At 47.0% G+C, this 70,469-nt stretch overlaps 2 protein-coding genes and 1 long non-coding RNA gene across 6 annotated transcripts in view; 1 reads left to right on the forward strand and 2 right to left on the reverse strand.

Annotated features, from left to right (window-relative positions):
• Positions 1 to 223: 223 nt before the first annotated feature.
• On the reverse strand, positions 224 to 20,245 carry EIF4EBP1 (eukaryotic translation initiation factor 4E binding protein 1). Its single transcript, XM_036109960.2, has 3 exons — positions 20,046 to 20,245; positions 2,698 to 2,877; positions 224 to 693 (listed from the first exon to the last, which is right to left on the reverse strand). The coding sequence occupies exons 1-3, from the start codon at positions 20,188 to 20,190 to the stop codon at positions 662 to 664; spliced, it is 357 nt and encodes a 118-aa protein (XP_035965853.1). The 5' UTR covers positions 20,191 to 20,245; the 3' UTR covers positions 224 to 661.
• A 29,522-nt stretch (positions 20,246 to 49,767) lies between these two features.
• Positions 49,768 to 53,953, reverse strand: LOC118546915 (uncharacterized). The gene is made up of 2 exons (XR_004922833.2): positions 53,488 to 53,953; positions 49,768 to 49,874 (listed from the first exon to the last, which is right to left on the reverse strand). It is a non-coding gene; the product is annotated as an uncharacterized LOC118546915 (long non-coding RNA).
• A 5-nt stretch (positions 53,954 to 53,958) lies between these two features.
• The window catches only part of ADRB3 (adrenoceptor beta 3), a 16,784-nt gene continuing 273 nt past the window's right edge, over positions 53,959 to 70,469 (forward strand). The window contains exons 1-2 of one of the 4 annotated variants that reach the window (XR_004922825.2): positions 53,960 to 55,303; positions 61,789 to 62,564. Coding sequence is in view for 3 of the 4 variants with exons in the window: in XM_036109933.2 (XP_035965826.2) it covers positions 54,108 to 55,303; positions 64,787 to 64,811 (1,221 nt within the window). In the remaining variant the exon portion in view is untranslated. Of the gene's footprint in view, positions 55,304 to 55,997; positions 56,676 to 61,788; positions 62,565 to 64,786; positions 64,842 to 70,469 lie in introns of those variants that run through there. The other 3 variants (XM_036109933.2, XM_036109934.2, XM_036109931.2) reach the window with 3 other exon arrangements.

The raw sequence follows: 70,469 nt of genomic DNA on the forward strand, positions 1-70,469 counted from the left end.
AGCAGCACAGCTCAAAGCCAGTCCCATCTGTCATTTACTGGTATGCGTTTTACTTCTCTGAGCCAGTCTTCTGACCTGTACAATGAGGGTAACAGTCTACTTACCTTCTAGGTTCAGTGTGAGAATCAAATGAGATAACGTATAGGAAAGTATTTAGAAGTACAAATAGTAGTTGGTGTTAGTTATCCATATGGAGTTGAAAAGAGCTCAGACAGGGGCCAACTTTTGGCCCTAGGGCAAAGGTGGCTTTTATTTCCTCTCTTGGGGAAGGAGGGGGAGGGGAGTTTTCCCACGCACACCACGCACTAAGGAAGGGGTGGGTGCGCCCCCAGAGGATGGGGCTGGAAGAGCTGGATAATCACTCAGAAGGGCTCCACCACGTCCAATCCTGGCCCTGGGTTGCAGGGTGTGCTCACGAGAGTCACTCCCGTTAGGGTGGCAGCTTCTGCATGAATGGAGGCACATGGAGGTATCCGCTGGTGTTCACGAAGAGGAAGGGGGAGAAGGTGCCCTGAGTGAGGGAGCGGAGGGCCGGGATGGCTGACCCCATGCTCAACGCCTGCCCAGGATTATGACTCGCAAAAGGCCTGACTGGTGTGACTCTTCTCCCGAGAAGGGCCAGGGGGGCCCAGAGGCACTGCTCGATTCAATGGCTGGTCCTTTAAATGTCCATCTCAAACTGTGACTCTTCACCTGGGGAGAGAAAGGACAGACGGCCAGGTAAGCAACGGGTGAATGGTAGGGCTCACATTTTAGAGGCCAGGGAGAGACGTTAATTTTCATTTTGTTGTTCCTACAAGAGTAGGGGCCAAGGAGAATGGAGGGAGGGCAGGACTCCACTAGGAATTCCTGGAAACAGGCCTGAAGGTCCAGCTGTGCTCTCTTCCCCAATCCTAAAGGAAGAGCAGAGACTGGGTCTCCCCACAGGAGAAGTGACAGTCTTGAATTTTTTATAATTTTTATTGTTTTTAACAAGAGTGAATGGTTACTTGGCTTTGATATAAATACAACCTCACAGAAGAATGTTCCTTAAACATAAACCTTTTTTGAGCATGTGTCCCACCTTGGTTTAGAAGATGGTAATACAACCTACTAGGCGTATGTCCAACTGCCCACAGAATAGCCTGACTCTGTAGTAAAGGAGTTATTTTGGTAATTCAGCTACTCACTGCCCTCACCCTCACTCTTTCCAACTCACGCTGCAGGAGGTTGTTTTCTTTAATGGAGCTGCCTCATTCATGATCTCCTGGGTAAGGCTGCTTTGAGGTTCTATATCCCGAGATGCCCACCCCGGCCCCCACGGGGAAAATGACCACGTCTTCTGGTTATATTTACACAAATACATGGTCCGAGGCTAGGAGCTTTGGCTAATATCCTATTAAGCAAAATGAAAAGTTATGTCCATCCCTCACCATCACAACGGAACTCTTGGGCCATTATTGTGGGTTCAGGGTTGGTCAGCCTGGGGCATCTCTGGGCCAACCCTGCATTTGCTATGGGTGAGCACAGCTCCAGAAACTGGGAGGACTTTGGCACAGCCGTCAGGTAGTGACGGTTCCACAATGTCAGGTGTGACTACCTCCATCCTCGACTTCTAGTCTTGGGTTTGAGGCAAAGAGGTGGGTGGGAAGCACCATGGAACTGACCACATGAATCTATCCATCCTTCTCTGCATCCTTTAACGAAAGGCAGGTGACCACACTGCCTGGAGCTGTCCTTCACACTGCTCCATGTGTGCCCAAGTACACCTCTCCGCCGCCCTCCTTCCCACTGTTCTCCAAGTCTGCAGTGCAAGGCAAGGGCTGCCGGTCAGGGGCTGTGGGGTTCCCAGCGTAATTATGAATCATGTCCTACAGACCCTGGGTAGATAGACTCTGCTGCTGTCAGCAGGGCCAGCCCAGCCTGAGGTCCCAGCTGCTTCCTCTCTGGCCTTGGTCCACTGCCTTCCGGGTGAAGGGTCAGCGGGTTCCAATCTGACTCAGGTTGTCTGCAAGTGCTTACACTTCATCCTCCCACAGCAAGAGAGCTGAGATGCTCTGGCGAGCTAGTCATGACGCCGCACAGAGTGCATTCACACCCACAACCTCCACCGGGGTGGTCACTCTGATTTAGGGGAAAAGTGGGGTGAGATACCAGGAAGGACCCAGCCGCCCCATGTCAAACCAATGCATGCAGAAACACCTGGTTGCATTGTTTCTGTCTTCATCAAGAATCCACTAGTGGATCCACTAGTGGGTCAATATCCTGGGTGCCTTTCTCATCCTGTAGACCTGTAATTCCCTAGAGGGCAAGTTTACTGTATCTTTGATAAGTCATGTCCTGCACATGCACATCATGGGTGTGTCCCAAGTGTGGCAGACACGAGGAAATGCTTCAGGGACAATAATACCAAGGGTCATGCTTATGAAAGTTGCTGTGTGGAGTCCTCCTCACTTCAAACAAGCTCCCCATGAATTACATTACCTGATGGGGCCAAATCACCTCTCCTGGAGTTCTTGGACTCCTTTCATGGGGAAAGTTGGTACCGTTGAACGTTCTACCTACCCCCCCAGCCCCATGTGTCTGGTCTCTGAGCTGCTCCACAGAAGGGGGGCAGTGACCATCATTCCCTTCGCTCAAATTTCCTCTTTGAAGGGGCTCCACCGGCTGCATATGTTCCTTTCCTGAGGAAGAGCCTGGCCAAGCCCTGTTACTCACCACCGGCCGGCTTATCTTCTGGGCTGTTGCACAGGTGGTTCTGGCTGGGCTCTGTGGGGGGCTCCTCACTGGTGGGGCTGGTGACTCCGGGAATGGTGGGCAGGTCCCGTGGAGGTGTTTTGGTCACAGGTGAGTTCCGACATTCCATCAAGAACTTCCGGTCATAGATGATCCTGGTACCTGGAGGGGGGGACAGGGACATTGAAAAAGCCATTTCAAACCTCCTGCCTGCTTATTTTCCACTTCTTTGAGGCATGGCTGTAGCAGAGGCAGCAGGTTTTTCTGCAGAAGCTGGACCAAGGAGGACTGAGGCCGGGGTGCCTGGCAGGCTCAGTCGGCAGAGCATGTGACTCTTGATCTTGGGGTCATGAATTTGAGCCCCACCTTGGGGTTAGAGTTTACTTAAGAAAAAAAATGCAAAAAAAAAGGGGGGGGAGGAGCAAGGCAGACTCAGGACAATCATACCCAATACTACAGAAGGTATATGTTTTTTATTTATTTAAGAGAGAGAGAGAGTGAGCACTAGCGGGGGGGAGGGGCAGAGGGAAAGGGAGAAGCAGACTTCCCGCTGAGCAGGGAGCCTGATGAAGTGGGGCTCGATCCCAGGACCCTGAGATCATGACCTGAGCTAATGGCAGACGCTTAACTGACTGAGCCACCCAGGCGCCCCAACAAGGTACATTTTTATTCATTTTTCAATTCAGTCCTTACAGTACCCTCATAGGATATCCAGAATCTATAACTCCATTTTACAGATGAGCAAAGGGAAAATTGAGTGATTCCCCCAAACTAGTAAAAAATGAGAACTCTTCCCACCTGGGCTTTGTGGACAGGAGTGACGCATGGGGTCCTGCTAAGCCCGTCTCCCCTGTGACACCCGCTCTGATGTGTCACCGCACTCAGGGCTTGCACATCGTCTATGTTCTATCCACTCCCTCTTTGCTCTCCTTTCCCAAGCTTCACCCCAGGGTGAGGACCAAGTCTCCTGCAGTTATTCACTATCCTTAAACCACACCCAGGACCCACCTTGTGAGGGCGGTTGCCTGAGTGATACCTTAAAAAGGAACATCTTCTACAGTCAGGACCAAGGATTCTTGTGCCCCAGCTGATTTCATCAAAGAACAGTGACTAGTGAGAGGTGATTCATGTTGGGTCCTTGTTTACTCAGGATGACCTCTAAGCACCAGGATGGTAGTAGTAACATCTTCAACACCTCCCTCACACTTCTGATTCTTCCTTTTCAACAAAGAGCAGGCCTCAGGCTCAAAGCCTTCCGCAGGCAGTGGAATCCAGCTAGAATTTAAAACTGTCTTGGTGTCATTATATTTCTTTTTATAGTTACCTTCTATTTATGGTAAGTGAATCTGGTTTTCCATATATAGTCATGATATCAAGTTTCCTTTTAATATATGATAGGATATCACTGAACATGGTAACAGTATATATGTTATAAATAATACATATAATAAGATAACAAAAACTAAGTTAAAAAGGTAAAGGATATAAAGACAAATACTAAATATATATACAAACAGAAGACAAGGTACAGTACAAACTGCAGATGGAATATGAGTGCCGGAGTTTAGAAGCGATGATTTTAAGACTTCAGGAATGTCCTTATCAATAAACCTGGAGTATTTTCCCCACTGAAGGGCTACAATGAGTGACATTCCAACAGTGGGGATCCATGTCTCAATGTTGAGCACCAGCCTGTGAGCGGCCCCAGGAGAGGAACCCATTTGCACCCTTGAGCTCTGAGTCTGAGTGCATGGGTTTGGGGGTCCTTTTGCCGAGGGCTGGAATATGAGCAGCAGAAAAATGGTAAGGAGATACCAAAAGATGCACTTTCCCTCCTTTCATGTCCCCGTCTGACTGTGGCCCTAACTAGGCAGTTACCCCGTCTCACGCTCCTTGCCTGAGAGGCAGGAATGCTGCAGCCTTGTCATCACCACCCTGTGGGTGGGCCACAGTCCACAGCTCACATTTCCTAGTGGGAGGGTGTAAAGCAAAGCACACAGAACCCAGGCTGCCTTGGAGGCTCTGCTACCAACCGGCTGTGTGACCTTGTGCACAAGGCCCTCTGCTCCTCCCCCCTCTGGGCCTCAGTTTCTTCATCTGTAACATGAAGGGCTGAGTGCTTATGAGCCCAGGAGGCTACAAATGGAGAACAACAGTGCCTTCTCCTTGAGGGTAAATGCCCTGGCTTCAGAGATGGACCACTCTTTGTTTCTTGATCCTCAAGTCTCGGCAAGAATCTGCCCTGTCCTTGCCTCCCTCCAGCTTTGCTTTTTTTGTTGCTTTGTCCACCAAAGAATAGGGAACTGACCCCATCAGAGTGGAACCTAAGAGTTGGAGATTCAGTGGTCTCAAAAAACAACTGGGAAAGTCGGTTAAGTGTCTTTTTTTTTTAAGATTTATTTATTCATTTGAGATAGAGAGCGCATGCACACATGTGCATGCAAGGGGACAGGCAGAGGGAAAGAATCCTCAAGCAGATTCCCCGCCAAGCACAGAGCCTGACTTGGGGCTCGATCCCACGCCCTGAGATCATGACCTGAGCCAAAACCAAGAGTCAGACACTTGACGAACGGAGCTACCCAGGCGCCCCTAAGCATCCGATTCTTGGTTTCGGTTCAGGTCATGATCTCAGGGTTGTGAGCTCAAGCCCCACATCGGGCTCTGACCTGGGAATGGAGCCTACTTAAGATTTTCTCTCTCCCTCTCTCTCTGCCCCTCCCCCACTTCTCTTCCTCTCTTAAAAAAAAAAAAAAAAGAAAAAGAAAGAAAGAACCAGGGGGTCAGCAGCTTCTGGAGAAGCTCTTTAAAGTCATGGGCCTCCAGAGATTTTTTTTACATTGTGGTAAAATACAAATAACATAAAATTTACCATCATAACCACTCCTAAGTGTACAGTTGAGTACATTCACAGGGTTGTGCAACCAATCTCCAAAACGCTTTCATCTTGTAAAACTGAAACTCTATACCCAGGAAATAGCAACTCCTATTTCCCTTCCCCCTAACCCTTGGAAACCACGATTCTATTTTCAGTCTCTATGAATTGGGCGGCTCTAGGAACCTCATATAAGTGGAATCATACAGTATTTGTCTTTCTGTCACTGGCTTATTTCACTTAGCATAATGTCCACATGTGGATGATGTGTCAGAACTTCCTTACTTTTTAAGGCTGACTAATACTCCACTGCATGGATATACCACATTTTGTTTATCCACAGACATCTAGCTTCCTTCCACCTTTTGGCTATTGTGAATAAATACTGCTGTGAACATGCATGTGCAAATTGCTCTTCAAGACCCTGCTTTCAATTCTTAGGGGGAGTATACTGGGAAGTGGCACCAGGCGATTTTTAAATCCTTAATTATACTTAAAAGAGAAAAAGAGCCTCTGTGCCTTTTGTCCTACACCTAGGGCAGTTGTTTAAGAGTAAGAATCCTCATTTGAGCTAATAAAACCCAGAAACTAAATGCCAGCAGAGGCAGCGCCCAAGACACCCACCATCAGAGTATTTTAGCTGGGGAGGGAGCCTGCGAGGGGGGTGGGATGGTGGTGTTCAGAAAGTCAGCTGACAAAGGCGCCAAGCCTCGGAAGGGACCCCAAGCCCCCTCTGACTCACCTGGGGTCAGTGAGGAATATGAGATGGCAACCAAGGTAGTGGAAATGTTTCCTACGGAAGCAGCTTTAGCTTTTCAACCCTCAATTCTTCCATCCCTTCATGGGATGCACCACCACACAGCTTCAGCCAACAGTGATCTTCTGGAAATTCCCTCTGTCTCCCACAGATGAGACAAACAACAAAACACACAGTCTCATATTGTCAAAAATAGGCACCCTTGGCTGAAATGCAGTCTACCAGAGCTGGGGACTTGGCCTGCATACAAGAACAGGAAGTGGAAACCGGGGTGGGGGGGGTGCCAAGGTCCCTGTAAGACGCCGAGCAGCAATAGCTGGAGGGTGTTGGTCAGGTGTGGGCTCTGGGGTATGTGGGTATCACCCCTGGCAGTTTCCACATAATACTCTATAGCTGAGGGCCTACTCTCTCTTTCTATATTAGGGAAAATGACGCAACTCTGTTAGGCTTCTACAACCAAGAGCATGAAGAGCTTCTGAGGCTCTAGGTGGCTTCAAGATGGCAAAGCCAAGACATTTTTTTCCCTGCTTCTTCTCTCAAAAATCATGCAAACACCAAGAAACAAAGAAACAGAAGCACATACTCAAGTTGGAAGCAAGTGGGGCTCACATTGGTACCCCAAATCACAATATATGAATACAGAAAGTGAATGGAGGAATAGTTCTAACAGAGAGGATGAGGGTAGCATCTAAATGCAGGGAGGTAGGGGTGGATGTTACAATAGGAAGTGGGGTTCTGGAGGAACCCAGGAAGGTTCAGGAATTAGAGGCATAATGGAAAATGGGAATGGGGCTAACAATAAGGAGAGATGCCCTATGCCCCTCACTCCATGAGGGAGGGGAAGACAGGGAAATTAAGTTCAAGTTGACCTCCCGAATGGTGAGCCTCAAACGCCTAGCCCTTCTCGGCTTCAGAATAAAGAGCAAAGATAAAGACCGACTGATATTGATTTTGGGAAGGGGGTTCTGGATGAAAAACAGCAGCTAGCCACCAGATTGAGCCCACCAGCCTCCACACCTCGCAAAGGGCCTCTAGTCAGCTCTGCAGTACTCACTCTTAAATATAACCAGCTGGATGCCTCCACACATTTCTGAGAAAAACTTACAACATCTATGGAGAGATCCAAACAAACCAACAGAAGGAAATAGTAAAGGGACTCAGTACTGTTTTTTAAACTTTTAAACTTTTTGAAGACTTTAAAGAACAGAAAGGAAAAAAGGTAACAGGCAAAAAAAAAAAAAAAAAAATTAGAAATCTAGTATCAGATAATAGAAAGTCAAGAAAGAGAGAAAGGAGAAACTGCTAGAAGGAATTTACTGAAAAATACAAAAAAAAAGAAAAATTTACGGAATTGAAAGAGAACAGTCTTGAAATGCCCTTTGAGTGTCCTCCTGTGTAATGAATTAAAAAAACCAACATAACATTCATTGTTAAATTTCACAATCGTTTGGATAAAAAGATCCTAAAATCTTCCAGAAAGGGAAAAATACAACAGGTGCACACAAGGATTGGGAATAAGAATGGAATAAACGTTTTCTTTCTTTTTTTTTTTTTAAGGTTTTATTTATTTATTTGACAGAGACAAAGCGAGAGAGGGAACACAAGCAGTGGGAGTGGGAGAGGGAGAAGCAGGCTTCCCACAGAGGAGGGAGCCCGATGCGGGGCTCGATCCCAGGATCCTGGGATCATGACCTGAGCCGAAGGCAGACGCTTAACGACTGAGCCACCCAGGCGCCCTGGCATAAACGTTTTCAATGGCAATGCTGGAAGTCTGAAGATGGTAGGTCAATGCCTTCGTAATCCTGAGGGAGAATCCATTTTGGCCTGGTTTTACACCGTCAAATACCAATCAAGTAAAAGTAGACTAGAGGCATTTTCAGAACACTACAGGAGGAATATCCTACCAAAATTAGACCAAGAGGAAGGGCTTCAGGGAATCTCCTATCAGCGGCTACACGGTACGTCCAGAGCCTGTCAGTTCCGGACAGTTCTGGACAGAGGGAAAAAAAAATGGACTGATAAATCCAGAAGTCAGATTTTGTGTGTAAAACTGTATTTTGTTTAGTATTTTAGAGGTGCTGGAGTGTGTGGAAGACTTATTTGAATGAAAACTAAGCACATTTTTTTAAAGTAATCTCTATACCCAATGTGGGGCTCAAACTCACAACCGAAATCAAGAGTTGCATGGTCTATGGACTGAGCCAGCCAGGCGCCCTAAAACTAACTACATTTTAAAGATTTACTTATTTGAGAGAGAGAGAGAAAGACAGAGAGAGAGAGCACACGTGCAAACACACACGCGCGCGCGAGTGCTCATGCGAATGGTTGGGGGCGCAGAGGGAGAGAATCTTTAAGCAAGACTCTCCCGCTGAGTGCAACGCCTGAGACTGGCTCAGTCCCAAGACCCATGAGATAATGACCTGAGCCGAAACCAAGAGCTGAAACCCAAAACTAACCACATTTTTAAAAAAGATTTTATTTATTTGACAGAGAGAGAGACAGCCAGAGATGGAACACAAGCAGGGGGAGTGGGAGAGGGAGAAGCAGGCCCCCCGCTGAGCAGAGCGCCCGATGCGGGACTCGATCCCAGGACCCTGGGATCACGGCCCGAGTCGAAGGCAGACGCCCAACGACTGAGCCACCCATGTGGCCCTATTAACTATTTTTTAAAAAGTTGTATAATGGAGCACCTGGGTGGCTCAGTTGGTTAAGCGTCCAACTCTTGGTTTCGGCTCAGGTCATGATTTCATGGTCCTGGGATCGAGCCCTGGGTCAGGCTCCCTGCTCAGCTGGGAACCTGCTTCTCCCTCTGCCTTTGCCCCTCTCCCCCACTTGTTGTGCTCTCTCTTAAATAAATAAAATCTTTAAAAAAAAAAAAAGTTAGGGATGCCTGGGTGGCTCAGTTGGTTAAAGGTCTGCCTTCAGCTCAGGTCATGATCCCAGGACCCTGGGATTGAGTCCCACACTGGGCTCCCTGCTCAGCGGGAAGCCTGCTTCTCCCTCTGCCTGCAGTTTCTCCTGCTTGTGCTCTCTCTCTCTTACAAATAAATAAAATCTTAAAGAAAACAGATTGTTAAAAAGAAAAAGGTTGTACAATAATTACCTGGCTCATCAAGGGTCATAGTAATAAAAATAATGCATATTTTTAAAAAATTTGTGATATAGGGGCGCCTGGGTGGCTCAGTCATTAGGCATCTGCCTTCGGCTCAGGTCATGATCCCGGGGTCCTGGGATCAACCCCCACATCGGGCTCTCTCCTCCACGGGAAGCCTGCTTCTCCCTCTCCCACTCCCCTGCTTGTGTTCCCTCTCTGGCTATGTCTCTCTCTGTCAAATAAATAAATAAAATCTTAAAAAAAAAATTGTGATATAGCTATATTGGGGAATGGGAAGAGAAGGGTGTACAAATAATAATAAGTCCTCATCTAACAGTGAGTCCAGAAAAAGAAATATGGGGGTAAATCCCCAAAAAAAGAGCTGGAAAATGTTAGTTGCTTCTAAAGGTGGGGCGGGGGGTGGAGAGGCAAGAGGTTACTGCTTTGTTAGGAGTCTTTTAGTAATCTTGAGATTTAACTATTTACGTATATAAACAACTTACGTATGACTTTGACATACTTTTATTATGGAAAAAAATCAAGCTCATACAGGGTGCCTGGGTGGCTCAGTTGGTTAAACGACTGCCTTTGGCTCAGGTCATGATCCTGGAGTCCCAGGATCCAGTCCTGCATCAGGCTCCCTGCTCAGCTCGGAGTCTGCTTCTCCCTCTGCCCCTCCCGCCCTCATGCCCTCTCTCTCTCTCTCTCTCTCTCTCAAATAAATAAATAAAATCTTTAAAAGAAAAAATCAAGCCCATACTAAAGAAGACAGAATAACATACACACACATACGTATGTAAAACTCTGATTTTTTTTTTTTAATATTACATGACAGGTTAAATTATGGATCAGACCTACAATTCGATGCTGTACGGTTACTATTTGGAACAAGTGTACATTGTCCATGACATATCATGTGAAACAGAGTCACAGAATTGTATGTATTTTATGTCTGGTGACCTCTGGGGGAGTGAGATAATCCAGGCAAAGTGAACATCTTTTACACTGAGCATATTTTGTTTTTTAATACAAAACCTCTGATACATAGGGCATTAAGCAAACAAATAAATAAGGATATAGGGTCAGAATCTCCTTTTCTAGTAAGTCAAGTTAAATGGCCTTGGCTGGAACTAGGTAGACTCCCCCTACTCTCCCTAGAAAGCCTCGGGGGCTCTCTGCTGGACAGGGTAAGTGGAACGCTGAGCCTGCCCCTCCAGCACCTCTCTGGGCTGTTGCGTGCTAGGCCCTGTCCATGTCAGACTTTAACTCCCAACTTCATAGGGTTATGGGGTGGATTAGAACAGTGGCTGGCACAAGATAAGACCTACACAAACAAATCCTAGCTTTTACGACTGGCATGGCTTCATGACATATTTTAGGGACCAATTATATGGTCAGAGCTAGGACAAATCAGAGGGGAGGGACGCAACCCTGAAAAGGGATTGGGGGGGAGGGGGGAGGGTAAGGCACCCTCTATCCTTTCTTTGGCCCACAGAAACGGGCTTCAAGAATCAACATGAGCTTTGGCGTGTTTGGTAAGCCAGTGTCATTCAGGACTTTAAAAACTTTAGATGTGCACCAAATACAACAATGGCATTTTTTCTCAAGGCATGCTTGTGGTGATGACAGTTTGCTTGAACGTACAATGAATGCAGACCTCCCGGGGCGCCTGGGTGGCTCAGCTGGTTAAGCGTCTGGGTCGGGTCGTGATCCCGGGGTCCTGGGATCGAGCCCCCCAGTCGGGCTCCCTGCTTGGCAGGGAGTTTGCTTGTCCCTCTCCCTCTGCCCCTCCCCACTTGTGCTCTCTCTCTCTCTCAAATAAATAAAATCTTAAAAAAAAAAAAAAGAATGCAGACATTCCCCTTGGGTCTGTTTTCCTCACCTATAAACAAAGGCAGTGTACTAGGCTCAAACTATTTTTTAAAGCACCAACCATGTGCCAGGCTTTATAGGTAATCTTTAGGGTCTGTTTCAGCTCTGACTCACTACCATTTATTTTGGGGATCTTGTTATTGGCGGGTGGTCTGTGTGGTGCAAATAGCACAGTGCTTGGAGGCACAAGTTCTGGGCTCAAACCTGGGTGTGGTGTGCCAGGCCCTCAACCCCGAATGGCAGCTGAACTCCTCAGCTCTTACGAGGAGGGTACTAGGGCGCCTGGGTGGCTCAGTCGGTTAAGCGTCTGCCTTTGGCTCAGGTCATGATCCCAGCGTCCTGGGGTCGAGTCCCGCATCAGGCTCCCTGCTCTGCGGGGAGCCTGCTTCTCCCTCTCCTCCCCACCTGTGCTCTCTCTCACTATTTCTGTCTCTCTCTCTCTCTCAAATAAATAAAATCTAAAAAAAAAAAAAAAAAGAAAGAAAAGAGGAGGGTACTAACTCACCTCACAGGAGTACTGTGAAGATGAAATCACGATCTGTCTGTGGGCCAGACGCTGTGCTTATAGCCTGATATGCCAGGTCTCCGTGCTCCCATTCCCCTACTCCCCACAAGGGAGATACAGTATCCTCAACTCAGACACAGGAAACTGAGGCTCAGAAAGGCTGCCCCCAGGGGCAGACCTAGCCTGTATTGCCTCTAATCCTCAACACCAACCTCTGTTTAAAACTAGCCAAGCTGCCATGGCTCAGGGTTCTTCTGACTTTTACCTATTCTTCTGAGTATTTGGCCAGAACAGGATGTTCCCTGAGAGAGGACTGTCCTGAACTCTTCTCCACCTTCCCACAGTACCCACACTCGGGCTCAAAACGGGGCTGGCCATGACTCCTGTAAATTGACCCCTGTGCCTCCCCTGGCGGAAACATTCTTCCCCTGAGCGGGGGGGACGTGAGGCCTAGCAAGAGTACAAGAACAGAATTCCTAGAACTGCTGTTCCCATTCCAGGGAAAGGGAGAGTGTTTCACAACACACTCGGGGGGGGGGGGGCTCAAATGCCTATGCTCAGATGCAAGCCGGCAGCCTGTGAACTAAATACTCCGGATCATTTTACATTCAGCTCTTGCCATCAGCTCTGTGTCATCATGGAGGCAAACCCACAGGGGCTACCAGGGGTCTCCCTCCCTGCCCACCACACACCAGGCAGTCTGTTTAGCAAGCTGAGCCACCTTCTCAGGGAGAAAATCTTGGGTAGAGAACCAGAGCGTGCTCGGTCTGAGATTTTTCTTCACTTCCGAACCTATCTGCAAAGAGAACCAAGATCTGGATGTTTCTCAGGGGCCAGAAATGTTACAAAGCTCCTTAAATACCAAATGAGGGCAATCAATGAGTGACGAACAGCCCTCTCACCTGTGAGGCCCTGACATGTGAGGGAATAGTCCACTTTATCTGAAAATAATTTAGCAGAGATAAGGCTTTTGCAGAAACATACAGAACAAAATAGCTGAAGCAATTATTCTAAGGGCTGGCCAAGCTCCTTCTCCTTCCCTCACTTGCCCCCAAACACTTCAAAATGCACCTGTGCAGAACAGGCTAAGGCTACCCCTGGAATTCATTACCAACAGGGAGTGCCCATCTGAAATGCCTCGTTACATAGCAACAAAAGCTGTGGTTGGAAAAGGGAGGGGCCCTGTTTTCTGCGTGAATTGCCTCCACACCACATCCAAATTCATTTGCTGAAGCTCCAACCTCCAGTACCTCGATGAAACTGTATTTGAAGATAAGGTCTTTAAAGAGGTCATTAAGTTAAAATGAGGCTGTTAGGGTGGGGCCCTGATCCGATATACAGGTGTCCTAAGTAGGGGGGGTGGGGCGCCTGGGTGGCTCGGTCAGGTGTCCAACTCTGGGTTTCGGCTCAGGTCATGATCTCGAGGTTGTGGGACTGAGCTTCCCCTGCCCCGCCCCTCAGCTCCGTGCTCAGTGGGGAGTCTGCGCGTGCATGCTCTCTCTCTCTCTCAAATAAATAAATAAATAAAATCTTTAAAAAAAAGAAAAAGGACAGAGAGGGAGATACCACAGATACCAGTAAAGAAGCAGCACGAGGACAGCCGTCTGCAAGCCAATGGGAAGGGCCCAAGAGAAACCAACCCCGATGGCGCTTTGCTCTTGGACTTCCAGCCCCCAGAACCGTGAGAAAATACATTTCCGTTGTGGAAGCCCCCCAGACTGTGGTATTTTGTTACGGCAGCCCGAGCAAATTAAGAGAGGCCTGCTTTCCCCTTGTATTCCAAAGGGCAGGAGACAGAAATCAGCGTACACATACTCTCTTTACGGCAGGAGACCTGGGATGTGTCACCAGGAAACCAAAGCGAGTTCTGGACCCACCTGCACCTCCTGGCATTCTCACTCCTACACATTTTGGACTGCTGGCTCAGAACTTGACTCCATGTTCCTGCCAGCACGCCAGAAAATCAAGGATGTTCAAATCGGAGTGCTGGGCAGGGGCAGGTGGGCAGGGCAAGCGTGGGCTCCCCTGAAGGGCATTCCCAAAGCCTGGGTGCTTGAGGAGGACAAAGGAGGCAGGCTAGCTAGCAGGTAGCAAGGGAAGCATGACACAAACGGAAGGTATTGCCCGGGGGCCTGCTATCATGACCACCTGTATAGTTTGCTTTGGGGAGCTGAGTCGGGCCTTGAAAACGGGGCACAGGATCTATGACTCAGCGTTTTCAGGAAGGTGTCCTCAGTTCTTTCTTTCTTTCTTTATTTGACAGAGAGAGAGACAGCGAGAGAGGGAACACAAGCAGGGGGAGTGGGAGAGGGAGAAGCAGGCTTCCCGCTGAGCAAGGAGCCCAATGCGGGCTCGATCCCAGGACCCTGGGATCATGACCTGAGCCGAAGGCAGACGCTTAACCGACTGAGCCACCCAGGCGCCCCAGGTGTCCTCAGTTCTACCCAACAGGCAATTCACAGGCTTGTGATTCTGGTCTGCTTCTATGCCCGGCCTTGGCTCTGCCTGGCCGCACAGCAGGATGGGCGGCTAAGTTCCCTCAAAGGACCACACTTTGAGGCTTGGCCTTTGTGGGAGACCGCCTGAAAATGTGGCCCCGTAACTCTTCCCATCCCTGCCCTAGAGAAGGCTTCTCTCATTCCAAAGCAATCATCTCCCCCCTCTTGGAATCTGGGCTAGCCCTGTGGCTTGCTCTGACCAATAGAATACTGCATATGTGATGTGAGGTGACTTCTGAGCCTAGGTCTTAAGGGGCCTTGAAAACTGTCATGTAAATAAGCTCAGGTTAGACTCCTGAATGGCAGAGGACCAAGACCACAGAGAACTCCCAGCCTTCCAGGTGTCCCTAGCAATGCCCCAGACATGTGGGTAAGGCCATCTTGGACCTTCAAGCCCAGGACAATCGAGCTGCCAACTGTATGTAGCCAGATGAGTAATCAAAGAATGCCCAACCAGCCCAAAGAATGGAGAGAAATAACAAGTCATTGTTGCTGAAGTTACTAAGTTTTGTGACACTCCAGGCTCTCTCGGCAAACTTTCAGGGGTACCGACACTGGATTACAAGACACCCTGTGTTCCCCGTGTCCCCGATCATCCAAATGTCACGGGCAGATGTGCCTTACTCTTGCCTAGTCAGTGATGCTGGGTGCAAACAAGTAAACAAGGGGCACCCGTCCCAGAACAAGCCCCACTACTGACATGTTCCGTATAAAGGCCACTTCCTTCTACTTTCTGCTCAATAACTGAAACAGTAGTATTAGAAATACTGTTATCTATAATACTGGGATAAGTGAGAAAGTTCAGGGAAAGTTAGTTCTGTCCCTGGGACATTCCAAGGTAAACGATTTTATATACCCTGCAACTGAAATGGCAGAAAAGAAAAATTTGAATGTTATCATTAAGCCAGCTCAGACCCAGGCCTGGTGGTAAAGGAGCCAGGTTACCCTGAGAATACTGTCATTCTAGGAGTCTTTTCAACTCTTCATTTTCTTTTTTTTTTAAGATTTTATTTCTTTATTTGACAGAGAGAGAGCATAGCAGGGGGAGTGGCAGGCAGAGAGAGAGAGAGAAGCAGGCTCCCTGCAGAGCAAGGGAAGCCCGATGTGGGACTCGATCCCAGGACCCCAGGATCATGACCTGAGCCGAAGGCAGTCACTTAACCAACTGAGCCACCCAGGCGCCCCCCCCTTTTTTAAGATTTTATTTATTTGACACAGAGAGAGCGAGAGAGAGAGCACACAAGCAGGTGGAGCGGGAGAGGGAGAGGGAGAAGCAGACACCCAGCTGAGCAGGGAGCCCCATGTGAGCTCAATCCCAGGACCCCGGGATCATGACCCGAACTGAAGGCAGACGCTTAACCGACTGAGCCACCCAGACGCCTCAACTCTTCACTTTCTGAACACCTGACTCAGCACTCAAAAGCCAAGATAGGAAGATGAGTAACACTGCTGGGAAAGAACTTCCCTTCTACTCTAGGGAACAAACATGTAAACAAATACACGTGACTCATTTGTCATGAATCATCACAGAGGAAGAGCATGGGCGTGGCTCTGAGACCTGAAAGTGACGGGTTTTCTGTTTGTTTGTTTGAACATGTAAAATCTAGGTGTACAAATGAACATTCTTCGTTAAAAACCTTCCCCCTGGGGGGCACCTGGGTGGCTCAGTCGTTAAGCGTCTGCCTTCGGCTCAGGTCATGATCCCAGGATCCTGGTATCGAGTCCCACATCGGGCTCCCTGCTCCGCGGGAAGCCTGCTTCTCCCTCTCCCACTCCCCCTGCTTGTGTTCCCTCTCTCGCTGTGTTTCTCTCTGTCAAATAAATAAATAAAATCTTAAGAAAAAAAAAAACAACCTTCCCCCTTGGAAGCAATCCTCTTTTCCATACTGCTGTCCCATGTCATTCCTCCTCTGCAAGGATATCAAATAAAGACCCATCCGAGAAAATGCCTCACTGCTTTATACCAACAGACAGACATGGTACCACCCTGCCTGTCCTTTTACCAAATTTGGTAATGAAGGACTTTTTTGCTCTTTCACAAAAAATTACAGGAGAAGGTAGCCTGCTTCTCCCTCTCACACTCCCCCTGCCTGTGTTCCTTCTTTTGCTGTCTCTGTCAAATAAATAAATAAAATCTTAAAAAAAACAAAACTCACAGCTATGTGTGCATTGTTAGCAAGTAAGGCCTAGCAGGCTGACGACTTGGAGCAGGCGACTCTCACGTGAGAATCATACAAGTTCTACTGGTTATGGAGGGTGGGGGGTGTCTGCCTAATCGCTTCATTCTATGGCTACAACTTTGATGCTTCTAATTCTGTTTCAGGTGTGTCTCCATCTTCCTAAGTAGCGAGCCAAGCCCTTGAGGTCAGACTGTCTTCCGGTTCTGGATGCAGTGAATGCCTTAGAACCAGAGAGAGTTTGGGGTGCTCTATATCAGGCCCCCCCATCAAAGTCTTTAATGAGGGACAGTGTGGAATGTTCTAAATGCTTTAAAAGGAAGCTCAGAACAGTGTGAGAAGAGAGCCCCTTACATTTCTCTCACTGCCTTAATGTCCAAGTTCTCTTAACCTGTCCTTAATAATGAGACCCCGGGCAATCAGAAGACATCATCTTCCCCTGTGTGACTGAGGCCTCGCGACACTGGCTGTGCTCTAGCTTCAGTGCCCAGCCCACTTCCTCCTCTTCCCAGCACTGTCTGTTCCATAGCCAAAGACTTGGGAGCTGCTCCAAGATAAGCTTCATGGCCTCAGACTTTGTTTATCTAAACCAGGGTGCCAGTAACATCTGTAGCCCTACCTGCCTACCTCTGATTAACCTTATCCAGGTACTGGGTTTGGGTATGATTACCAGCCAAGCAACCCTGGGGGCTTGGGGGTCAAGCATCCAACATGGGACGGGGAACATGAAGGTTGATGGGTGGGGGTGGAAGGAGAATTTCTGACCCATTCTAAGGTTCTGCTGGTGTGTGGTGTCACTGGTCACTTTGAAGCCTCCACAGGCTCAAATATTCATACACAACACTCCTTTTAACAAATTTCTCTGAAGTTCTCCAGACTTCTAACCAGACCAGTGATTTAGCTTGTGAAAGGTTAATGACCACGGAAAGTAAACTGGCGTCTTAGGAATGGAGATGGCTCAAATCAGCTGCTGTTCCTGTTCCTCTGGGGACAAACACAGCAGTTCCATTCCCAGCATGAGTGACCTGCGGACACTGTGGGAGCTCCTGACACCTGCAAATAAGCTAGTGCGGGCACCTGCACAGACTCTCTCCAGACCCTGGTTTGAAGGCTGATGCCAAATCCAACCTCAAGAGAAGTTTACCTGGTTAGAAGCATCACTTTTGCCAGACTCCAGAGGTGTGAAAAGGTGAGGGAAGTCACATTCCACTAATTTCTGAGCACTCAGTGTCGTACTTAGATCAATCACTGGGAGCTGGTTAGAAATGTAGACTCTCAGGCCCAAACCCAGAACCTACAGAATCAGAGTCTGCGGGGCGCCTGGGTGGTTCAGTCGTTAAGCGTCTGCCTTCGGCTCAGGTCATGATCCCAGGGTCCTGGGATCGAGCCCCGCATCGGGCTCCCTGCTCCGCGGGAAGCCTGCTTCTCCCTCTCCTACTCCCCCTGCTTGTGTTCCCTCTCTCGCTGTGTCTCTCTCTGTTAAATAAATAAATAAAATCTTAAAAAATAAAAGAATCAGAGTCTGCATTTAAGTGAGGTCCCCAGGTAATTCATATGTACGTTGAGGAATGAGAAACAGCACTCTAGACCGGAGCAAAAGGGTGCCAGAAATGACCTTTCCTTAGGTTAAGCCTCTTTGCCTTGGCAAAGAGGTAGGATGAGGTTGGGCTTTGGAGGAAGACTCCAAGCCCTGGCTAACTGAGGCAGACCAGACTCGCTGACGTTAGCAGAAGCAAGGTGTGATTTTCCAGCTTATGGACTGTGAGCTGTGCCTGTCGCGCTGGACACTCCAGACAAGAAAGCTGGCTTTAGGCTCCTGGCATGGCTAGCTTTCTTCCAGTTGGCCTCAGAAATAAAGTTACACTCTGGTCCAGGTGTCCCTTTCCCTCTCTCCCAACTAAAGACCTTCAAAGGCAGGGAGATTTGTTCTGGTTTACCAAAAAACAAAACAAAACAAAACCAAAAACCCACTTCCCAGTCCATGGTGAGAAGTGGATCAGAGTTCCCTACAAACAGTAACCCTGGCCATGGCTTCCAATCTGACCTGTCCCCATCCAGCAACAAAGGGTGCAAAAAAGAGCACCTGAGCCTTCAGACCTGCCTCAGTGCCCAACCTAAAAATGATCAAGTAGAGATTCACACCCTTACTTGAAGGAACCCCAAAATTGTCAGGAAAAATTCTGGTAGACACAGCATGACACAGAGAAAGCCCACCAAGTGGACTACAAAGACCTATATAGCAGGAAAAGAGAATTTGAGTCAAGGGTGGCGGAAGGCTCACTGAGAACTTTTCCTTTGACTATTTTTAATCGAAGAGAGATTTCCCCCCTCAGAACGATTTCTTGTTCAATCTGAGAAAACCGTGTGACGTTGGACAAGGGACATGTGTTTTCAAGTTTGGAGCCCCGATGAAACAAGTACATCCATGATCCTTAACAGTTCTAACCGCGTATGTTTTGGATCAAACGGCTCAGACCTCGGATCTGGCGGTGTTTGCCGGTGGTGGGGCCGCTGCCTGAGAACATAAGCATGTGGCCCCCGACGCTGGCAAGGGACCAGGCTGCCGCTCTGCCCGCCACCACGGGCACCCCTGCCTCTCAACGGAGCGCCACTATCTGCCCCGTTTGGGCCGGAGCGGTGGAGGAGAGTGGAGGGGAGGGGAGAAGGGCAAAGCGGGGTGAGGGCAGCGCGAGGATGGTAGGGAAGTGGTGAGCCACGAGGATTTCATCATGCAAACGGGCGCGCAGGTTTCATCAGCGCCTGTGCGGCGGGGCTCCCGGGCTGGGAGGGAATGCCTGGCTCCCGAGGGCAGCCCAAGGCTGGCCCCCACCCGTGCCAGCTCAGCTTCCTCTTCCTCATACACTCTCAGGGAGGTCACACGGTTCCCCCTCCCCCCAGGACAGAAGAACGTGTTTTTCTGCACAGCCCTGCCCGCGGCGCCAGGTCCCTCTGCGGAGATCCCACAAGCGTAAACGGGCAACCTGCCACAGGTGCAGGTGACGCGCTGCTGGAGCAGGCGAGCGCCCTCAGCCCAAATCCTCGGTCAGAGGGTGCTGGCCCAATGCAAAACTGGGGGTACGTCGGGAAGGAAAAAGGATTCTGCAAGAGTCGTCTACCCCAACAGAGAACGCCCATCCCACCCCTAAAAAACCCAGGCCTGGCCTCTCCTAGCTCCCAGGCCACACTGACCCCACGCTATTCTGCCTCAGAACGCCCCCACATCCACAAGGGGCAGCACACCTCGGCATGTGGTCGTTCTGGAAGCGTGCGTATCTGTTTGGGTAGGGGTACTCGGCTGTCTCTCCCAGGAGGAGGAAACTAATGGAGCAGTTTGCAGCCCGGGCTCGGGAGCACGCATCCAGAGGGCAGGCAGTGGGAAGCGGCCATCTGTTGGCTGCCGGGGGCCACCTCCGTGACCGTCGCTGCCTCCTTGATGCCTTTATTCCAGTCACCGCACCCCTCAGCCCGGTCGCCCAGTCCAACAGGCGGCTCCCGACCCCTCCCGCTCTGCCCAGTCAGTCCTCCGCACCGCCCGCACCCGGAGCCCGCCCCTACCTCCCGGGGTGGTGCTGAAGAGCGTGCCGCCGGGGGTGGTGCTGTAGTCCCCAGGCGGCAGCTGCACGCCGTCGCCGAGGATCACCCGGCGAGTGGCGGGGATAGCCCGGCTTGGGGTCTGGCTGCAGCTGCTACCCCCGGACATGGTCTCCCGCGCGCCGCGCCTGCAGCCGGAGCGTGGCCCTTCGGCCGCTCCGGCCCCTCCCACTTCGCCTCGCCCCGCCCACCCCTTCCGCCTCTGCGGCTCGGCGCCCCCTGGGATTTGTAGTTGCCGCCGCGCAGCTGCCGCACCCGCCTCCGCGCGGCTGCCCGTACGTGCGTTCCTCCGCAGCTCAGGGCGGAGGCGCCCTCCCGACCGCCTCCTGCGCGCGGGTGCGGGCACCGCCCCGCTTGGGCCCGCCCCTTTCGCTCGCGGGTCCCTCCCGGCCACGCTGGCGGCGGCGGGGTGCGGGCGGGGTGCTGGCGGGGTGCGGGGACCGGGGGCTTGTGTAGGTAGACGCCTCGCGGGGTCGGGGCGGTGTGTCAGGGCTGTGTGGGGTTCCTAGCGGTGTCGGCCCTTGGGGAAGGCCTCGTTTCTTCAGGAGGACTTGGGCGGGATGGTCCCCTCAACCCTCCTTGTACCGTGCTTTAGTTCCTCCGATGTGAAAGTGGGGGGTGATTGGTTATTCACCCCTCATCGGTTTTTTGAGGCTTCACGGTGTGAAGAAAGAACCAAGAGTGGGCGTTCCATGGCTTGGGGGACGGTGTGGGAGGATGCGTGAACAAGCCCCCCGGCCGGGTGATGAGGGCTAACGCTAGAGCCGAGGTGCAGCTGACGGGTTGGACGTCGGTGGTGGTTGGGGTGTGGGGGGCTGAGAGTTGGCCAGCGAGGTTCCTCGTGGCCCTTTGAGTTGGGTACAAGGGCCACACGCCGCCTGACATTTAGTAGGGCACTCCTTGGACGAACGAATGAATGAGTCTTCAAGGAGCTCTCCAAGTGGGGACAGAAAAATGCCAGGACGGAAAAAGCCCGTTGGGTGAGAGAACAGTTTCTGTCATTGCGCCACATCATGCAAGGGGAGAGGAGACAGGGGAGCAGTTTAAAAGAGAAATTGGGGTCGAATGGTGAAGGGTCTTTTAAAGTGCCGAGGTGTTCAGACTCTGTCCTAGGAGGGTAGGAGGTATCAGAGATCTCTTAAGCTGGGGAGTGACATGACTAGGGTTGTTTTTTCAGAAAACAATCCAGCTGGAGGCTGTGGAGTTTGAGAAGGGACTCCAGGACAGGAAGACTGGCTGGGCTTGGGCATTCCTGAGCTAATCTCTAGGCCTCCACTGCCTGCTATTGGCGCTGGCCTCCTGTGCCTATGAAGCAATTGAAATATGGCTAGTTCATATGTACAAGTGTAAAATACATAGATTTCAAAGACTTGGCATGAAAAAATGTAAAATATCTCAATTTATGTTGATGACATGTTGAAAGAGCATTTTTAATAAGTAAAATATTAAAATTAGTGATACCTGTTTCTTTTTGCTTTTTTAGGTAGAATTATAAGAAATTATATGTATATAATATATATGTATATGGTTCACAACATATTTCTATTGGACAGTGCTGCTCTAGAATGAGGCAGTAATGAAGGCAATCCTAAAGGTCTCAGAAACTTCCTCCCAGAAAACCATACAATCATCAAATTTTAGCTCTGGCCAGGTACACAATAGGTCATCCAGGACAACATTCATCACCGTCTTATTCATTCATTCATTCATTCATTCATTCATATTTATGAGGTGAAAGCTAATAATTAAGGAAAGAAAGCTTTTCATTGGCACTAAGGTCAAAAAGAAATTCCAAAATTATTCCATAATTCTTATAATTTTAAATTCTGTTCTCTTAAAAGTCTGTCCTGGCTAAAGATTAAAAAAAACTAAAATGATCTGGAAGAGTAAATGGAATATGTCTTTCAAATGATCCTATGTATAGATTTTCTTCAGTTGAGGTTTTTACAAATTGAGCTAAAGTATACTAACATTCTATGTCAAAATCTTATAATTTTAATATGCAGACCTCTCCACATCTTTTTTTTATTCACCACTGTCTTATTTAAAAAACAAAAATCAGAGGCGTAAAGAGAAGCAGGGGTTTGTCCAAGATCACACAGCTATGAAAGACTTGAGGCAAATCTAGAAGACCCGGTCTCCCCTCCCCTCCAGGCCTGCCCTTTTGTCAACACACTGGAAAACAAAGGGGCTCATCCTCCTGCCTTAGGAGGAACTGGTTTGAAAGGGGGGTTGTTCAGATGCCTTATTGGATGTGCTTGTTTGGTTAGAGCTGAGCTTCCAGGGAAGCCACCCGCTTAGCTCAACACTCGCAATGATCTTCGCACACAGGTTGGAGAAGTTTCCATCCCATCTTGCTCTACTTAACTGTAGGCAGGGAGGGACAATGGACCAATTTTATCATTTTAAGCAAGTGGGATTTCTCTGGGTAGCCAACCAGGCCCACAAGTCTAGTCCTTAAGCAGGCACTGGCCCTCCCCAGTGTTTGTCTCAGCACATCTCTGCTGAGCTGGACCAGTGTAGGGAAAGAGTGCTGACAGAGGGTCTCCAGGAGCGGCTGCTTGGGGAGGAAGCAGCAGGTACCACAAGAGTGAGAAATGCTTTCAGATTCTCTAAATCACACTACAATACAGGCTGTTTTAGGAAGCCCCTCGTTAGGGAGGAGTTTGAAGGGCCTAGGCAGTGGGAGAAAAGTGACCTGTGTGTTAGTTTTAATCCATTCCTAATGTTATTTGATGCTGAAAATATTCCCCCTTCACCACTGGGAGTCCTTACATTAGCTAGCGCATCCTGTGGCCATGGCCCCCGTGGCCTCTGGAGGCTACTGTGTTTTCTCGTACAATAAGGGCTTCCTATACTTCCTGCCCCAGATCAAGATTCAACCATTTAAAAAAGACACTTTCAAAACAAAACCAAAAAAAAGCTCATAGATACAGAGAACAGATTGGTGGTTGCCAGAGGCAGAGCGGGGGTGGGCAGGAATGGGTGAAGGGGGTCAAAAAGTACCAAAAAAAAAAAAAAAAAAAAGACACGTTAAAGAAAACAGGCAGATTCTCCACTGACTAGAGGATAAACAGACTATCATTGAGAAGAAACATATCTTACTGTGAGAAATGGCTTTGCCATTTGTTATTGGAGGCAAAGCAGAAGTGAGAGTCATGGTGTCACGGCCCATGAGCACGAAGGGGCTGAATGTTGGGGAGCCCGAAGACACAGCATGGAGGTCACATGAGCTAATGTGAAGGAGTCTGTTAAAAAACAAAATTCTACTGAGTGAATTTGAAGATCTAATTGGCTTTGTGAAGTGATTTCTGAACTGGGCAGCACCTAGCAAGTAGAGGGATGCTCCTAGGAGTTGTACAAAATGGAGGGTTTTTATAGGAAGGAGGATAGGGCAAGGACATTATTAGCAAAGGAAAGGATGGTTACATCTTCTTTTTGAGGGGGAAGGGATGGCAGGGTTCTTCCCATGTGGATTACCTTACCAGAGCGGATCAGGACATTTCAGCTTGACTGTTAAAAGGTCACATTCCTGGGAGAGGTTCAAACTGCAATGAGGTCTTGGTTTGCTGTGGTTGGGGACAAATGACTCCATTTTGGGCTTCTTGTTCCTCTTAACGATTCCCAATGGCGAATTTAACATTTTAATATGGCTTCTAGGCTCAAGAGATTACAAAAAATTCTAGTGGCTCAGAGCAGGGTCTGCAGTCTTTAAAAGGACCTCAAGAGCAGGTTCTCAGGCTTAAAATCATCTTCTTCCCATGTGGGAACCAGACCCTGGTGCTGGCGAGTGCTGGGAGTGGCCACCTGGGATTTGCTCACAGTCGCCCTCCCCTGGGTGGCTCTGGGTGTGTCCACCTGAGGAGAGCAACACAGCAGAGAGCTTCTGGCGGCAACTGAAGAGCAGGATCAGTGGGAGACCAGTTACTTGGACCTAACCAGCCCTCGGAGATATCAGTTAGGATCACTCAAATTGGGTCATTTGAAGAGAATTTGATAAAAGGATGGTTTACAAAGGTGTGGGCTGGAGGTAGGGAAACCATAAGGTAAACTGTAGTATCTGGGGCTGAAATTGGGCCTGAAGGAACAAGGGGAAGGTGTGGGTACTGAAATCCTGAGAAAAAGAGAGAGCACTCAAGAGTGTGCACTTGCAAGCACAAGCCCAGGCTCATTGTGTGGAGTGGCCACACCAGAGCTGTCACCTTCAGTCCTGGCCAGACACAGGGAGGGAGCTAGGGAACAGAAACTCACGCCTCTCTGACCTCCAGCCCTCCACTTTCCTGCCTGACTCCCTACTAGCCTAATCCAGCTGGAAGACAAAGGACAAGCGATAGCCCAACCTCCTAGGGGCATAGAGCAGGACAGAAAAGAGTGGAGACTGGATCTATAGGGGCAACAGAAGATTCCAGCACAGTGGAGTAGAGAAAAATTCAGGAGGGGAGTGTTGTGCGGAGCAGTCCAGAGCAAACCCTGGTCCGGGGCAAATGCGTGTGTGCATGTGCAGGACGCGTGCTGAGCCTCACAACGCATTCTTCTTGTTTTGGGGTGATGGCAGTGACCCGTGCCCACAATCCCCTTGTGTACAAGGTGAGACATCAAGGTCTTTGGTCCCCAAATGTTCCTCCCTACCCCCAAATGTCTTCTCAACTCACAGATTGATGCTTGAAATTCTTCCATTTTAGCTTTTTTCTTTGAGCTAAAGGTTCTGCTAAATGTAAACTGTCCTTTACATTCATGACTCTACAAGTAAGGAAAAGAGGAAGCAAACATTTCCTGAGTTCCTACTCTGTGCCTACACTCAACGCAAGAGGTTTGACATTGACGAAATAACTAAATCACACCACGACCACAGAAGGCAAGTATTATCCACATTGCACACTCGTGAGCAAGGGGGGAGGGGCGGAGGGAGAGGGAGAAGCAGACTCCCGGCTGAGCAGGGAGCCCGACCTGGGGCCCGATCCCAGGACCCTGAGATCATGACCTGGCCACCCAGGCATCCCTCTCTCCCCTCTTACAAGGACACCAATCTTATCAAGGGAGCCCTACCCCCATAACCTCATCTAAACCTGATTACCTCCCAAAGGCACCACCTCAAATATCATCCCATTGTGGCTTACCATCACTTGTGGATTTGGAGGCCAACACAAACATTCAGACCTTAAACAGAAATCTTGAGGACTTTTGCCTAGGGTAGGTCCACCCTGCTCTTCTGGGTGGTGACAGTGCCCTTGCCCAAGCCTCCCAGGAAGGGCTCCGATGTAAAGGTCTTTTCTTTCCCTTTCCTGACTCCAGTTAAACGCCCAATTTCAGTCTTCTAGCCTCATTGGATCTCACAGAAAGCAATGCTCTCCGTGGTAGTGCCATGTTTGAACTCGAAACTGATGCTATGGTGTTAATTCCATGGCTTTTGTAGACGAAGCATCCTGGGTTCAAAATCCACTTGCAATCTGTGTGACCTTTGCCGATCACTCTGAAATTCAATTTTCTCATCTGTAAAATGGAGATAACACTACCTGTCATGCAAAACGTACAGCACAATGTTTGGGACCATGTTGGACTTACAGTGCATAGAGTTGTCTGGAAACCCACCTCCTGATTCCCAGGCTTGGGCTTCTGCCTCTGACTCTCCATCTCCTTTATTTGAAGCACAAAATGTGACATTTATTAAGTGTTTTAGCATGCCGGGGGCCTTGCACTGCCCGTAGATGGCCAGTGATCCTAACATCTGCGTCAGAGGGTTGTCTGGTACACATGAGAAAACATACAGACAAAGAAAGAAAGAAAGTCACGGGAGTATGATGGGAAGGGGGTGGTGGTGGCTGGGATCTACTCTTTTACAGCCACCCTAGGGCGTGGGAAGTGCTAGGGAAACCCAAGAATTCTCCCAAGGGGGTGAATGATTAACCCCGCGCTGGTCACCCTGTCTGTGAGCTAGCTGCTGGGCTGGAGCGTCCTCCGGTGGCCATTCCGCTGAGCATAGAGGTTTGGCTTTGTAAATTTTTCTTCTTTTTCTTAAGTCCAGTTCTTTTGTCAGTTGGCCCCTCCTTTCATTCACTCGAATTTTTACGGAGAATGTTTCTTGCCAGGGGATAGTCTAGGCACTGAGGATATAGCGGTGAACAAAACAAACCAAATCTCAGCAGTGTTCTTTCTCTAAACTAACTCGATATAGGCTTAGTAACTTCCATTTGGATCCCTGAAGCCTATTTTTTAAAGATTTTATTTGTTTATTTGAGAGAGAGAGAGAGAGAGCACACAGGAGGTGGGGGAGGGACAAAGGGAAAGGGAGAAGCCAACTCCCCGCAGAGCAGGGAGCCCGATGCTGGACTCGATCACAGGACCCTGGGATCATGATCTGAGCCAAAGGCAGACACTTAACCAACTAAGCCACCCAGGCACCCTGGATCCCTGAAGCCTATTATTTGCTCCTTCTTTTATGTTGCTAAAGGTGATTTTTTAAAAAAACTAGCACAGATACAGCTTAAATAAAGTGAAACCAGAGCATCATGTAATACTGGTGCAAATTTGAGGAGTGAGGTTTTTGGCTCAATTTTAAGTGACTTGCCAATGTATCTTAGTGCTTCCTTCCTTTATTATAGATTATGTTTCTGATTTTCATGTGCTTTTCAGGTTTGTTCATGAATGCATTTACAGGGGTTTCTCGAGGTCTGTGCTGTCCAATACAGTAGCTGCTAGTCACACATGACAAAGATTAAATAAATTAAGATTAAAAATGTAGTTTTTTTAGGGGCGTCTGGGTGGCTCAGTTGGTTAAGTGTCTGCCTTTGGCTCAGGTCATGATCCCAGGGTCCTAGGATCGGGCCCTGCTTCGGGCTCCCTGCTCAGCCGGGAGCCTGCTTCTCTCTCTCCTCCCTGCTCCTGCTCTCTATTGCTTTGTCTCTCTCTCAAATAAATAAATAACATCTTTAAAAAAAAATTTAGTTTTTTTAGTTGCACTACTCACATTTCCAGTGCTTGATACTCACATATGATTAGCGGCCATCTCACTGGACAGGGCAGATATATAATGTTTCTATTGCAGAGGGTTCTACTGGATGACATTGTAAGCAGTGATGGGGATCCAGCTGTGGGAATGTCACATTACCATAGTGTGCAGGTATAATCTATCCATTCCTTTCCTCCACCTTCTTACCTACAGTTCGGAAATTGGCCTCTGGCTGGTACCATAAGGAAAACAGAGGGTGTGTGAGCCGGAAGATCTAACTTCTTCCTGTTCACTGACGCTGTTGGGAGAGGTGCCCATGGTCTCTGTTCCTCTTTGGCCCAGGCTCTTATCCAAGTGCGCATTAGACTAACAGAGGGGGCTGGTTCCCAGGCTGATCAGCCCTGTGGTTGCTTCTTCCTTGTAGATTTGGTTGCCAAAGTTTTGCCTCTCTGCCCCTTTGGTCATGGATCACTAGCTCTGCTCTTGACCTCTGCCCTTTCTGGCTCTAACTTTGGCCTAGAAGGGGCTTGGGGAATCTTCTTATTGAGGGCTTATACACAAGGAAGCAATTAAACTCCTCCTATGAGACAGTGAGTGGACATTGAATGGGAGGGTGTCTGAAAAGTTGAAGGTCTTCACTCTTGAGCCACTTCCATTTACTTAGCAGCAAAGATAGCTGGACTGAGTATCCTGAACCACAGGTTCTTCCCATTTCTGCTACTAAGTAGCTCTGTGACTTTGGGCACATCAGTTTCTTCATAAGTGGTGAAGGATGTGGGTGATGATTTCCAAGGTTTTCTGCAATTCTATACTCTAAAACTTGGCCAACGCCTTTGTGACTCTGGTGGACAAAGATGTTATGATCCAGATAAAACAGATTCACTTCCCAAAGAGAAATCTTCAAGCTCAGATGGCTTCACTGGTGAATTCTTTCAAATACCTAAAGAAGAATAAACACCGATTTTCCACAACCTCTTCCAAAAAACAGAGAAGGAGAGAACACTTCCCAACTCTTTTATGAGGTTAGACAAAGACAATACTGAAAAAAAGAAAACTATAAGCCAATATCTGTCATGAACTTAGAAAAAAACCTATGGACCAATATCTCTTATGAACTTAGACCAATATCTCTTTCAAAATCCTCAATAAAATATTAGCAAATTGAATCCATCATTATAAAACAATTATAAATACAAAAAATTATATACCATGACCAACTAGAATTTATTCCACATACATAGTCTGATTCAATTTTCAAAAGTCTATTGTATCAAGTGATCAATAAAGCTGGGTTAACAAAAATGTCTACCATATCAACTGGCTAAAGAAAAAAGAAAGAAAGAAAAAGAAGGCTAAAGAAGAAAAATCATATAATCTTATCAATTGGTGCAGGAAAAGCATTTGACAAAATCCAACAATCATTCATGGTAAATATTCTCAACTTGATAAAGAACATCTATGAAAAGCTTACAGCTAGCATCATAGTTGATGGTAAGTGACTGAATGCTTTCCCTCTAAGACTGAGAACAAGGCAAGGATGTCTGTTTTCATCACTCTTATTCAACATAGTACTGGAATTCCTAGCCACTGCAATAAGGAAGAAAAAGAATAAAAGGCATACAGAGTGGAAAGGAAGAAAAAAAACTGTCCTATTTTCAAATGACATGATTGCCCTTAAAGAAAATCCCCCAAAAAACTACCTAAAAAAAAAAAAAAAAAATCCTGGAACTGCTATATGAGTTCTGCAAGGATGCAGGATACAAGATCAACACACAAAAATCAACCGCAGTTCTATATACTAACAACAAACATGTAGAAACTGTAATTTAAAATGCTTTACCATTTATAATTGTTCCAAAGAAAATGAAATATTTAGGTATAAACTTAACAAAACATGCACAGGATCTATATGCTGAAAACTACAAAATCCTAATGAAATAAATCAAAGAAGACCTAAATCAATGGATATACTGTGGTCATAGAGTGAAAGACTCAACATAGTAAAGATGTCAATTCTCCCCAAATTCATCTATAGGTTTAATGTAATTCCTATCAAAATCCTAGCAAGGAAGTGAAATAAGTCATTCAGAAAAAGACAAATACCATATGATTTCACTCAAATGTGGAATTTAAGAAACAAAACAAACAAAGAAAAGGAGACCAAAAAAACCCCAACCCAGACTCTGAACCATAGAGAACACACTGCTTGTTACCAGAGGGGAGGTGGGTGGGGGATGGGTGAAATAGGTGATGAGGATTAAGAACACACTTATCATGATGAACACTGAGTAATGCATAGAGTTGTTGAATCACTATATTGTACACCTGAAACTAATATAGTATTGTATGTTAATTACACTGGAATTTACATTTTTAAAAAAAGACTTTATTTGAGAGAGAGAGAGAGAGAGAGATCACAAGCAGGGGGGTGGGGCAGAGGGAGAAGGAGAAGCAGTCCTGATGCAGGACTTGATCCCAGGACCCTGGGATCATGACCTGAGCCGAAGGCAGACGCTAAACCGACGGAGCCACCCAGGCGCCCTACACTGGAATTAAAAAAAAATCTTAGCAAGGTATTTTGTAGACATAGATAAGCTTATTCTAACATTTAGACGGTAAAGCACAGGCCCTAGACTGACTAAAACAATCTTAGAAAAAAAAAAGAATAAGCTGAGAGGAATTTCTCTATCCCATATAAGATAAAACAGACCCCTAGAAGCTCAGGATGAAAGGGAAGGAGGATCAAATCCTGGTCAGCCCTTTCCTGAAAGAGACTCTCCGGAAGTGGAGGCATCAATGATCACAGGGGCCCTGGAAGGCCGCCCGGGACAGAGAAAATTCCCCATCCTCTTTGAGCTCCTTTATGAATGGCATGGACTTAGGTACTCCATGGTGCTTGGGAGGGAGACTCTGAAACGCTGCTGTTTCTTGAGGGTGTCTCATGGGGGAGTCATATGTTCTCCTTTCCCCAGGTGCACCCATAATTTGTTTTATTTTATTTTATTTTATTTTATTTATTTATTTTTTTTTTTTTTTAAAGATTTTTTACTTATTTATTTGACAGAGAGAGACACAGCAAGAGAGGGAACACAGGCAGGGGGAGTGGAAGAGGGAGAAGCAGGCTTCCCACCGAGCAGGGAGCCCGATGTGGGGCTCGATCCCAGGACCCCGAGATCATGACCTGAGCCAAAGGCAGACGCTTAACGACTGAGCCACCCAGGCGCCCCTTTATTTTATTTTTAAAAAGGATTTTATTTATTTATTTGAGAGTGAGAGAGAACGAGAGAGAGAGAGCACAAGCAGGGGGAGCGGCAGGCAGAGGGAGAAGCAGGCTCCTCGCTGAGCAAGGAGCCCGATGCGGGGCTCCATCCCAGGACCCTGGGATCACGACCTGAGCCGAAGGCAGACGCTTAACCGACTGAGCCACCCAGGCGCCCAGCACCCATAATTTGAAGGTAGGCTGGTATCTTCTCATTCCTGGTTAATAGTTGTGTGCTATACAGGATTCGGAATATATCCTTTGCTCTTTGCCTTCTGTGAACTCTCACTTTAATAGGAGAAAGGAGAGGTGTGGAGTCTGTTTCAAATTTAGGTTAAGAGGCCGGATTGAAATTGGGGCTACTTAGAACAAGTCACACACAAAGGTGAAATCAGGAATCTCAGTGATTGTTAATTTCTAGTTTTCTATTTGATTCTTTTCCAAATCTGTCTGTCCTTTTCTAAAAATGTCCTCTTTTCTTCATTACACTGTATTCTGTTATCTCTTTAATAGCTTTAATAACTCTTTTGTTTTATAGTGTCTTTCAGATTATTCTATTATTTCTAGTTCTTGGGATGCTGATTCTCCTATTATTTGTGTCTACTTAATAATCTTCAGATGGTTCACTTCTTATGGTTTCTAAGTTGTTATTATATATTCATCTTCAGCCACGACTGTTTTACTTTCAGTGAGAATATTCTAGAAGTAAAGCTGTTTTGCATCTCCTTTTGCTAGAGCCCTGGAGTTAAACAGAGCCTGGATGAACTTTTATGTTAATTTCTTGGCCTAGAATTCTCATATCATGGGGCGAGTAGTGCAAATTTAGATCCACACAACATAGATTTGGGTTGGTAATTTCTTTTCTTTTTTTTTTTTTTAAGATTTTATTTATTTGACAGAGAGAGAGAGAGGACGCACAAGCAGGGGAAGCTGCAGGGAGAGGGAGAGAGAGAAGCAGGCTTCCCACTGAGCAGGGAGCCCGATGCAGGGCTGGATCCCAGGACCCTGTGTTCATGACCTGAGCTGAAGGCAGACACTTAACGGACTGAGCCACCCAGGCATCCCTGGGTTGGTAATTTCTTATAGGAGCGTTTCCCCCCCTTTATCTTGAGCTCTGAGACACAGCAATCTTACTTTCTGCTTCTTTGGACTGGTGGGAAGAAATTTTCCAGTCCCATTTGGGGTTTTACACAAGGGTCACAGTTCCAGCCTACAGCCAGGCCCAGTCCCCACCCACTCCTTGACTGCCACGTCAGTTCCATGTGACAGCTCTCTCTAGCTGTGAGTTTTGGAACTTGGGGATTTCCCTTCCTTTTTTTTTTTTTCTTTCCTTTTTTTGACCTTGGTTATGTATATAGTGAGTGTGTGTATGTGTATGTGTGTGTGTGTGTGTGTGTGTGTGTGTGTTATGGTTTATCCAGCACATTTATATAATTTGGATATTTGTTGGGTCAGGGGACCTCTTTCCATTAACCCAGTCCTACATGTTATAGGAACCTCTTCTGAGGAATTTATTTAACAAAATAACTTCCAGGGTATCCACAATGCATCTTGATGTAAATATAAAATCATTCCAGGATTCTTAATAAGCATGATCTTATACTTATTAGAGTAAAAGAATTTTTAAACATGCATTGTTATAAAAAAGAATTTTGATTAACTAGAACATTCTATAATGCCAACATGCTGATTAATTATGGTCAGTCTTCCATCACTTGCAACCTTGACATTTAAGATTTTCACTTGTGTTCTTCCTTCTCTAGGTAAAATCCTTTCTCTCTGCAGGAATGTAACATATTACTTTTATTTATTTATTTTTAAAGATTTTATTTATTTATTTGACAGAGAGAGAGAGGGAACACAAGCAGGCGGAGTGGGAGAGGGAGAAGCAGGCTTCCCGCTGAGCAGGGAGCCCGACGCGGGGCTCAATCCCGGGACCCAGGGATCATGACCTGAGCTGAAGGCAGACGCTCAACGACTGAGCCACCCAGGCACCCCTAACATATTACTTTTAATCATCAACTTCATATATACACCTTTGCCCCCTCGTTCATCAAGAAACAATTCAAAATTCCAAACTCATCTACCTCCCCAAATCTTCTGGATTAGCTCCTACACTCCTTAACTTGCCCCTGCTCATACCCTACTTGAATTGCATCAAATGATCTTGCCTTTGTTAACGGGAGGGTTAGTGAGTATTCCTATTTTTGCAGATGTGTCTTCAAACATCTACAAGACCATGCGACTTGATGAGGGCATTGTTGCATCTTCTATTTATTTGCACATGTCACCAGGTCCAGGAAGGTGTTCTGTACCCAGTGGGCATTTGGTTATTTTGCAGACAGAACAGCCTGAGATGAATACTCTCACCCTACTCTTCTCAGGGCCTCTTGGTCCCCCATCAGGCATCCTGTCTCCAGAGGGCATCAGGTCCTAGCTTGAGACCTCAGAGGCTTCATCTCTCCCTTGTGCCAGCTACTGAGCCCATTCCCCAGAGCTGGGCAGGACGAGCCTCTTGAATAATGATGACATCAGGACAGCCCTCCTTCCCCAGCCAAGCTCTGTTTTAGAGCCAGTGAGGTGACCAGGCCCCGCATTGGGCTGGAATTTCCTCTTCTGGTACTCAGTGGCTCATTAAGGGTTGGGGAGCTTGGGTGGGAGCCAAGAGAAATGGGAGCAGTAGCTGAATGAAAGGCAGTGGCCAGTGACCCTTTGGTCTCCATGCTGGAGGAGTTTGTGGAGAGGCAGTGTTTCATTTTGACATTGGGGAGGTGGATGAGGTCGAGCAGGATTGCATTACCAAAGTTCTGTAGCCTTTAGAGAGGATCCCGACACTAGAAGTGGCTAAAAAGATAATTCCTTAGCCCCTGGAGTATGGGGTTCCCCGTTCCACCGGCCCCACTGTGTTTTCCTGTTGATTATAGAGGGTGTCTGAGTGCTCTTCCCGCTCTGTGCAAGCCTGGGAATTCCTGACTCCCACCACACGGTCCTCGAACCCTTTCTCCCTCCTCGAGCTTCTGCCTTTGGTCCCAAATGGCATCACAACACTGGGATCACTTTCTAATCTGGGGCAGATGTGAGCTCAGGAATGGGAGTGGAACATAAGGTAAACTAAGCTAAGCAAAGAAGCCCTAGTAAGAAAGGAGCCCTAAATGACACCTAATTGGTCAAGCAAGACCTGGGCTGATTTGGTTGCTGCGGTGGCCCGTGGCCGGGTGCGACACGGGACTGAGTGCGCCACGTCATCACGTGCTTGCCCTCGGCCTGTGTTCTTCATGAGTCCTGCTCCCTGTTTCGCCCAGAGAAGGCTCCCAATCGATGTGCAAGCAGTACCTGGCGTTGGAAGCCACTGTCCCTCCCCTTCGACTTGGCAGCTTTCTCCCAGCCCTCCCGTGACCCTCCAGAAGAGCGCAGGGCCAGCTCACACCCCAAGCGCCTCCCCCTTTCCACTCTCAGGACAACTCCTTCACCCTCGGGCAAGCTGAGGGGACAGAGGAACGATGGTCCCTGGAGAAGACCTCCACAGTAGGGCAGAGGTTGGACATAGCTGTCTGCCAGCATGAAATTTGGGAGGAGGAAAGTTTCTGGTTCTTGCCCCCGTGGCCTCCTCCTCCTTGTTTTTGTTTTGTTGTTTTTTTTTAATATACGTAGGGCACAGGGGGAAAATGCGTGGGTAGGGTGCAGACAGGAAGGAGGGGGTGTGGAAGCAAGCCAAAACCCAGCAACTATCCATCTGACTTGCTGCATTCCTAAGGCTAGACTCATTCTAGTCTGCTCCCAATAGCAGACGACAGATGCGGGGCTGCCTCAAAGCCTGCACATAGACTATTCAGACCTGGGTGTCCCAGAGGTCCTGGCTGCGATGGCCCTGAGGAGCTTGGGCAAATTGCCTCATTACACAAACCCAGAAACTCCTCAAGAGGCCCCCACTTGACTTAGATTTCCCTGGAGGGCTGGTCAACTCTAAACAGGCCCCCCACTGGTCTACAATGAGTTTGGCTTATAAACACCAACGTAGCAGTAAAAGGTTTAATATTCTGTAAACAACCCTGAATTAGCAGATTAGTCTGGTAAATTCAGATCGGTCTTGGGAACCTCCAAGCCTTACAAGGCTGTTTGGTGGCGAGCTTTCCCTTGGCCTCCATTGCTGAGGCATGAACCCCATGAGCATGAGTGTGGCTGTGTTTCAACCAGACTTTATGTAGGGACACTTCCAATTGGATTTCATACAATTTTCATGTGTCATGAAATACACTTTGACTTTTTTATTGTGGTAAGAACACTTAACATGAAATCTATCCTCTTAACAAATTTTAAGTGTATAGTATATTGTTATTGACTATAGGTCTTTTGATTGTTTTTCAACTCTTAAAAAGTTTAAGAACTACCTCAGCTCTCAGGTCATACAAAAAAATGGATGGTGAGCCACAACTGGCTCGTGGGCTGTAGCTTCCCGGCCTCTGGTCTAGAAAACCTGGGCAAGAGCAGCCAACTTTGAAGATTCTGTTTCAGCATCAGCTATCAAAAACAAGGGCAACAAAATTTGTGTTTTGTGAACCCGAGGGCCACTAGACAAGAATTCCTAATCATTTCTGTTACTTCTCTCTGTGTCGATAAACCTAAATTTTTTTAGTTTCACATAGAGTCAATGAAGTTTCACTTTTGTTTTGTATAAGAAAACAGTATAAGTGTACCAGCAATTTTATTATAGGGAGAGCTGCAGCAAAACAACAGACATGGAACCAACAACAGTCTTGAAGCTATTCAAGGGTAAAGGATAAAGGTGGGGTCCTCTTACTTTGCAGAATTCTGTTTCTCGATCTGTCATGGTGCTCACTGAGGCAGGCAGATGGGTCCTCATCCAGAAAGAGGACATGCATCTTGGTCTTCATACTTCTGCCAGGCCTTTAGGAAGCAACAGAACTGGAGGAACACTCTTGTGTATTCAATTCCATCGCATCTGCCCCATGGAGGCACTGGTGGTTTCCAACATGGCGCCATGAACCTTGAGCTCCTTTTTGGTACATGTGTTTCCTGGCTTCAGCGCCTTGATTCCTTTTCTTTTTTCTTCAAGGAGATCAGTCCATGTGTGGCTATCACAGAAGCAGATTTGAAATGGAAATCTCCCTTTATCTTTTCTACTATGATCCGATGACTCCTCATTTCCCACTGGTTTTAGAGGCTGGAATCCTCAAAATAGACCAACTAAGCTGGTCAGCGCCTTGAGCAGATTTGCACTCCTGGGTTTAGCTCCAAATCAAGGATATTAGTAGAAGTCTCTTTAGAAAGTGTTGGCTGGTCAAAGGCCACTCAGTTGCTTTAATGTCCAGTATTTCCCTGGACACTGAGCATTACTTATGGGCCCAGGAAGAGAATCCTACCTGGTAGTAGGGTGGGATTAAGTCCATGAGTGTCAGGGGCTGGAGCTCTCTGCAACCCTCTTGGATGCTCTTCAGTGTTGAGGAACAGGTATTCTTGTGGGGAAGAACTTTGCATCTCAGTTCAGTTTGTTTGTTTCCTTAAGGATTTTCCAGGCAAGCCCAGAACAACTGTAACACAGCCACTCACCCTCCAAACAAAACAAAACAAACAAAAACCTAAAAAACCCCCAAACTCTTAAGACTATCTTTACCATCTCTACACTCAGCAATACTGAACAAATAGCTCTCTGAATCCACCAACTGCTTCATGCCTCCGGATCTCAGCTCATGCTGTTCCAGACTGTTCCCTCTGCCTAGAATGCCCTATTTCCTTTCATCTGACTAACAGCATCACTTCACAAAGAAAGCCTTCCCTTACCCCTGCCTCCCCTGCATCAGAGCTAATGCCCTTCTCCCCCCCCCATTTCCTCTACATATCTGAATTTGCACATTTCTGATACCCTAGAACAAGCTCTTCATCAACCACATTACAAGATAAAAAAACCCCACCATAATCTGACTTTAATCTGGACCAAAAAAGCCAACAATAATTAAAAAGAGTACTTGAAATAGGTTTCACATCCTCTAAACTTAATGACGAACTTCTCTGTAGGTGTACAGCAGAACTTAAAAGAGTAATTACAAATAGTTTGAGGCCACGTTGATTAGTCTGACATTTGAAACCCTAGCTTCTGGAACATTTTAGTTATAACATCTTGTTAGCAGGTACAAAAATAATTTTTGAATTATTGACAGATAAATAAAATCTTAAAATATTTATATTTATCTTATTCTTTTTAAAATGTATTTATTTATTTATTTATTAAAGATTTTATTTATTTATTTGACAGAGAGAGACACAGAGAGAGAGGGAACACAAGCAGGCGGAGTGGGAGAGGGAGAAGCAGGCTTCCCGCTGAGCAGGGAGCCCATGTGGGGCTCAATCCCAGGACCCTGGGATCATGACCTGAGCTGAAGGCAGACCCTTAATGACTGAGCCACCCAGGCGCCCCTCATTCTTTTTTTTTTAAAAGATTTTATTTATTTATTTGAGAGAGAGAGAGCTCACACATGAGTGGGGGGGGGCAGAAGGAGAGGGAGAAGCAGGCTCCCCGCTGAGCAGGGAGCCCAGACATGATATGGGGCTCGATTCCAGGACCCAGGGATGATGACCTGAGCTGAGGGCAGACGCTTAACCAACTGAGCCACCCAGGCGCCTCTATGTATCTCATTCTTATAAGATCTCAATTTTTGTGCCTTTCTTACAATGTAATAATATATCTAGAGCACTTAGTGCATAAGCAGTCGATAAATGTTAACTGTCAAAAAAAGTTAGCTGTCTTAAAATGTACACACGTTAAATTCACTTTTTACACACACACACACACAGAGGATCCACATACAACATTTTTTTTTTTTTTTACTGAGGAATGGACATCAAAAAACATTTTTGGGGACGCCTGACTGGCTCAGTCCATACAGCATGTGACTGTCAATCTCACGGGTCGTGATTTTGATCCCTACATTGGGTGTAAAGATTACTTAAAAATAAAATCTTTTTTAAAAACCCATTTCTTCATGTTCTGTACTGTAAGTTCATGGAGGGCCAGCAAGTACATCTGAACTATCTTTTATTTTCCTAAGCATATAGTAAAGCCTCTGCCATATAGAAGGCTTTGAAAACACTCTACGCTGAAAGGTACTTGAGCCTTCCAGCCATGGGTAAGCCCACCCTGAAAGTTTTTATGGAAGGTGAATGTAGGTCACAATAAACAGAGGACAGCTTTAGAAGTGAAAAAGAGCAAACCAGACTCCGGCCGGCCGTCTTTCCGGTGGGGGGGGCGGTGCTTTCTGTCAGCAGCGTCCCCACTGGCCTGGAGCTGGGACCTGATGTTTCCACGTGTGCTGCAGGCTCCTGCCCCTTTTCTGCTTCTCCAGGGATCCTGCTGTCTATCTGCCCAGGCTGGAGAGCGAGGCTGCTCTCCTGCACCCCAGCATCTTGGCATTCCTATATAAAGCTTTTGGGCCATAAGTAAACATCTTTCCCTTTTAGCTCAGTTGTAACCACATAAATGACCAGGGGTTTTGTTACCACTTTTTATTATGGAGTATTTCAAATACACACAAAAGTACAGAAGATAGTATTTTCCCTCCCATATACCCATTGCACAGCTTCCAGAACTGTCAATACATGGTCAGACTTGTTTTATCTATATACTCACTGGATCTTTTTTTTTTTTAAGATTTTATTTATTTATTTTGACAGAGAGAGACACAGCGAGAGAGGGAACACAAGCAGGGGGAGTGGGAGAGGGAGAAGCAGGCTTTCCGCTGAGCAGGGAGCCTAATGCAGGGCTCGATCCCAGGACCCTGGGATCATGACCTGAGCCGAAGGCAGATGCTTATTAACAACTGAGCCACCCAGGCGCCCCCTCACTGGATCATTTTAAAGTGAAGCTCAGTGATCCTATCATTTCACCTATAATTATACAGTATCGCTAAAAGAGAAGGACTTTTTTATTAAAGAAACATAACCGCAATAACATCACCATACCTAAAAAAAATCACTAACTCTTAATATCATCAAATACCCTTTCAGCATTCAAATTTCTTGGATTCTCTCATATTTTTATTCAGTTTTTTTTAGATTTTTAAAATTGTGGTAAAACATATATAACATAACATTTGCCATTGTAACCACTGTTAGATGTACAACTCAGTGGCATTGATTACATTCACAATGTTGTGTAATCGTTACCACTATTTTTGATTTTTTCATCACCCCAAACAGAAATTCTGTACCTATTACACACTAACTCTCCCCTTCCTGTCCCCTCAGCGCCCGGTAATTTTTTTTTTTAAGATTTTATTTATTTATTTGACAGAGAGAGAGAGAGACAGTGAGAGAAGGAACACAAGCAAGGGGAGTGGGAGAGGAAGAAGCAGGTTTCCCACGGAGCAGGCAGCCAGATGCGGCACTTGATCCCAGGACCCTGGGATCATGACCTGAGCTGAAGGCAGACGCTTAACGACTGAGCCACCCAGGTGCCCCTACCTCTGGTAATTTCTAATCTACTTTCTGTCTCTATGACTTTACCTATTCTAGATATTTCATATAAGTGCAATCATAGCATATTTGTCCCCTTGTGTCTGGCTTATTTTGCTTAGCACAATGTTTTCAAGTTTCATCCATTTTTTAGCATGTGTCAGAACTTTATTCCTTTTTTAAGGCTGAATAATATTCCATTGCATGTATATATGTATATACTGGATTTTGTTATCCATTCATCTGTTGGTGGACACTTGGGTTGTTAACGCCTTTTTGAATAACGCTGCTATGAACATTGGTGTACAAGTATCTGTTTGAGTCCATGCTTTCTGTCCTTTTTGGTGCATACCTAGGAGTGGAATTGCTGGGTATCTGATAATTCTGTGTTTAATTTTTGAGGAATGGCCAAACTGTTTTTCACAGTGGCTGCACCATTTTACATTCCCACGAGCAATGCAGGGTGTTTCAATTTCTCCAGATCCTCTTCAGCACTTGTTATTTTCCATTTCCAAAAATTACAGCCATCTTAGTGGGTATGAAGTTCTGTCTCATTGTGTTTTTTTTTTTTTAATTCAGTCCTCACTTTATTTTTTTCATAAGTGAATGTTATTTATTTTTTTTAAAGATTTTATTTATTTGTTTGACAGAGAGAGACACAGCGAGAGAGGAAACACAAGCAGGGGGAGTGGGAGAGGGAGAAGTAGGCTTCCCGCTGAGCAGGGAGCCTGATGTGGGGCTCGATCCCAGGACCCTGGGACCATGACCTGAGCTGAAGGCAGATACTTAACGACTGAGCCACCCAGGCACCCCTCATTGTGGTTTTGATATGCATTTCCCTGATGACTTATGATATAGAGCATCTTTTCATGTGCTTATTGACAATTTGTAAGTCTTCTTTGGACGAATATCTATTCAAGTCCTTTGCCCATTTTTTTATATTTAATTTTTTATTGTTATGTTAATCACCATACATTACATCATTAGTTTTCGATGTAGTGTTCCATGATTCATTGTTTGCATATAACACCCAGTGCTCCATGCAGAATGTGCCCTCTTTAATACCCATCACCAGGCTAACCCATCCTCCCACCCCCCTCCCCTCTAAAACCCTCAGTTTGTTTTTCAGAGTCCATCGTCTCTCATGGTTCGTCTCCCCCTCCGATTTCCCCCCTTCATTCTTCCCCTCCTGCTCTCTTCTTTTTTTTTTTCTTAACATATATTGCATTATTTGTTTCAGAGGTACAGATCTGTGATTCAACAGTCTTGCACAATTTACAGTGCTCACCATAGCCCATACCCTCCCCAGTGTCTATCACCCAGCCACCCCATCCCTCCCACCCCACCCCCCACTCCAGCAACCCGCAGTTTGTTTCCTGAGATTAAGAATTCCTCATATCAGTGAGGTCATATGATACATGTCTTTCTCTGATTGACTTATTTCGCTCAGCATAACACCCTCCAGTTCCATCCACGTCGTTGCAAATGGTAAGATCTCATTCCTTTTGATGGCTGCATAATATTCCATTGTATATATATACCACATCTTCTTTATCCATTCATCTGTCGATGGACATCTTGGCTCTTTCCACAGTTTGGCTATTGTGGACATTGCTGCTATAAACATCAGGGTGCACGTACCCCTTTGGATCCCTACATTTGTATATTTGGGGTAAATACCCAGTAGTCCTTTGCCCATTTTAAAATTGGATTGTTTGTCTTTTTGTTTTTGAGTTGCAGAAGCTTTTTATATATTCTGGATATTAAATCTTTATTAGATGTATGATTTGCAAATATTTTCTCCTACACTGAAGACTGTTATTTCCTTTTTTTTTTTTTTTAAGATTTTATTTATTTATTTGAGAGAGAGAGAATGAGAGACAGATAGCAAAGAGGGAAGAGAGTCAGAGGGAGAAGCAGACCCCCAGCCGAGCAGGGAGCCCGTCGTGGGACTCGATCCCGGGACTCCAGGATCATGACCTGAGCCGAAGGCAGTCGCTTAACCAACTGAGCCACCCAGGTGCCCACTGAAGACTGTTATTTCTCTCTCTCTCTCTTTTTTAAGATTTTATTTATTTACTTGACAGAGAGAGAGAGCACAAGCAGGGGAGTGGCAGGCAGAGGGAGAAGCAGGCTCCCCGCTGAGCAGAGAGCCCAACTTGGGGCTCGATCCCAGACCCTGGGATCATGACCTGAGCCAAAGGCAGACGCTTAACCAACTGAGCCAACCAGGCACCCCTGTTATTTCACTCTCTTGATAGTGTTCTTTGATGCACAAAAATTTTTAATTCTAATGAAGTCCAATTTATCTATTTTTCCTTCTGATGCCTGAGCTCTTGGTGTTATATTTAAGAAACTGTTGCCAAATCTAAGGTCATGAAGATTTGTCCCTATGTGTTTTTTTAAGAGTTTTATAATTTTACTTAAATTTAGGTCTTTGATTCATTTTTAGTTAATTTTTGTATATAGTATGTCAAAAGTTCAGAAATAGAAGTAAAACCAATGAATCACCTAAGTAGTAATTAGTAGAAGTTTATTGTGCACACACAAAAAGGATACTTCATGAACTGGGAGCACTCAAACCAAACATGCAATGAGGTTCAGAAGTATATTGTTATAAACCAACTTATATAGGGAGGAGGCAGGACTGTTTATTCTTTGCAGTGATTGGTTATAATGTTAGAAAGTTTTTAAGTGACAAGGAATTGGTTAGTGGTTACTTCATATCAATTTTGGGAAAGAGTTTTAAGTTTTGCTTATGATTTTCAAAGGCATAAGCAAGGAGTGACCCAGGTCAAGTTAGTCTCACTTGTCTTGCAAAATAAGCTAAATTAAGCTTTGCTTGTAGGATTTAACTGGTTTTGTCTGCTCAGGGAATTTTCAAGTCTGGTCTCTATTTGTGTTTGGTTTTAACAGTTGTAATATAAAGGTCCAATTTTATGCTTTTATAAGTGCATACCCAGTTTCCCCAGCATCATTTGTTGAAGAGACTGTTTTTTCTTTATCGAATGGTTGTGCCCCCTTCTTAACAATCAATTGACCATGTGAGGGCTCATTTCTGGACTCTCAATTCCATTCTCTTGGTCTGCATATTTATCTTAATGCCAGTACCACATTGTTTTGATTACTGTTGCTTCACAGTAAGTTTTGAAATCAAGAAGTATGAATCCTCCACTTGGTTCTTCTTTTTCAAGTTTGTTTTGGCTATTTGTGGTTTCTTGAGATTTCATATGCGTTTTATTTAATTTATTTTATTTTTATTTTTATTTTTATTTAATTTTTTGAGGGGGAGGGGCAGAGGGAGAGGGAGAGAATCTCAAGCAGGCTCCATGCTCAGTGCAGAGCCTGACACAGGGCTCAAACTCATGACCCTGAGATCATGACATGAGCTGAAATCAAGAGTCAGATGCTTAACTGACTGAGCCACCCAGGCACCCCTCATATGAATTTTAAGATGGGATTTTCCATCTCTGAAAAAAGCATCATTGGAATTTTTTTCTATTGGGTTTTTTTTTTTTTAAGATTTTATTTATTTATTTGACAGAGAGAGACACAGCGAGAGAGGGAACACAAGCAGGGGGAGTGGGAGAGGAAGAAGCAGGCTTTCTGCAGAGCAGGGAGCCCGATGGGGGGCTCGATCCCAGGACCCTGGGATCATGACCTGAGCTGAAGGCAGAAGCTTACCGACTGAGCCACCCAGGCGCCCCCTGTTGGGTTTTCTTAAGTTTATTTTTTTTTTAGTAATCTCTACACCCAACGTGGGGCTCAAACTCATGACCCCAAGATCAAGAGTCACATGCTCTTCCACTGAGCCAGCCAGGCACTTCTCCATTGGGATTTTGATATGGATTACATTGAATCTGTAGATCGCTTTGGATACTACTGTCATGTTAACAATAGTGAGTTTCCCAATCCAGGAACGTGGGATTTTTTCCATTTATTTAAGGCTTTCTTAATTTCTTTCAGTAATGTTTTGTAGTTTTCAGTGTACAGGTCTTTTGCATCCTTGGTTAATTTTATTCCTAAATATTTAATTCTTTCTGATGTTATTGTAAATGAAATTATTTTCTCAATTTCCTTTTTGGATTGTTCAGTGGTAGTGTATAGAAATACAACTAATTTTTGCATGCTGATTTAGTATTCTACAACTTTGCTGAATTCATATATTAGCACTAACAATTTTTTTGGTATGGATTCTTTAGTGTTTTCTACATGTAAGATCACGCTATTTGTGAACAGAGATAGTTTACCTTTTCACTAAGGATGCCTTTTATTTCTTTTTCTTACCTAATTGCTCTGGCTAGGACTTCTAGCAATATGTTGAATAGAAATGGCAAAGTGGGCATCCTTATCTTGCTCTTGATCTTAGGGGAAAAGCTTTCAATCTTTTATCACGTTGAGGAAATTCCCTTCTATCTTTGGTTTATTGAGTGTTCTTATTATGAAAAGGTTTTGGATTTTGTCAACATCAAACTTTTTCTGCATCAGTTGAGATGACCATGTGCTTTTTTTTCCTTCATTCTATTAATGTCACATATTACATTGATTTTATATTTGCATTCTTGGAATAAGTCTTACTTGGTTATGATGTATAATCTTTTTAATATGTTGCTAAATTTGGTTTGCTAGTATTTTGTTGAGGAATTTTGCATATATATACACAAGGGACATTGTTCTACAGTTTTCTTTTCTTGTAGTATCTTTGTCTAGCTTTGGTATTGAGGTAATGCTGGTCTCATAGGATGAGTTAGGAAGTGTTCCCTCCTCTACAGATTTTTGGAAGAATTTGAGAAGCATTAGGATTAATTCTGCTTTAAATGTTTGGTAGAATTCACCAGTGAAGCCATAAGATTTTGTTGTTTTTTTCTTTGTTGAGAAGGTTTTTTTCTTTCATTAGATTTTTATTTAAATTACAGCTAGTTAATATACAGTGTAATATTAGTTTCAGGTGTAGATTTTTTTTCAGGTATAGAATTTAGTGATTCATCACTTCTCTACAACACCCAATGCTCATCACAAGTGCCCTCCTTAATCCCCATCACCTATTTAACTCATCCCTCCACCCTGCTGGGAGGTTTTGATTACTGATTCAGTCTCCTTGTTATTGATCTATTCGAATTTTCTATTTCTTCTTGAGTCAGTTTTGGTAGAGATTTGTGTTTCTAGAATTTGCCCATTTTTTCTAGATTGTCCATTTTGTTGGCATACAGTTCATATAATCCTTTATAATCCTTTTTATTTTTGTAAAGTTGTTAGTAATGTCCCTTCTTTCATTTCTGATTCTAGTAACTTAAGTCTTCTCTCTCTCTCTCTCTTTTTTTTAAGATTCTTTATTTATTTATTTGTCAGAAACAGAGAGAGAGAGCGCACACAAGCAGGGGGAGCAGCAGAGGGAGAGGGAGAAGCAGGCTTCCTGCTGAGCTAGGAGCTCGATGCGGGACTTGATCCCAGGACCCTGGGATCACGAACTGAGCCGAAGGCAGACGCCCAACCAACTGAGCCACCTAGGAGTCCCCCCACTTTTTTTTTTTTTCTTAGTCAAGGTACCATTCACTTCTATTGGATTACATTGGAAGGCATGTAAAATCTGGTTGTCTCTTTTTTGATAATTAAAATTGATTAGTGGGGTTTGCGTATTGTCAGTCCGATTGGCTTATCATAAAACTCTCCTTCAGCTCTCACCTAATGGTTTTATCAGCTTTTGACAATCATTGCCTACATCCATATTTCATAAGGGAATGCTGAAGTTTTAAAGAGGAACATATTTTAATGAACTCAAATGTGCCAAGACAGAATGAAAGATATATTTTCCAAGTCCAGCTTTCTGGTTCTGAAACTCAGTGTGGTAGAAAGGAAACACATCCAAGAGTGAAGAACCTGGGGAGCAGTCACATGCTGTAAGATCTTAGATAAATCACTTGCCTCTTTAACCTTCAATCTGTGAAAGTAGGGCACTGAATGAGATGATCCGTCAAAGCACCTCACAACTTTGACTCTCCAGAGGTCTATTATTTTAATTTTACATGTAATTAAGGTTATGAGCAGTTAGCTTAGCATTCAGAACACTGAACCCTTAGTTCCTCTCCCTCATTTTACCAAGACCTTTTTCTTTTTTTTTTTAAGTAGGCTCCATGCCCAATGTGGGGTTGAACTCACCACTCTGAGATCAAGAGTGGCATGCTTGGGGTGCGTGGGTAGCTCAGTCGGTTAAGCGTCTGCCTTTGGCTCTGGTCATGATCCCAGGGTCCTGGGATCAAGCCCCGCATCGGGCTCCCTGCTCGGCGGGAAGCCTGCTTCTCCCTCTCCCACTCCCCCTGCTTGTGTTCCCTCTCTGTGTCTCTCTCTGTCAAATAAATAAATAAAATCTTAAAAAAAAAAAAAAAAAAGAGTAGCATGCTCTACTGACTGAGTCAACCAGGTGTCCCTGAAAGAATGTTTCTTGTTTCAAAGTTTCATTTATTATGGTTCAATCTACTCCACTTCCATGGTTATGCTTATCACGTGAGACATCACTCCAGACAAGCTGCTCAAAGGGAAGGGACCATCCCATCCCTTTATCAAAGTGCTCATTCCCCCAAACACTGCCCACACTTGGGCTGTGCAGAAAGAAATTTCTCCCATTCTCCCCAAGAATGTCAAATGTCTTCACATGTTCTACCTCTTGGGCAATCTCTTCTCAGGAAAGGATCTTATAAAGTCATTCACCCCAAGGTATAACTGACCAAGAGACTTTCCCTTTCAGAGTCTTTTCATTTTATTTTTTATTTTTTAAAAGATTATTTATTTATTTATTTGACAGAGAGAGATACAGAGAGAGAGGGAACACAAGCAGGGGGAGTGGGAGAGGGAGAAGCAGGCTTCCCGCTGAGCAGGGAGCCCGATTCGGGGCTCCATCCCAGGACCCTGGGATCATGACCTGAGCCAAAGTCAGATGCTTAACCACTGAGCCACCCAGGCACCCAGAGTCTTTTCATTTTAATACAAGCTTCAGGAAAAAGTATGCATTTATAATGATGGAATTTTAAGAAGAATTTTTTTTCTGGGAGGAAGGCAACTTTCTATCTCCCCCAAATCACGTTATATCATCCTTAAAACAGCAGGGGCCTGACAATGGTTCTAACAACATTTCTTTTCTTTTTTTAATTAAAACAAAATTTTTAAGTTTATTTATTTAAGTAATCTCCATACCCAATGTGGGGCTGGAACTCATGACCTCAAGATCAAGAGCCACATACTCTTCTGACTGAGCCAGACAAAGGCCCCATCTAATAGCATTTCTTGATCCATTGTTCTTTCTGGTGTGCTACAGTGTCTTGGAAGGTGTACCCAGGAAAGGTCTCCCTTGGGATCTTCTCCAAAGGGGGTTCCTCAACTCCAGGGGGTTCCTCCTAGGCTAGTGAATCAGGCAAGAAATCTACCCTTGGAGGAGGTGATAGTGGATGAGAGTCCTAGGGGCAAGTCAATCAGGGAAAGAGTGTTCAAGAAAAACTGGTGGGATATCTAGCCTTGGGAATGAGGAAACTTTTCAACAGGAAGGTATTACCTTTTGCCAAATTCAAGATGAGAGGGGAGAACCAAAATTTAATGAATATCATATCTGTAAGTTTGAATGTAACTAGGAATGAATGGATAAAGGTAAGGCATCCAGGATTGAGGCTGAGAATGGTGAGTAGATGTCAGTGGGCCCTTTTCCAATGTGCCTGGCTTATTAACCAAATCAGGCAAGGGAGCTTAAAGAAGCCACACCAATCCAGAACTTTTGCTTATGCCAGTCCTACCATCCGGGATGCCATTTGTCCTTTTCTATGCCTTTCTCCATCTTAATCATCTGCTAAACATTCAACTCTAATTCCCGCCTCCGTGAAGTTTTTTCCTGACCACCCGCATCTGGAAGTAATTTCTTCTTCCTCAGAATCTGGCTATCACTGATGCCCACTTCCCTCCTTCTGCCCTTGTCATTTGGCAGTTATTCTCTTGTGTGTAAGTCTCGCCTTCTAGAATGAAATCTGTTTGAAGGGAGCTCTCACGTCTGATACCTCTTGGCATCTCCCAGCACCTAGCCTGGTGCCCAGTGCATGGTTGTGGCAGTAACGGCTGACTGATGAATGGGTAGTCAACACAATGGGGCAGGCATTCTTTCTCAGCCGTCTTCTTCCAAAAAAAAGGACTTGCCTGCGGAATTTCCCTGGGACAAATGACGATGAAACGGGGAGAGCTGGCTAGCCAGTGACTTGTTCCCTCTGAGCAAGCAGGGCTGGTGCTGGGTTTAATTTAGGCTGCGCTGCCTTTCATGCTTTAAAAGGACTTTCCCACGACAGACTCGGGACCTGCATTTCTGTGCCATTAGCACCACTACTGAGAGATGAGTGGGGAGAGATGCAGCCAAGTGTGCTGGCCTCTGACCTGGTTCCGCTTCTGCGCTGGGCTTGGAGCTTTTTGCAGCCACGCGGTTTGCGGTTTCATTCCCAGCTCAACAGATGGAGCGCGCCCATAAGGAGTGCAAACTCTGGGCTTTGGTGTGGGGGTGTGGGTTTGCATCTATGGGTGGGTGGACTTCAGCTGGGTGCACATGAGTATGCATATGGATGTGATGACTCTCTTTGGTGTACATCAGAGTATTTGAGTTTCTGTAGATTGTGTGTACGTATCTCTGAGTGTGTGTGCCTCTGAAGGTGGGGTGTACTTACCTGTATGTGCGTGTGTGTGTGTGTGTTGTGTGCATGTGACACGTGTACCTATCCAAAGTGAAAGGAAGCGGCTCTCCATCTGGTTTTCAAGAACAATGGCTCCTTTTTGTCCTCAGACCCTAACCATGGCATGACATGAAACAGATTCCAATTGGACCATTGGCTCCTCCTTCTCCTTCCCGAGAGGGGAATGAAGGAATGGAGGGGTCCCACCCTGCCCCTAGCAAGGACTCTTTTCCTTCCTAATGCTATTTCTTCTTGGTACTCTGTGGTTCTGAGAGGGCCCCGGGACCCACAGGAGCCCTAGGCTTTGAGTGTCCATGGCATCATTTGGAATAGTTTAATGGGGTCCAGATGCCAAAAAGGGAAGACCCTTTCTAGAAATCCAGGGCTGTCTTCCACTGCCCCCACCTCCCAGGAGAGAGCTGACATTCTTAGCACTGTTTACATTCTTCTCCTCCTTGCTTCTCTGTTCCCGCCCCTTCCAGGACCTTCTCGCTTTGGGCTTGCAGATAAACTGTGCCCCTATAAACAAAGCCCTCCTTCCTGCTCTGGAGGAGCCCAGGCCCACCCTGACCACAGCAGCTCAGAATCCTACCCATCCTTCACCCATTCTTCTACACCCTCCTTCACCACTGCATTAATCCCTTCATCTCCTTCAGGGGATCAGGGGGCAATTCCAATAATTCCAGGAAGCAGAGGAGGTCCATGTTAATGACCTTGCTTCCCGTCTCCAGCCCTCCCTACACCTCTACTCCCCTACCCTAAACCCCAAACTGCTCTCCAGCAGAGAAGATGGAAAAAGCTGCCAGTCAAGGCCAGAGGCTGGAGATCCAGGACAACTGGTTTCGCTTCCCAGCTTCATTGTGCCATTTCCTTTGTGACCCTGAGCAGTTTCCTCACTTCATCTGAATAGCACAATTTGAAAAAGATACGTGATCATCCCAGCCTCCTCTTGCTAATATCCCAGCTTCGTCTCTGCTAATATCTTGTGAAGCAACATCTTCACAGAAGTCCAGGACTGCTGGGGACAAGCTCAGGCATATGGGAGGTTGTGAGTGTGACCCAGGATTGAGCGCAGAGGGTTAAATTCTAACTATCTCACCAGTGGGAAAGGGCCTTTCTGCTCATGGGGGGCTGGGTAAAATGTACAGCAGGTTCTCCTCTAAGATGTCACCTTGATGTCCCCAAGAGATGCCCTCCTTGCTTTCTTTCTTTTCTCTATCATGGGATAAAGCCACCCTATCCGATGTCTATGCCCAAAGCTGCCTACCGCAGCACTGGCAGGAACAAAGTGAAACCCAACTCCCTCTTTGGGGCTTGGAGCTTTCTACCCAGTGGGCAGGGGCTGGGTCCTAGTCACCTGTCTATCACTAGGGACTGGCACAAGAGAAAGTGTGCAGAGCTGTGACCGAGAGGCTGGAAGACCCAGGCTGCCACACCTCCACCAGTGAGGTCCAGTCTGATGACTCAGGCTGAATGGAGAGCCTGAGGATGTCTCCTCCTCCTCCTATTGCCCATTTATCATGAGAGAGGAAGATAGCCCCCTCCTGCCTGGAAGCAAAATGTCTTGCCTTTTCTTGGGATTAAAAAAAAAAAGTGGCCTTTTCCCCATCCATGACTTCTTCAAAAACAGGAAACATTTTCCTCTTCCCCCTGCCACAGCCTCTCCCATGGCATCTGGATCTTAACTACCCCCAGACTTGATTCTCCCCTGATGGGCTTTTGGCCATCTCCTAGGGTTCGTGGGGCTTGGCTCCCTTCCTCTTTCTAGCCCAGGATAGCTCCTTGCTCCCGGCTCAGTTGGAGGGGTCGATTCCTGCGAGGCATTGGTTTCTTTGTTAGAGGAGAAACCATCCTGGTTGTTTTGTTCCCTTTCTTTCCAAGCACCAGCCACCCTTGCCTCAGGATCTGCTTCCTCAGGGAAGGTATGGGTTGATGTGAGAGAAGGGGCTGGAGCATATTCAGCTTGAGTACCAGCCTCTTGAGCCAGACAAGCTCCAGCCTTGTTTGAGCTTTCCCTCAAGAGTAAGGAGAGAGATCACAGATCTAAGAGGTGTGGTGGACCTGCCCTCTCCAAGCTGACTCCTTCTCCTGATCAAAGAAAGGAGATGCAAAGAAATCAGCCAAAACAGTATCCTTGGAAGGCCAGTAGAGAAACTTATCTGTGGGTTGGTGGGCACATCCTCTCGTGCTCTCTCCCTCCCATAGTGGATTGGTTTCTCCCCTACCTCCCTGGGAGATGGTGCTTTACTGAACCCCAAAGAAGTCTTGTCTGGGCTGCAGGTGGGGTGTGTGACCTTTCCCATCCCCTGGGGAGCAGCTTCGCCAAGAGTCAAGGACTTTAATGATGACTTAAAGAGACTAGAACAAGGATTTCTTTTTCTCCTTTAGGAGTGAAGGAAATATTTCCTGGTCTCTTCTTCCGTTGATGGCTAGAAACAAAGAGAAAAGGCATTGCTAGAAAATCCTAAATGTCCACTCTTTCTCTGCCTATATAAAGCCTTGTCCCAGGCTAGCACTTAGGCACCAGAGGACCTTTTGTCTCCCAAGAATGGAGGCCTCTTCTCTGCCTCCCTTCAAGCTCCTTTCCTTGGGAAACGTCAGATGTGTGTCGAGTTGTCCATGCCATGTTACAGAACACAAGGAAAGTCTTAGGTTAGGAGCTTCTTTTCAGTTCCAGAGGCAGGGCGGTGGTCTATTCTGGGGCCCGGCTGGGAGTGGGGGGTGGGGGTGGGGGAGGTGCTCTGGAAAAGGATCCAGCTCCTTGGATGCCTGTGCATCTGACAGGAATGAACCTTTACTGTGGGATCGTGGCCAAGACTCAGTTTCCCCTCTGGGCCTTGGCCTTTTAATTCTGTAAAATGTTGTGTTGGATTTTATCTTTAAGAGCCCTTTAGCTCCGATTCTATGTTACCACCATCTTGTCTCCCTGGACTAATTGGAGAAGATAGACAGGGTAAAGAAAGGGGAGAAACTTCCACCTCATTTGTGGTCTCTTTCAAGAACTTTAAAGCAAGATGGAGAGATTATAAATCATAGACTATAGCACCTCTAACACACGTAGTCTTGGATGAGGTATAAGGCTCAGTCACCTGAACTCCCCTAGGCTTCCTTATACCCTATCACATAGGCACACACACACACACCCAGTTGTGATGTGCATAAGACCAACCACAAGCTACTCAAGCAAGGGAGGGACAGCAACCCCCCTTCCTTCCCCTGCACCCCGTTATTAGAACTTCTACCCAGCAGGCAGCCTCTGCCTGTTCTGGTTCTACTGACCACATATTCTAAATCACAGACCATCACACAACTGCCTTCTTGCACAACAGGGTTACTTGCCTGCCTGGAGCCCCCAACACATCAATAGTCCAGGGGGCCTGAATTCGGCAGCTTCAGAGGCGCACATTCACTGCTTCCAAGGGCACAGAACAAAGGTCATCTGGGGCCCCGGGCCAGGGTGAAGCTCTCTCTGGGCACTGTATGCTTCTGCCCAGAGTTGGATGACCTTTACAGACTAGGCAGCTCTAACACCCCTGGGGCCAGTCATTAGGACCACTTCCCAGAGCAGCAGGTCACTTGCCTCCAACCTCTATCTGGCCATCAGAAATGATGGCAACAGTATAATGGGTACATCGCCTGGGGAGGGTAATTTGGCAATAAATTTTAAATTGCAAATATATGTACCTCATGATACAGCAATTTTGTCTTTAGGAATGTATTCTACAAATTCAGTCACACACAGGTGAAATGACATGTTTCAAGTGATTCACTGCAACATCAACTATTAGTAGAGATTGGAAGTAAATCAGATGTCCACTAGCAGCCAATTGGCTTCATAGAGTATGGTATAGCCATGCAATGGAATATTAAAAATGGGACGTTATTGCGTATTGGTATGGAAGGATTACAGATATATGTTATTAAGTGAAAATAAGCAAGGTGCAGAACAGTGGGCATATTCCACTATCATCTGTGTAGAAAGGAGAGGACAAAAGCACATATATTCATATTGACTTGTTTACATATAACATATCGCTGGAAGAAAAAACAAGAGACTAAGGGTGATTACTCCTAAGGGAGTTGAAAACCCCTTGATGAAGGCAACTTTCTATCATGTGCATTTGGAACATTTTGATGGTTGAATAATGTGAATGCATTACCTATTCAAAAGATTAAGTGAAAAAACACAAAAGCTGGGAAAAGAGAGAACAAAGTGGCAAAGGGGGGAGCCCTTCTCCCTGTCAGCCTCTTGGGCAGGGGGAGGCCAGACTAGGAATGGGAGCAGGACCGGGCGAGCAGAGACAAGCATGCCAGGTGCTTAAGCATTGCTCTGCTTGCTCATAAAAGCCTTCACTAACTGGGGCCTGGAATTCCTCTGCTCACACTCTCCTTCAGTTATTGGCCTAATCAGACCCAAACTCAAGCACACTCATGTGGATTGGGAAATCTTGTCTTTTTTGAAAATGTAAACATTTTTAGACACTTGGTCAGAATACGAGGTCACCCCCTAAAGCAATGACATCCTTTGAAGTTGCTTGACTTCCTTGCCCACTTACCTCACCCAGCCCCCCAACTCTGATGTCCTGGAAAAAAAATTGCTGAATGACCTGTATTTGTTTTAGAGATTACTCTTTAAGAATCTTATGATATCCCTTTGAGATAACTGGCAACACTCTGGGGTGTTGCAAAACCCAACTTGGGAGTGATTGCTTTGATGACCAGCAAGAGGCCACAGCCAAGACTCAAGGCCAAGTGGGGCCTACACCACTCGGGCAGGACTGGGGGTGGGGGGCAAAGGCTAGGCTCTTGATCTCCACCCATTGGGCAGCTCCGTGGATCCAAAGACCTGCTTGGGGTACTGCATGTGTGTGGAAGGCATTGGTTTGGGGGCCACGGACAAACCCTGCTTGTGGGTGAGCTGCTGGGTCCCTGGGAGACAAAATTGGTTCTTTCTCCTCAGGGATAATTTTAAGTCCTCACGTCTCCTCCCAACCCCTGGCTCAGCCTCCCAGAGGGATTGCTTCCACCAGTGACTATACAACATTCTTTTGAAATATAGAGCTGTTCAAATGAGACATGTGAGGGTATGGCCCTGGAGGCATTTTCCATGATAATTTTTCCCCTTTTGTCCCATTGTTACAGGCGAGGAAGCAAGACAGCTCCAGGATCAGGTTTTCTGATAGGACTTAATAAAGGTATTATGTCTTCCTGCCTCTCACCTTGAACCCAGGGGCTTCTTTTCCAGCCTCACCTGCCCACACCCTGCTTGACAAGAACTGGCTTTGAGATTGGGAGAGCTTGGCTCGCAGAAGCAGCCTGAAGTCTGGGGGAGAGAAAGAGCTTTGGGCTTGTCAGGTGAGGGAGCCTCTGATGGGGCTGTAGGAGAAACTTCAAGAGGCCTTATGATACTAGGCCTATCCTTTCACACACTAGAAGATGCAACATGTGAATTCCTCAGCTGAATGTCTTCTAATTTTTAAAAGTTCATGAATAAAACCTTCAAGGAAGTAGAGTGAACATTTTACTATTGGGAGGGTAGTAATGGAAGATTTGTGGATAGCTGGGGGGTGATGGTGGACAGGCCTCATGCCTTAACCTCAAACCCATTTGTTCACTTTCAACATGTCTTTAAAGAATTTTAAAATGTAAAATATTAAAGAATTTTGAAATTTAAAAATTTTAAAGAATTTTAAAATATAAAATTTTAAAGAATTTTAAAAGAACGGACTCATCTAGAAATTTCCTAGGTGGAAAGGTGTGTGGAAGGGGCAATGTGCAATGGGGAAGATGGAGAAATCGAAACTCTCAGCATCCCAGACTACATGAAGCCAAATCAAAATTTAAATCAGTAGGCAATGCTAAAGATTCCTGGAAAAAGTCGAATTTCTCCAGTAACTGAAAAGAGCAAGAACAACAAAAAGACAACAGAAGACTGGAGGAGCAGGGAGGGTAAATGAAATAGAAGAAGGGAAAGGGCACAAATCTTATCAGAATGAGGTCTTGGGAGAAGAGAGAAGACACTAGCTGACCTTTTTTACTTACAATATTTTAGAGAAGGACACTCAGGTAGATGAGGTGGTACCGTGGATCATTTTGCTTGCCCTGGGAGGGTTACCTTTTCCTCTGACAAGGTAAGGTGGTGGTGGGGGAGTGTGTGCGGGGCGTGGTCTTCATTAGTCTTCAGCTAGCGTTGCTGCTGGATCTTCCCGGGGAATTGGTGCAGAGTTCCAAGAAATCAGTGCCGACGGAGTGCTGCGCTGAGTGGGTGCAGTGGTTATAGCAGGAGTGGGCACAACGGGGCAGAGAAGTCCCGGTGTCCGTACTCCAGATATGGTTAAAGGAAAACTCAGACATCCATCTCTCTTCCCTCCCCTCCCTCCAATTCCCTTCCTGACGCCCGGGCGTCGAGACTATTGGCCGCTGCCCCTTTAAGGGCCTCCACTCCTCCACTCCTCCCCCCCCAACCCCCCCCCCAAGCGGTGGCACAAAGCGGGTTGGGGGGGGGAGGCTGAGCGTTCTCAGTCGGTCAACTAGGGAAGATGGCCCAGGCCGAGGAAATCGCTCCCACGCCCCATTGTCCCCTCCCCTGAGCAGGGGGAAGGGACCCATCTAGAAGGGAGACCCCCTCTCTCTTTCCCTCCCGCCCCACGCGCGCCGCGGGAATGGCTCCGTGGCCTCACGGGAACAGCTCTCTGGCCTCGTGGCCGGCTGCCCCCACCCCGACGCCCAGTACTGCCAACACGAGTGGGCTGCCAGGGGTGCCGTGGGCGGTGGCCTTGGCGGGGGCGCTGTTGGCGCTGGACGTGCTGGTCACCGTGGGAGGCAACCTGCTGGTAATCGTGGCCATCGCTCGGACACCGAGACTCCAGACCATGACCAACGTGTTCGTGACTTCGCTGGCCACAGCAGACCTGGTGGTGGGACTGCTGGTAGTGCCGCCGGGGGCCACCTTGGCGCTGACTGGCCACTGGCCGCTGGGAGCCACTGGTTGCGAGCTGTGGACCTCAGTGGACGTGCTGTGTGTGACAGCCAGCATCGAAACCCTGTGCGCCCTGGCCGTGGACCGCTACCTGGCAGTGACCAACCCGCTGCGCTACGGCGCGCTGGTCACCAAACGGCGCGCCCGGGCGGCAGTGGTGCTGGTGTGGGTCGTGTCCGCCGCGGTGTCGTTTGCGCCCATCATGAGCAAATGGTGGCGCGTGGGAGCCGACGCCGAGGCGCAGCGTTGCCACTCCAATCCGCACTGCTGCGCCTTCGCCGCCAACGTGGCCTACGCGCTGCTCTCCTCCTCCGTCTCCTTCTACCTCCCGCTTCTGGTGATGTTCTTCGTCTACGCGCGCGTTTTCCTCGTGGCCACGCGCCAACTGCGCCTGCTGCGCGGGGAGCTGGGCCGCTTCCCGCGGGAGGAGTCCCCGCCGGCTGCGTCTCGCTCTCTGTCCCCCGCCCCGGCCGGGCCGTGCGCTTCGCCCGCAGGGGTGCCCTCTTACGGTCGGCGGCCCGAGCGCCTTCTGCCTCTCCGGGAGCACCGGGCCCTGCGCACCTTGGGTCTCATCATGGGTACCTTCACTCTCTGCTGGTTGCCCTTCTTTGTGGCCAACGTGATGCGCGCTCTCGGCGGCCCCTCTCTGGTTCCCGGCCCGGCTTTCCTGGCCCTTAACTGGCTAGGCTATGCCAACTCCGCCTTCAACCCGCTCATCTACTGCCGCAGCTCCGACTTTCGCAGCGCCTTCCGCCGCCTCCTGTGCCGCTGCCGGCGGGAGGAGCACCGCACCGCCGCCTCCCGGCCTGGCGACCCCTCGGGCGCCCCTGCGGCCCTGACCGGCCCCGCGGAGAACAGGCAGCGCCCACCGCTCGACGGGTAGGTAACCGAGGCGAGGAGGCCGGCGGCTCAGGATCAGGAAGCATTCGGTGTCTCTTTTGGTCATTTCGAGTTTGGGGTTCGGTAGGATAAGGTGGGGTTGGAGAGGTCTCTGCAGCAAAGAAGGGGGGACATGGAGTAGGGAACCAAAATGGAACCCAGGACCCTTTCTTCTCCCGCATCCGAGCCACCTGCCCCAGGGCTGAAGCAAAGGAGGACAGAGGATTGTCCTTCACCCCAGGACCCACCCAGTGTGCGCCAGGAAGTGTGGCTGTATCCTGAGCCTGCCTGGTCAGCTCTAGATTTTCTAGCTCCGTTCTTTGGCCCCCCAGATTTCTTGCCACCACTTGGGCTGGCTTTGACTTGCAGAGAAGACTAGAGGCCTTCCCAAACTCTCGGCCTCAGCTTTGGTTTCTTTGAAAAGTTTGACAGCTACGGAGTGATAGTGAGAATCCCCTTGGGTATGAAGGATAAACGGGAGTGGGGGGACCCCTGAGTGTCAGTTCTCCCTGGAAGGAGCAGGGCTGGGTTGGAGTTGGGGGTGGGTATTTTGTGGCTGGGTGGAGCCCGAATGCTTTTTTGTGTGATTACATACATATGCTTTCCAGGGTCCCTGACTTTTAGTCCTTTCCTCTAGTGCCCCTGTTCCCACCCTGTGCCCCTCACCCCAAGATATGTTATCTCCCTTTTTCAGGGCTTCCTGGGGAATTTCTTAAGTCCTGAACGACAAGAAAGAACTCTGTTGACCCAGAACTTTTGGAAAGCCTCCGGTGCCTGTTTAAAATGAGCCCTGTGGAGTTTCCCAGCTGGAAATCTTGGACCTACAGAAACTGATGACTTGGGCTCGGGATAGGGAGGGGGGCCAGTTGGGGAGGGGAAATCCTTACCAAGTGGGTTTTCACCATCCTCTTGTCTCTCTCTTTCTGAGAGTTTTCTAAACCCCACCCCTGAACTTCACCACTACCTCAGCGGCCGAAGTATCCAGCGGCCTGAGCTCAGCTGCCTCAAGCAGCGGGACTATCACCTCGCTCGTTTCTGTGCTGTGTGCTTAGGGCAAAGGGAGCACTCCTCCTTTCATTCCTTCTGCTGCCTGCACCTGACAGATCACGCAGTGCTCTTCAGGCTCCGTGGCCTAGGCTGGGAGCGGAAAGCTAGAAAAGGTCCAGGTTTGGAGTTTTGTCCCCAACTCCATCAGTACGAATTTCTAAGCACCAGCCTACCCCACTTTGGACACAGGACAGCTCTGATCTACCTCACAGCAGTGTCAGAAGGACTTCTTCAGGGTTTTGGGGGGCTGGAGGGTGAACCATTAGAATGGATTCCTTCTTTTCCTTTGAACATCAGATTAATAAATAGTACTGAATGCAGTTCATCCCCTGCCTTCTTTTCTCCATTTCTTTCCCCTATAATCCACTTACTCCCTTCTTAGAGCTGGCTTTTGAGCAACGCAATAAATTAGGACTAATCCTTGCCCCTTTCTTCCTCATCGTCATTAAACAAAAGATGAAAATTCTGTTTGGGTGAAGGGGAGTGAGCTTGAGCCTTTGCCACTCCTGCATCCCCATCTTTCCGAAATTCATGGAATCCAGTTGTAAGTGGGTAGCAAAGCCAAGCTGCGCAAAGGACTTGAGTGCAGTGCTCATGGGAGAACGCAGTTTGCTGTGCTCAGGAGCAGCGTCTATGGGGTATACGTCAGCTCCCATGCTATAAGCCAGTGGTGCATTCGTAAGACCCCATTGCCACTGGGAACGAGTTTTGCCTAGTGTTTTGTGTGTGTGTGTGTGTGTGTGTGTGTGTGTGTGTGTGTGTGTCTGGAGGCACAGGGCATTGTTGGTGTTGGGCAAATGTCTTTGGTTATAAATATATTCTGATGTTTCCCGTCCTTTCCACAACCTCTCCCTTTCCTGGGCTGCAGAAATCAGTGTTACCCTTTTGAAGTAAAACTGGAGTTACAAGTTTGAATTAGTTGATAATTTTTCCCCCCTTATTCCAATTCTTAAGAACCTTATCAGGCAGTTTCCTATGGAAAGAAAATTGCTGTGGAAATCGCTGAATCATTTTGTGAGTTCTTATTTAAACTCCGTAAGCAGAGACCGTCATCCAGGCTGATTTACGGGATGGTTAGTAAATCATCAAATGTTTAACGTGCTGTGTTACAGTAGGGTACGATGCACCGGCTGGGTTCAGGGGCTCCAGAGTTACAAAGCTTCGATCTGCCCTGAGGCTAAAGCTCAGTGGATTTCCACATATGGGTGTTCCCTGTGAATTGGACCCAGGCTCTGCTGCTCCCTTTTCTCCAGGAGCCCAGGTTTTATTTCTTAGGATGTTTGCATACCAAAGATGACTTTCTCCTTCTCAATCCAGAGCTGTGTGAGATCTCTGGAGTCTGAGGTGTGGGAGGTTTCTTGGCAGGGACTCAACTTTTGAATGCTTAGTGGAGAAGGCAGTCTTGCTTTGGCCTGGGAAGAAGTACGAGGGCCTCCTCTCTCCATCTCTGGATATTTTTCCAACATCACTGAGGAAAGTTGTCCAGTCAGTCCTAGGCAGGGAAGAAGGATGATGTTTGGGGGGGGGGGGAGTGGGGCTCTGGTTTGTAGAAATGTCCTTGAACATTATCCAAGAGCTCATACTGCGTGAGTCTTGCTTGACACACACCCATGTGTCAGCTGTCAGGCCCCTTTAGAGTGTTTAGACTTGCACTGGGCTGTGGACTCCATCTGCAAATTGTCACCAGGGCATCCGACAGATGGAGAGTCAGCCATTCTGGTCATCCCCCCAGCACCTTGTGGCCAGGTATCAGGCTGAGGGAGATTTACACCTTGGATGCCGAGCAGACTGCTTTTGCTAGTATGGGCCCTGAGCACTTGACCTGTGGAAGACAAACAACCATCCTCCGAACCCAGAGAGGTGAAGACTTACAGACCAGTGAGAACGAAAGAGCCTGTGGGACGCTGGCCTTGCTAGAGTTTGTTAGCAGGAGCTGGGCATGGGCAGAAATGATGGGGCGAAGGGGGGTGAGCTCAGTAGAGAGGGAATGAGGAGTGGCTGGGTTTTCCAGAGGTGACTTAACCTTCTGCATCAGGTCATCAGGTGTAACTGCTAAGGAGGAGGCAGAATTACGGTAAGGAGGAGGTTGAGAAAGGCTTTCCTAGGACTCTCCCCATGGCAGATTCTTCTGGGGGACGGTGGTAGGTGCAGGCTGTGGGCCTCATGGGTAGTCATAGGGCTTTAATCCCACACCAGCTTCATCCCTCAACTCTTAGAGAGTAGGAGCAGCTTCTCCCCTTTCATTCGGGAGCACAGGTGAAGGCCACGGGAATAGTGCTCCTTTATGCTTTGATCCTGAAAGCCAATCATCTGGGCCCCCTGGGCTCCCTCTCGTGCTCCCTGGCTGCAGACCTATGTCTGTGTTTGCATGTCTCTCCAGAAGCGGGGACCTGCAATGGGGAGGGGGTACAGCTGATGCTCTCCCCCACCCCCTGCAAAAAGCCCTGGATCCGCTGTTGGCCAATTAGTTGAAACATAATATGCAACTCAGTTAAATTAGCAGAAACTCCAGGAGGCCATCTAATTTTCATAGCTATTATGACTTTAAGGAAAATCAAAACGCTTTCCTCAGCGTCCTCATCTATAAAGTAAAGGGAGAAAGGTTGACTTTCTCTCTTCTCTTGCCTTTAGAAGGGGAATGAGGGTGCCTGGGATGGCTGGCTCTCCTAAAGCTCTGTGCAGTCCAAGGCAGAGAGAGCGTCCAAGTTTCCGTCTTGCTCCGCCCCAGGCTGGGCGCCCCCTGACGGTTATAGGAGGTACAACAGGTGTGGGCTTTGCAGTGCCGGGCTGTTGACTAGAGGGGCTGCAGGAATGCGGTTTTCCTAAGGCCAGGGACTATCAGAGCTGGAAGAGATCGTAGAAATGATTTAGTCCAGTCCTTTGATAAAGTGGATGAAGAAACTGACTTCTAGAGAGGTGAACTGTAAGTAGCCAAGATTACTGTAGTCTGAGAAAGGCAACACTGGTAGTGTAGAGAGCACCACATTTGGGTCTGGAGAAGCAAGGAAGGGAGAAGGAAGGAAATGGCCATTTATTGAGCACCGATCCACATGCCGATACCGTAAGAGGTGATCTACAAATGTTACGTTGAAGTGACAACAAACAGTAGAGCCTCATAGAAATCAAATATCTTTTAACCCAGTCCACCAGACTCCAAAGTTCATTTTATTTCCCTTCCACACACACTGATAATCAGTTATGTGACACTGAACAGGTAACTTGGCATTTTGTTTGCCTGTGAATCAAATGGAGATTCCATTATTGTTCTACTCAGCTCACGCAGACTGGTTTTGAAGACCAAATGGGAGACCGCATATAGAACAGTTTGGAAACCGATAAGGCTCTTCCGGTGTAGTGTCATCGGAGTAGGGAGCAAGGATTCGTCTCAGGCCTCCTGGTTTTGGTCTGTGGATAGTCCTGCTTCCACAGACAGCCTAGATCTTGGACTTGTCTTTGGCCCGGGTGGGCATGTCCCTCCTGATCTTTCTTCTGCAGGTTCATCCCCGCCTCAGACAGATGCCCCTGGTTTCATATCCACATCACGGCACACACACACACACACACACACACACACGGCTCTTTTTTCACATTCAGACTCTGGTCTGGCCTGTGCCTGACATTTGGTCCTGGTTTGACTCACCCGTCCGCTTCCCACGCAGCATTTGTGATGAGCTAAATCTTAAGGATGGACAGGAGTTTAGGATAGAGGGCACTTCTGGATGTGAGAGCTTTAGGGCACATTATAGGAAAGGTTCATTAGAATTGAGCCCTAAAGAACCAGAAAAGAAGATGATCTCTTAGTTTGCTAGGCCCGGTATAACAAATTCCTTTTCCCATAGTTCTAGAGGCTGGAAGTAAAAAATCAAGGTGTTGGCAGGATCACGCTCTCTCTGAAGGCTCTAGGGGAGGACTCCTTGGTTGGCTCTTGTAGCTTCTCACGGCTGCAGGCAGTCCTTGGCATTGCTTGGCTTGTAGCTGTGTCATTACAACTTCTGCCCCCGTCTTCACACAGCCGGCTCCCCTTGTGTGTCTGTGTCCACATTTTCCCTCCTTTTGTAAGGACACCAGTCTTTGGATTAGGGCCCAACTTAATTCAGTATGAGCTCCTTTTAACTTGATTACATCAGCAAAGACCCTATTTCCAAATAAGGTCACGTTCACAGGTTCTGGGGGTTAGGACTTCAGTGTATCTTTAAGGGGGACATGGTTCAACCCACAACAGAGGGTATCATGGGGAAGGAGGAATACTATCATCCTAGCTTTTCCGTGTTCATCTTATTCCTGCTGTTTTAAACCCACATTTTCAAGGTTCTGCTTCATCCTGTACTCAGTTAGAAGGGTGGTTGGGGTGCTATCTACTCGTGGATTTCCATTTCTGGACCTTTCTTCCCTTGTCCCTGGGCCCTAGATTTGAGAAGCCACTGAGCAAGTCAGACCTTGTGTTTGTTGTCTCCTGTGGACAGAAGTTGCTCTCCAGTCTCCATTCTTCCCTTCTTCCTTTAGTGATAGAACCCCTAAGTTTTAGCTGGGCACATGGTCTTGCTAAAGACATTACAGCCTCCTGGCAGATACAGGTGTGACTATGTGACTACGTTCTAGCCAATTGAGGTATACAGCTTCCAGGTCTGCCATTAAAGGGAGAGGGCATATCCTCCACATCCGCTTCTCCCATTCCCACTGGCTGGAATGCAGGTGTGATTGTAGGAACTGAAGCAGCCATCTTAGGTCATGACCCTGTGTTACAGGTGGCAGAAGAACCAGATAGGAGGAGCCCGGGTGTTCAAAAGTGTGCAGGCACCATGTCCACCATGGATTGCTTATGCTTAAGACTCTTACATGAAAGAAAAATAAACTTGTATCTTGTTTAAGCCAGAGTTATTTTAGCCTTTTTTTTTTTAAACAGCAGCTGAATCAAACAAATTCATCAATGAAGGGATAATAAAGGAGGGTATAAATGAATGGGCATCTGCTGACCTTCTGTGATGAATGTAGCTTGGGTGACAAAGCTGCCTTGTTTTGGTCCTCTTAGGGCATCCCTGATCTCTGGGAATTGGCATCTCCATAGAGTTGGAGTTCATGTGGCCCCCGAGACCACCAAGTCTGTCTCTTTGACCTTGATTAGCACAGGGACAATGATCAATGAGTGTATTCATTTTCCAAGGCTGCTGCAACAAGTTGCCATGATCTTGGTGGCTTAAAACAACAGAAATTTATTCTCTCATAATTCTGGAAGCCGGAAGTCCGAAAGCAAGGTGTCAACAGAACTGGCTCCTTCAAGAGGCTCTGAGGAGGAGTCTGTCCCATGCCTCTTTCCTAGCTTCTGGTGGCTCTGGCAATTTTTAGCATTCCTTGGCTTGTAGACATATCTCACTCCGATCTCTACCTCTTTCCTCACTTTCTTCCTGTGTCCATGTATGTCTTTTTTCTGTCTCTTATAGGGACACACATCATTGGATTTGGAGCCTATCTTAATCCAGGATAATCTCATCTCAAGATCCTTACCTTAATTATATCTGCAAAGACCTTTAATCCAAACAAGGTCACATTCTGAGATTCCAGGTTGACATATATTTGGGGACTACCATTCCACCCACTATAGTGAGAGACACTTACAAATCCTTTAACTGAGAGTTCTCATCTTGAAGATTATCATCCACTCCAGTCACCCCTCAGGAAAGGGCTGTTCTCTCCAGAAGCTCGTACTCTGTGGTAGGCAGAACTGAGAACTCTGAAGGACCCCTGTCCTCGTATAACTCCCTCCCCTTGAATGTGGGTGGGACCTATAATTTGCTTCTAGGAAATAGTAATATGGCAAAGGTGATGGGATATCACTCCTGCGATTATGTTATATTAGATGGCAGAGGTGAAAGGATTTCAAAGATGTAATTAAGGTCTCTAATCAATTGACTTAATTAAAAGGCAGATTAGCCTGCGTGGGCCTGACCTAATCAGACAAGCCCTTTAAAAGGAGGTCAGAGGTCAGAGATGGAAGAAGTCAGAAAGATACTCTGGCTGGCCTCCATGAAGCTAGCCACCATGAGTTCCACAAATGCAAGGAAGTGGATCCTGCCAACCACCACGTGAGTTGGAAGAGGACACTGAGCGTCAGATGAGACTGTGGCCCTGGCTGACATCTTCACTGTAGCCTGGTGAGACCCTGAGCAGAAGATCCAGCTCCCCCGTACACAGACTCTTGAGACATGGAAACTGTGAGGTAATAAATGTGTGTTGTTCTAAGCTGTTAAATTTGTAGTAATTTGTTACACAACAATAGAAAACAAATGCAGATTCACTGCACAATTCTGCCCGAAGGCTGCTCTTTATAACAGTCCTTCTCTGGTGGTGTTTTGTTTTGTTTTGTTTTTTAAAGTTTATTTACGTAAGCAATCTCTACACCCAACGTGGGGCTCAAACTCACGACCCTGAGATCAAGACCTGCACACTCCACTGACTGAGTCAGTCAGGTGCCCTTCTCTGGTGGTGTTTTTAAAAGTTTCCCATCAGAAACAAAACTCCAGTGAGACCACAAGCTCAGGAAGATCCCATGACCTGCCATGGTTTACTATTCTTTCAAAGGACTATCAGAGACTCTTGCTTGAGTGTCTGAGGAACGGGGTCCTTTAGTCTTTGTCCTTCATGAAGGCCTGGGGGAATGACTAGTCATTCTATGATTCCTTGGCCCACACACACCTTTTTAAGAAAATGGGAAGCTAAAGGTTCAAAAGTGATTTATTTCTGAGTTGCTAGTGAGGAGCCATCCTTTATACCACAAAGACACAGCAAACACATTTCCCAAAAATCTCTTTAGCAAGAACCAAGTATTGTTGTTTCCACTGTTGGTATTCCCAGAAGGGAGAAGGGATGGGTTACTTCTTCCCAGGGAAGAGAGAAGTGGGAACAGGAGAGCTTTGGATCAGCTCAGCACCACCCACAGTGTCTCTGGTTTCTCTCCAGTCACCGGATCATGTGAGTGAGCCCTTCCTCCCAGGCCTCCCCCTGAACCCAAGTCTGAACCTAATTGATGTTGGAACGTTCTCCCAGAACCACAGGGAGGGGAACTAAGGGAAGAAGTATAGACAGCTGCTTTTCCAATGGAGAAATTCCTACCATTTTTGGGGAAGGAAAAACATATGGAGCTGATGGCGAATTTTACTGCTCCAGCAACCTCAAGATCCAGAGTCTAGCTGAGTGATGGCTTCTTCCCATTTTCGAGGGAGGAACTTTTTTTTTTTAAAGATAGATTTATTTATTTATTTGAGAGAGAGAGAGAGCGCGCATGCGTGCAAGAGAGCGTGCTCGAGTGGGGGAGGGGCAGAGGGTGAGGAAGAGAGAATTTCAAGCAGAATCCCTGCTGAATGTGGAGCCCGATGGATGGACAGATGGACGGACAGATGGACAGGACATGGGGCTGGATTCTAGGACCCTGAGATCATGACCTGAGCCAAGATCAAGAGTCAGACGCTTAACCGACTGATCCACCCAGGCACCCCGGGAAGAACTAGTCCTAAGAACAAACTAGTTCTTACCCCTAACCCACTCTCATGCTCCTCCCCTTGGTAGGGTTGCTGGCTAGCTGGTATTGACCTGGGTGGTCTGGTATTGGACTTTTGACCTCATGAAACGAAAAAATATTTAAACTTTGCCTTTTCTGTCCTTTAACATTTTTTTGCAAGTTGTTGTAATAAAAAATTCTTTAAAAAACAGGAGATAGAAAAGTTGTAAAAAAAAAAGTGGAAATTATTATTATTATTATTTTTTTTTTAAAGATTTTATTTATTTATTTGAGAGAGAGAGCACATGAGAGGGAGGAGGGTCAGAGGGAGAAGCAGACTCCCTGCCGAGCAGGGAGCCCGATGCGGGACTCGATCCGGGGACTCCAGGATCATGACCTGAGCCGAAGGCAGTCGCTTAATCAACTGAGCCACCCAGGCGCCCAAAAAGTGGAAATTATTATTGACACACAAGATATTGTTTAAATTAAGTGGATATTTTTCAGGACTGCCCCTGCTCGTCAACATCTCCCTCGATGCTTGGTCTGGTGCCTGGTATTTTTAGGGAGGACATCCGGCAAGTCTACCCATTAGCCCCTGCCATAGCTCGGGCCTTCATCACTTCTTAACCAAATTAACTAAAATAGTCTCCACTTGGCCTGCCGAGTTCTGGCTACCCTCCAATTCATCTTCCACAAGCCCCCAGAGAGATTCTTCTAAAATATAAATCTGACAATGTCATTCCCTTTCTTAAAGTCATTCAATGGCTTTCTAAAGCATTTGGGGTAAGATTCAGACCCCTCAACACAGAGGTGTGGCATTAAATGGACAGTGCCTACCTTCCTTACGTGATTTCCCACCTCTCTCCTCCCCCATACACTGTTAATGCAACCACACTTACATTTACTAAAGAACTCACTTTCTTTGTCTTTGTATCTTCACACAGACAGTACCCTCTGTCATCCTTCTAAACACAGATTGTACACTGTGCTCATCCACTCATCCACCCATCTCGGCAGTAACAGTGAGAATAGACTCTAGATATATTACAGGGTAAAACTGATACAGTTTGCCAAAGACTTGAATGTAGGGTATAAGAGAAAAAGACATCAAGGATGAGACCAAGACTTTTGGCCTGACCACCTGGCAGAATGGACTTGCCATTTACCAAACTTGGGCGGGGGGGTGGTAAGGGAAGTGGGATATGAAACTATGAGTTAGTTTTTGGACACAATAAATTTGAAAAGTCTATTAATTATTTGTTAGAATATCAATAGGCATTTGGATTTCCAAACCTATAGGTTAGGAGGAAAGTTGGAACTGGATAGATAAATTTGACAGATGGATATTTAAGCTCATGGAAGTGGATGAGCTCACCGGCATGGTGACCATAGAAAGAGAAGAGAAAAATTCAGAGTGTATCAAATCAATATATTGTACACCTTAGACTTACACAATGTTTGTTATATGACAGTTAGATCTCAATAAAGCTGGAAAAAAATAAAACAACTTCAGGCATGGGAAAAAAAAAAAGAAAGAAAGAAAGAATTCCAAGGACTGAGGCCTGGAGCATTCTAACATTTAGAGATCAGAAATAGAAGGAACCAGCAAAGGCAACTGAGAAGCAGCACAGTGGGGAGAAAGGAGAAGCACCAGTAAGTAGTATCCTGGATGCCGTGGGAGGAAAGTGTTTTAAGGAGGAAGCGGCCAGTTGTGTTATCTGCTGCCGACACATTGAATAAGAGGAGGAGGACCGAGAACACACCATTGTCATTTGTGACCTCGATGAGAGCAGCTTTGATGGTGTGGAGGTGATGGAGTGGGCTCGACAGAACTTGGGAGGTGAAGAAGTGGAGCTAGAAAGTATAAAACATTCTTTCTATAGCTACTGTTCTGAAGAGGATCAGAGAAATGTGGTGGGTGGATGATCTCGTTGTCATCTTAATGAATCTGGGCATCCTGTTTCCCAGAATTCTTGTTAGATTTTGGGTTAGAGTTGACCAAAAGAGGAGAAACCTGCCGAAGATATGAGAGGCAGAAGAGAAGTGGCACCCCTTAATACCCGAAGGACTTCAGAGTGAGATATAGAAAGCAGAGGTGCTGGGCAGGGCCTGGCTTGTCTTCAGACTCTCCTCCGTGCCAGGTCTAGAGCAGGTGCTCTGCTTCCAGAGTGTGGGCTCTGCCGACTGTCGGATCACACACCACTGGGCATGCGGCTACAGACCCACGGACGTGGGAGCTGCAGAGAAGCCCTATCCTCCCGTAGACCTCTCCACGCATTTCCCCTCTGAGTCCCAATTCTGCAGCTGGATGTGTCTGGCTTCTCAGATTTCCCTGTAAACTCTGATTTGCCCACCTGGGGGTGCTTCAGGAAGCCTGATGAAGGATTTTTCTTTATTGTTTTTTTAAGATTTTATTTATTTGACAGAGAGAGAGAGCACGCAAGAGAGGGAACACAAGCAGGGGCAGAGGGAGAGGGAGAAGCAGGCTTCCTGCTGAGCAGGGAGCCTGATGTAGGGCTCGATCCCAGGACCCCGGGATCATGACTGGAGCCGAAGGCAGATGCTTAACACCTGAGCCACACAGCGCCCGGGGATTTTTCTTTAAATCTCCAATTCCCTCCCCTGGACCTTCCTTTCCCTGGGTCCTCTTTCAATTGTGTGAGGTCTAATTCCTACAATACCCACATCGCTCACAGCAGTTCTGCTTCTTTGGTTGAATTCTGACTCACAGGGTAACAGCTGGAGAGGGGAGGGGAGGTCACCGGAGTGTTGTTTTTTAAGATGGGAGTTTCGCTGCCTGTTTGTATGCTCAAGAGAATGTTCTAGTGAAGAGGGGGGACTGGCGACAGAGGAGAGGAAGGACAACTGCAGGACAGTGTAGCCAGGACACGGCACAAAGGCAGAGGGTGGACTGAGATGGGGCCCAGAAGAGGTGGGCTCAAGCACGGTACTAAGAGAAAAGACAGAGGAGGCGGGTACTTATGCAAGTAGATGGGCAGCTGTGATGGGCGCCCGTGAAACTCTCTTCCGATAGCTTTTCCTGTCTCTGGGAAATAAGTACCCTCAGTAGTTGAGACTACTGGGAGGAAGTGTGGGGTGTTGGAGGAGAGAGGGAAAGGGGTGATATAATTGTGAAAATTGTCTTTTTTTGGCTGCCCATCCTGTGCACCTCTTTCTAAAGTTTGGAGAATTCTCCATTTTCTGACTCTCTTTGGAAGGCAGTGCCCACCTGCCGTAACTGAAGCTGTAAAGACCAGACCCTCTCTCCTCCCACCCCTTAACTAGCGCTTTGGGGGCGGGGCAGAGGATCACGTGAGTGGGTTCAGCCAATCAGGCACATACTTCCTGGTCTGTGATCCTTCAGAGCCGGGAAGCTGGGAAGGAAGGACCATGGAGGGTCCTGATCCACAGCAGTAGCTGTGGCAGCAAAGACCCATATCTGGGACCTGCAGTGGCAGCCGGCCTTGGTGGCCAAGCAGAGGACTGTGAGGGTGGGGCCAGTCACTGCATCATCTGATGTTCAGCAGTAGGGTCCCCACCTGCTTCCTTTCATGGTCTGATGGTGGCTGGGCTTCCTGCTCCCAAATCTCCAGCCTCCCTATCAATTATGTGAGCTACTATATATATTTTCAGTAGGTCTCTCTTATACATAAATCAGCTAGAGACCACCTCTGTTGCTTGCAACCAAGAATCTAAACAGGTACTGACAGGAGACTTGAGCCAACTTATATTCTTTTTTTCAATTCCTCTTCACCAGCAGTTGGCGTCGTTTTGGGGGTTTCCTACATGGCGGGGCCAGTAGCTTCTGAGAGCTTTAAGGTCGTTTCCTTATAGCTCTATGACTAGAGAGTAATGAACGGCTCTTCTCTGCCAGCTCCAATAAGACTCCAAGAGCCCAGGTCTGAGCCACATGCCTCTTCTCCGAGCAAGCTCTGGTGCTCGGGATTCAGGGACCAAAGCTGGAGAGTGGGGTGGGACCTGCAACCAGAAAGAATAGGGAAAGGGTTTCTGGTGGACTTAGTGAAAAATCACCACCTTCTACCTTTTGGAAGCTTATCAGCCCATATTTTTTTTCCACAAACATGTAATTTTAAGAATGGTCAAAACTAACATAATATGATGTTTCTGCATGCAAGTAAAAACTCACTCTCTCCTCCCCAAAAGCAACAACCCAAACTCATGTCCAACATCCAGCTCAGAGTCAGGATCTCTGGGTGAGGTGCATTTTCTTCATCTGAAAGCAGCTAGCCATAATACTGCAGCTTATGGACTAAAACTGAATTTATTCCCTAATACATCCAATATTCAATGCTGGGAGAGAAATGGCTATAAAGGCCATCTAGAAAAGCAGGGAAGGGGAGCAACACACAGTGATCACTTGTCCAGAGCACGTACCACATTTATGTGGACAGGGACCTCAGGTGCAACCATTTTTTGGATCCATGTTCCTAGCAATGGAATGAGCTCTTTGGATCAGCTAATAAGGGCACCCTCCTCCCCCAGCTCTTTAGGATTTTTCTTTACCCTTTGTCCTCCTTGGCTGAGCCTGTGAGGACTATTCCACTTTAGCAGCCAACTTCTGTGAGCATGGTTACTAGAACCTGAAGATTGGAGTCTTGCAATTTTCTGGGTTAGTTAATTTTCTGAACCTAGTCTGTTCAAATGTTAGTTTGAACCACCAAATACTCTATGTTATAAATTCTATGGTCAAAACTTCCTTAGACATTGATTTTGTAGTTTCTGTCTCTCTTGGTAGCCTGAGGGACACGCTCATTTCCATAATAAACCTCACACAATTCTATAATATTGGTTTATCCGCATTTTAAAATGCATGCGGGTGCCTGGGTGGCGCAGTCAGTTAAACGTTGGACTCTTGGTTTTGGCTCAGGTCGTGATCTCAGGGTCATGAGATTGAGCCTCATGTTGGGCTCCGTGCTCAGTGCAGAGTCTGCTTGGGATTCTCTCTCCCTCTCCCTCTGCCCTTCCCACTCATGCATACGCTCTCTCTCTCTAAAAATAAATAATAAATCTTAAAAAAAATAAAATGCGCACACTGAGGTGGAGATATTTTAAACCACTTACCTAAGAGTATATAGGTACTAAGGGCAAAAGCTGAGATGGAAAGCCAGATCTGCCTAGCACCAAAGACCCTCCTCTGTCCATTCCACTATGAGGCTCTAGTTGACAGCGGGGGGTGGGGGTGGGGGTGGGGGTGGGCCTTACATCTGAGTGCTGTGGCCAAGAGGGAGGTAGATAAGAGCTGAAGGAACTATTTTCAGGGGACTCGGAGGGTTATAGACATGTACTGACTGCTCTGGTAGGTGAGAGTTTACGGCTTTGGAGGCTTTAAGAGAATGGATCCTCGGCATTCACACTGAGGTCCTGTAGTTGTCAGAATGGGCCCTGGTACCTGTGGCAGTGGGAAAACGCCGCACCCAAGTGATGTGCTGAGAAACAGATGTGGACGAGGAGGCTAGGACTGGATGAATGTGAAAGAATTTTCCCCAAAGTCACACAAGAACACCCTAAGAATAGTCAGGAACAACTGGGGAAGACTAAGATCAGCTAGTGGTCCATACGGTGTAGGAAAAGGCAGGTTATTCTAGTTAATTGAACCATGTTTGTACCTGGGCTGCTGAGAGAGGCTGATCAGCTCCCAGGCAGAGCCTCTGGCCCAAGCCAGCCAACTCCTCCATGATGACTGCCCACCTGCTGTCACAGTCTATAGCCTGGGGTGGTCCAGAGAAAAACATTCCCTGCGTCCCATGGCTGCTGAGACAGCAACGGGGACCCTGGATGATTATCGGATTTGGAAGTACAAGGCCAACACACATAAAAATAGGCATTAAAACTGGTGGTTTTTAAGACTTCAGAATGGATGATGCAGTGAACACTTGCTGACTGCCTTCCCAGCATCCCTTCCCCCCATTCCCATTTTTAAGAACACTTGAGATCTCTTTTAGGGAAACCTTCTGTCCTTTCTTAGTTGTGTGGTCTGGGAGGGATCCACCCCACCCTCAGCTCTAGGTAGTTGGCTTAAACTCACTAGAGTATCCCATCCTCAGCCATGATAAGGTCAGAGATGGGCCAGTGACTCACTGCCGCCAAGAGAAAGGAAAAAGGAGGCTGGGGGCTTCAGGGAAGAAAACGTCCTCGTTCTTCCAGGGACCTAAGAGAAAAGATGCTCTCCCTTCCTCTGGACTGTAAGGGTGTGATGTCCGAAAGGCTGCAGCCATTTTTAAAAACATGAACACGGTTTTTGAATGGGAAATCTGTGCGTTTGGTTTAGCATTTCCCAAGTACATGATGGCGTACAGTGAAAAGCAAGTCAGCTTTCTTCCCTATCCCTGTCCATCAGCCACTCAGTTCTGCTTTCCAGAGGCAGAACTGCTACTGGTGTGTATCCCTCCAGAGATTTTCCATGCCTATACATGCAAATGTATCTTTTATTCCCCCCCATACGTCCCCCAAATGTTCCTCCACTTTGCTTTCTATTTTGTACCTCCCTGGTTTTTACTTATGGAGGTATCTTGGAGATTTTTCCACATCTGTACACAGAGGGCTACATTTAAGAGCTGCATAGAATTCTATTATATGGATGTCCCATTATTAATTCAAACATGCCTT

Source organism: Halichoerus grypus, chromosome 3, assembly GCF_964656455.1.
Source record: "Halichoerus grypus chromosome 3, mHalGry1.hap1.1, whole genome shotgun sequence".
Lineage (NCBI taxonomy): Eukaryota > Metazoa > Chordata > Mammalia > Carnivora > Phocidae > Halichoerus > Halichoerus grypus.

What these genes read in the sequence shown, in the direction of transcription:
- EIF4EBP1 (XM_036109960.2), bottom strand. Translation starts at nt 20,190, where the DNA reads ATGTCCGGGGGTAGCAGCTGCAGCCAGACCCCAAGCCGGGCTATCCCC. An exon ending in CTTCAGCACCACCCCGGGAG is followed by an intron (nt 2,878 to 20,045) that starts GTAGGGGCGGGC and finishes CCCCCCCTCCAG; the next exon opens with GTACCAGGATCATCTATGAC. An exon ending in AGAAGATAAGCCGGCCGGTG is followed by an intron (nt 694 to 2,697) that starts GTGAGTAACAGG and finishes TTCTCTCCCCAG; the next exon opens with GTGAAGAGTCACAGTTTGAG.